At 46.5% G+C, this 69,665-nt stretch overlaps 6 protein-coding genes across 9 annotated transcripts in view; 3 read left to right on the forward strand and 3 right to left on the reverse strand.

Annotated features, from left to right (window-relative positions):
- Positions 1-371: 371 nt before the first annotated feature.
- LOC144128573 (membrane-associated progesterone receptor component 1-like) lies at positions 372-8,179 on the reverse strand. The gene is made up of 3 exons (XM_077662072.1): positions 7,815-8,179; positions 4,031-4,180; positions 372-2,093 (listed from the first exon to the last, which is right to left on the reverse strand). The coding sequence occupies exons 1-3, from the start codon at positions 8,143-8,145 to the stop codon at positions 1,936-1,938; spliced, it is 639 nt and encodes a 212-aa protein (XP_077518198.1). The 5' UTR covers positions 8,146-8,179; the 3' UTR covers positions 372-1,935.
- Positions 8,180-10,147: 1,968 nt separating this feature from the next.
- On the forward strand, positions 10,148-16,346 carry mIF3 (mitochondrial translation initiation factor 3). 2 transcript variants are annotated; one of them, XM_077662076.1, is made up of 4 exons: positions 10,155-10,527; positions 11,602-11,890; positions 13,385-13,568; positions 16,226-16,346. In XM_077662076.1, exons 1-3 carry the CDS (start codon positions 10,229-10,231, stop codon positions 13,544-13,546), a joined length of 750 nt encoding a protein of 249 aa, XP_077518202.1. In that variant the 5' UTR covers positions 10,155-10,228; the 3' UTR covers positions 13,547-13,568; positions 16,226-16,346. The 2 variants fall into 2 exon arrangements, with proteins under 2 accessions (XP_077518201.1, XP_077518202.1); XM_077662075.1 differs by lacking the exon at positions 16,226-16,346 and having other exon boundaries at positions 10,148-10,527; positions 13,385-13,667.
- On the reverse strand, positions 14,748-39,566 carry LOC144128575 (transcription factor IIIA-like). 2 transcript variants are annotated; one of them, XM_077662074.1, is made up of 9 exons: positions 39,380-39,566; positions 38,300-38,415; positions 38,142-38,232; positions 37,900-37,982; positions 29,920-29,993; positions 27,274-27,360; positions 23,438-23,661; positions 18,458-18,511; positions 14,748-15,298 (listed from the first exon to the last, which is right to left on the reverse strand). In XM_077662074.1, exons 1-9 carry the CDS (start codon positions 39,521-39,523, stop codon positions 14,771-14,773), a joined length of 1,401 nt encoding a protein of 466 aa, XP_077518200.1. In that variant the 5' UTR covers positions 39,524-39,566; the 3' UTR covers positions 14,748-14,770. The 2 variants fall into 2 exon arrangements, with proteins under 2 accessions (XP_077518200.1, XP_077518199.1); XM_077662073.1 differs by having other exon boundaries at positions 18,458-18,514; positions 39,380-39,565.
- Positions 39,567-39,600: 34 nt separating this feature from the next.
- On the forward strand, positions 39,601-40,582 carry LOC144128577 (cytochrome c oxidase assembly factor 5). The gene is made up of 3 exons (XM_077662078.1): positions 39,601-39,846; positions 39,921-40,022; positions 40,453-40,582. Exons 1-3 carry the CDS (start codon positions 39,739-39,741, stop codon positions 40,492-40,494), a joined length of 252 nt encoding a protein of 83 aa, XP_077518204.1. The 5' UTR covers positions 39,601-39,738; the 3' UTR covers positions 40,495-40,582.
- A 7,292-nt stretch (positions 40,583-47,874) lies between these two features.
- On the reverse strand, positions 47,875-58,420 carry LOC144128582 (uncharacterized). 2 transcript variants are annotated; one of them, XM_077662091.1, is made up of 5 exons: positions 58,285-58,420; positions 57,951-58,028; positions 56,205-56,309; positions 54,661-54,747; positions 47,875-51,278 (listed from the first exon to the last, which is right to left on the reverse strand). In XM_077662091.1, exons 2-5 carry the CDS (start codon positions 58,024-58,026, stop codon positions 51,136-51,138), a joined length of 411 nt encoding a protein of 136 aa, XP_077518217.1. In that variant the 5' UTR covers positions 58,027-58,028; positions 58,285-58,420; the 3' UTR covers positions 47,875-51,135. The 2 variants fall into 2 exon arrangements, with proteins under 2 accessions (XP_077518217.1, XP_077518218.1); XM_077662092.1 differs by having other exon boundaries at positions 58,305-58,336.
- A 709-nt stretch (positions 58,421-59,129) lies between these two features.
- The window catches only part of LOC144128578 (uncharacterized), a 146,547-nt gene continuing 136,011 nt past the window's right edge, over positions 59,130-69,665 (forward strand). The window contains exon 1 of the mRNA XM_077662079.1: positions 59,130-59,283. The gene's annotated coding sequence lies outside the window, so the exon portion shown is untranslated. The remainder of the gene's footprint in view (positions 59,284-69,665) is intronic.

Genomic DNA, 69,665 nt, shown 5'->3' on the forward strand with positions numbered 1-69,665 from the left:
AGAGTGATGTAGCTTTTCCTTCATTCAGTGCAACAGCTTGCAAACTGCCAAAGACTCATTTACTCCTGCCCACTACCACTGTTTTAACGAGTTTAAAAAGCGCTGAACAGAAACAGTATTCAGCTTCACCAGACCATGCAATGGCCGTTTACCAGGTGCATTCTGCATACAGTTCCATTTGGCCTCGGGGAGACATCCCACTGAAAGGCACTATATTATCAGGCACGACAACTTTGCTAACATGAACGGTTAGTTGAAATGAGCAAACATGCACAAGGTCACCAGAGAGTAAAGAAGTACAATAGGCTAGTTGGCTACACACTCGGAGCTGCTGCATACTGAAGATGAAGGATAAAAGAAAAGCACAGAACTGCATATCCCATATCTTTAATCACACCGACACCCACCATGCACACAGTAATTTCTCTATACAGACTGCACACAGTGACCACAGGTGTGCCCACTGTCATCTAAGGGGAGAGAAGATTTCAAACTGAGGACATGCACACAAGAAACAGATTTATGTACAAGTCTGTGCGTGGAAAGAGGAAGACGAGAAGACAAAACAAAGCAGTTCTCACTCTCCATATGCAAAACTTGACATTTCAGGGCACTCAAGCAAAGTTGAAGCAGGGCTACACTGGAGCAGCACAGTGCAAGGACTGAAAAACGAAGAAAGCTGCCATGCTGTGTGAACGATTGAACCAAACTTGCCATGTACAGCAGGATCCCAACATAAGTTCAGCTGGCATACAGCTTCTATACGGTCAGCTTGGAAACAAATGAGGGTATTCAAAAAAATCCTCAGTGAGGTCTGAGAATGTGCCACACCAACAAGCTAGCGAGTACTGACACAATGGATGCCCCAGGTGTCACAGCACAGAAGTAGAGGCCACAGACGACCAGCAATATGAAATGCCGCACTTTGTTCGCACCAGCCAAGCCATGTGGGTGCACTTCACGTACTGTCCAGTACAATTCAAAATGCGAATTGGTGGCAGGCTGTGGATATTTTGCAGGTTTTCCTGCTATACAAGGCAGGGATCTCCAACACCGTCACCATACACCTGCACTCCAGTCTGCATGCCACTGTGTGCCACTGTCACACACTGTCAAAGACCACACCACTGCACCAAAAAAAAAAGCCAATGAGAGCTCACAAAAACTGACACAGTTCCCTGAGGTGCAGTTAGAGGGATGCATGGCAGCTAAAAGACAGCCTCAATCTAAACACTCTCAGTGTGCTGAGATCCATCCAACAGCCCATTAAAACAGATTTTGGCCTAATGAAATACTGGTGGGTGGGGGCAGAGCACAACAGTGATGTCACAGTGCTCACATCAAGGTACACACAGGGACAGAAGTTCCTCGTGGCCTGAACGCACACACTTCAGCTATCCCACTGTAATATGCAGGTGGTGCAGCTCGATTTAAGGCCTGGGCTACGATGGAATTATTTTTGCACAATGGTCCATAAACTTCCAATTCCATCTGTAAATGGTCACCACTGGAAAAGCAACAAATTCCTCTGCAATTCAAACAGCAGAAGCAACGCAAGGCAACTGAATGAGCCTGGCTGAATTTAGGGAATGCCATCTTAAGCCAAGCATGCATCAGATTTGCATGTCTCAACACATTTTTCTTGACTTGTGCTTGACAAATGCTGAACGCTTGAGCAAACGCCCTGGCCCATGCAGTAATGCCGTAACACTGATCCCCCAATGACTGTGCGATACTAAAACAAAGCAAACACCAAGTGCATTTCCTGCCATCCCAGTACCAGGCAGCTTTTAAGCATGCCGCAAGAAACTTTGGCCACACGCACGCATGCACACACACAGACGGACGTGTCAAAGAGGCAAACAAAGAGGTGAAAAATGAAAACATGTTCCCATGGCAGTTGGGCAGCGGCAGAGGCAGCAGCACATGACCCCTTCAGTCTGCGTGTGCCTTGGCATCGCCCCCAGAGGCAGCGGCGGATGGGTCGCCATCTTTCTTGGTGGCTGGTTCTATTGCAGATGGCTCCTCTTCGTCCGAGTAGTCAGTTGGTTCCTCGCCAGGCTTCAACAGACGCCCCACGTAGTGGTACTTCTCTGCAGGGACACATGAACAGCATAATGCTCACCCACTGCACGCCTCAAACGAAGTCTCCTATCCGAACAGCTGCTTTGGCTGCACCCAAATCTACACATGTGCTCCAGGAACAGTGCAGCCCTCCTCTGGTCGTGAGAAGTCTATGCACGCAAGCACATCTCTAGCGTTTGACTCTAGGACTCCAGCTTGCAAAGAATATCCTGCAGGTGCACTTTAGCACAGTCTATGAGCATCTTTCTTTAGCCTAGCCCGAGGCACTTGCAATTTTTTCGGTCATCACATTATGCACCACTGTAACGAACACCATCAATGCTGATATGTGCCATTCGTTTGTACCCATGGGCATGGGCAACTGCAACCACTGCATAACTGCGTGACGTTGCACTTACAGTGGCTGCGCCATGGTGGAAGTGACAGGAAACCTCTCATACGTCTACCCTTTAAACAAGTTCCAGCTCTCATGCAGGCTGACTTTTCCTGCAGTTGACAGCATATCCTGGATCACTGCAAGATCTGGTGACTGTCACATGACAGAGTAATAAGCACAAATTGTGAGAGCTTATGGAAAATTCCACAGGTTGGTTTGGAGTGGGCAGATCGGCCCAATCCTGAACGACCAACAAAACAAACCTGCACAGGCATACAGCCAGATAGCCAAACGGTAGCAGTCGTGAAAAACCAATTCTACAAGTTCGGCTTGCCCTCCACATTTTTTTCAGCAGTGCTAAATGACTATACAGAGCAATCGCATCCTGCAATCAACCCATGAGACGCGCTGCATTTTTCGAAGCTTTATTATCTACACCTCGGATCTGAAACCCAGAGTTCATAAAATATCGTATTTGTATGCATACCTTTCCAGCTGAAAAGTTGTGTACCGCACCATTAATGTAGCTGGTGATTTTCAACTGCCTGTGCTTCAAGAAACGTCCTTTAATAACACTCATAGGACATGCACATTTTTCCATCATTGCTGCTACTGCTGCCTGGTCTACTACTTCAGCCACTATTCAAACTGATAAGGGCAAAAAGCACTCTTACTCAACCTGATGATGACCCCATCTACGATTAAAACACATCTAGGGTAATTTGCCAATATCTCGCATCGCACTAAAAAAAGATGGTCTTGACCAGGCCAATTAGAAAGTGACAGCATCGCATCTTTGCAGTTCCAGCGAAATTTTCCACTGCTCTGCAGATCAAGAAGGTACCCCCATCGTGGAGTGGATGACCCCAAATGAGCAGTGGAATTCAAGAACCTGATCTTGATCTGGCAGTCTTGACACACATTCCTCACTACAGAGCACAAAATGATGCTCGAGGTTCAACAGCGAAATTCGCCATTAGTGAATGCACTTGGTTCGATTAAGCAAGCCTTATATACAGACAAAGAGATGTTGCATATTCAATAACAGCTAACAGCACTCCACACAACACTACAGGACCTTTTAGCACAAAGCTTTGATGCAGAACTGGATTCTAAGGCTTGTTCAAGGTGCTACTTTAACTTCCAGTACCATATACTGGACTGCAGAGGTTACCAGGGTGTCAATTTAAAACCTTTCAAGTTTCCGTTGTGGGTCAAGTTTAGTCTTGGTTTTGCTCTAAAGAAAGCACAACCAAAGGAAAAATGTTGTTCCAGCTTCAGCCCATCCATATTTTGTATGCTAAAGACAGCAAAATCAAAGACCTTGCACAACAAGAATGGCAGGCACCTTCACCTGTGATTGTCATACTGCTCAGAAATATTTAGGTTATAAAGCACTCTCTTGCATATGGAAGCAGAACTGTAAATGCAGTTGCCCCAGGTGCACTCCCCAGCACCTGTGCTTACACTCCTCGCACACTCCAACTGGCGCACCATGCGTGGACCAAACCTGCCCCCTTGTGCTCAAGGCCCCCGAGCCACGGCACGGATATCACAACAGCTGCTTGCCTGTGAACTGCATCTCCCACTCGCGCACGCTCTCCATCTCCATTGGGTTCAGATCGGAGAGGTCGTCATAGCCCTCCTTTGGCCGCTCCACGGAGAATGTGGCCAGACCACGCGAAGCATCATGGCCCGCAAAGGCATGGTAGGGACCACCTAGAATATGACCACACACATCATCAGGCACACAAGAAGGCAGCACACAAAGTAAGTACCAGTTGAGCAGTAGGCAGTGCATATGCAAAGGTTTCACTGCGTATTTTATCTGTGCTAACTAAGTGAAGGAAGATGACTCTTTCACATTTGTGGAATACTGCATTAGGTAGCAGTGAATAATAATAATAATAATTGGTTTTTGGTGGAAAGGAAATGGCGCAGTATCTGTCTCATATATCATTGGACACCTGAACCCGCTCCGTAAGGGAAGGGATAAAGGAGGGAGTGAAAGAAGAAAGAGAGAAATAGGTGCCGTAGTGGAGGGCTCCGGAATAATTTCGACCACCTGGGGATCTTTAACGTGCACTGACATCGCACAGCACACGGGCGCCTTAGCGTTTTTCCTCCATAAAAACGCAGGCGCCGCGGTCGGGTTCGAACTCGGGAACTCCGGATCAGTAGTCGAGCGCCCTAACCACTGAGCCACCGCGGCAGATTGCATATACTTGCCTTATACTTGTAGCAAGGTGGTTGCTCAGTGGTAAAGACTATGATGCAAAAAAGGCGACAATCAGCACGAGTGGGTGGCCTTGGGGGAGAGACAATAGCTGCTGACGAAGGATTAAAGCTGCTTGCAGTTACTGGATACAGGGAATACAAAGCGTTGAAGTTCTCAAGGATAACAAAATTGCAAGAATAATGTCTGCAATCTCAAATGTTTTGAAGTGAGGAATTGGGTAGCACTCAAGAACTCAAGCTCGCCTGCACTTAGCATTAAGAGGAGCAGGAGGCTACAAGAAGAGGAAAAGCGCATGCATTCCTACAATAGTCTTGCCCAGCATTCAACAACATGATTGCAAATTTTTCACACCACAACCCACCCCTTACATTCTAAACAGGCACTTGTAAGGCAATCTTTCATTTTTAAGTTCTTAAACGGACCGAACACTGACCAAAGCGTTTCATGAGATTACGGCAGAAATGAAAAGGGAATTGAGTCTGCAATATCAAAGAAGCGAGGATTCATAATTTTAATTTGGCATCAAAAATCGCATCCAAAGCCATCTTGCAATGAAACCGGCCATTATCAGTAGCTCACCACATGACCACATCTCGGTAAACTATCGCCCATTTGTTTTTAAGTGCACAGTTTATTTTTATCTTTCAGGAATGTTCTTTATTATAGTTTACACTCTCTCCAGTGCACCCTTTGATGAAATGCAAAGCTCCTTTTGCATCATCGACCATTTAGCTTTTGTAACTAGATGGTACAATAGTGTTGAATTTCTTGGATGAAGCGGTAACCATGGTCCAGTAAAACTTTCGTCGACAAGGTGCACATCACTGAGCTGTAACAGTTTTGGGTGCAGAAACTATAATGGACCATAACTCTATACTAAAATATCTTATTACTGTCTGGCAGGTGAAATTTATTAGTTTTTGGTACAGCAGTTCTGCTGACGTGCAATCGCTCGTTGATCATGATTTCCAGCATCGGAATACTTAAAACGGGAGCATGCATCTATTCAAACATTCTTGGTAAAAATTTTCCACAGCATTTCCAGCAAAACCGTTGCAGAATCTAGCATCTTAGACAGCAAGCTTTTCGTTGTGCCGAAAAAAATTGGGTCCTTAAAATTCAGTTTTCGGTCCCTTTAAGTAATCTGAATGTTCTAAACAGACAAATTTTTGAAATGTGCAAGTTTTAACTGTAAAAAAAAGAAACATATTCAACTGTGTATTTGACACAAGGTGGATGTATCTGCTGACACATCCATAATCTTCAAATAACAAAATGACCAGTGATGACGCCTTATTACACCTGCCCTCACAGTACTGCTAGTAAGTTCTAATGTGGTAAGCAAGAGGCCTCACGCTAAAACTGCTATACAAGCCACCTTTTATCCCATTTTATCCTAGTACATGACACCTGAAACCCACCTGTTGAGCAGACAACAGAGGGGAAATGAGGGGCTTATTATGACATATATATATGCAGGAAGCCAACAGCCACCAACGAAGCCAACAACAAACGAAATAGCATGGGGAATGTTTTATCAGATTTTATAATTTGTGGACTTAATCAATGGGATAATAACAGTGTCATTATTTTATGACTAAAAGATAACCGATTAGAAAGCAGAAGGAAAAAAAACCACATGCCATCAGTGGGATCCGAACCACGACCTCCAAATTTTGCTTACGGTGCTCTACCAAGTGAGCTACGGTGGGTGTCCAATCTTCTGCTTTCGGGGTATTTGTGTTGCGTGTAACCTAACACTGAGTGTTCACCAGCACCTAGCCATTTTAACACAATCCTGCAGGGTCTCAAGCCATTAATGCCACCACCAGAAATTAAGCAAAAAAATGCATACCAGTCATGAAGTCAGAAGTACCCCTTATTCCCAACAATGAAAAACCTACAAGGAGACACAGTAAAAAGTGCTTCTGTTCCAACAAAACTGCCAGCTTAAGCAACTGCTCTTCTGGCCGCTTCACAAAAATGAAGCCAGTGCAGCTAAGCAAATGAAGATAACCGCTCAACAGGACTAACAAAAAAAATAAAGGAATGTCTTGAGCACAGGCTTACGTGCCTGCCCACTGTTCAATACTGCCAGATATAATTTCTGCTTGTAGTTGCATATGCTATGTATGCGAGGCTCTTTCAGGCTGATTGGCAGAAACTGGCACTGATATATTACAACCCTTCCACAGATTCTTGTGCTAAGTCGCTTTCGCGCGCAAATCAGTGTCAAATTGAGATAAAATGCTTAGAAAACCAAGACATCGCATAAAACGCAATATTTTCTTTCTCTGCAGATCTGTATGTATACACAACCCCAACCTGAGCTACAAAAACCGTCCATAAATGCCTTGAAGCCAGCGACCAACGTGCCTGCGCGAAGAGTACGCAAAAGGAAAAATAAAAGTCACGGCGATGTTCTGCTAAATAGCACCATGCGAATGAATCATTTGTTTTAACAAACCATTATCCCACTGGCAAACTGCCAGTAACTCAAAATGATACCACGCTGTCAATTTGGCGCACTGCAAATTCAGGAATTCCGTCAACTACGGCGCAATCGTTATTTGACAGACGTTACAAAGGCCTCCTTACGATAACGCCGCGACCGACAAGCACTGCTGCAAAAAATGATTTGCTGCTCAGCGTAGTGCCAGACGCTAAGTTCGATGGCACGCCCAACCCACTGATATCAAAGGTTAAAAACCTGGACAGTATCGGCGCGTTGCTTTTACCTCTTGACCTCCTTACCACACGCCCTTTGAGCAGTAAGGGCGATGTCACGTTACAAAAATGTGACGGAAAAGGTCCGAGAGCCAAGTTTTGCTCCTCGAGCCTATTGTCAACGTCCTGGCTCTTCACTGGCCTTCTCGTTTCCTTGAAGAGACAATGCTCATTTAAGAGCAACGAGGCTGCGCACGTAGCTCGGTCAATCAAACGAAAAAGCAACTTTATACACATGTTTCCTTCACCTAAAGTTCCTTAATCATAATCCGTAATCACATCGCACGCGCGCAGCAAAAATCTTCATCACGAAGCTCATGCGCATCAGAAAACATAGTTGAGGGCCAGCTGCCAACGTGTCTTAACCCGGGCAAAAACACCCCTTACCTGGCCCATAAAAGTTCCGTCCTCTTGTGACGTCGAAAACCTTTCCATTCACGGCCACAAGGACCCTGCCGTCTTCACCCGTGCCGTCGTATTTACGAATTTCCTCGGGAGTCATGTCCCGCCTCTTCATAGGAGGAAGCTCGGGCTCACGCTTCACATCGGTGCTTCGGCTGTGCTGTCTGCTAAAGAATATCTTGTATATGAGATAAATGCATATGGAGGCGAGAACCACGTTCAGTGGACTAAGGAACACCTCTGACAAAAGCCCGCTCCAAGATACTTCTTGCGCTGAAGCGTCGTCGGCCGCCTTTGCCGCCTTGTGTTCCGCCATGACTGTTACGGCGGGGCAGCTTGGCTGGCTTGGCCTTGGCTCCGCTCACCGCTTTTGTTGACATTTTTTCGGAAAGCTGGTGAAATGCATCATGGGCAAGCGCAAGCGCGTGCAGTTTCGATTTCGCTTCTCTACAGGCTGTTGTCGGTCGAGTGCTCTATTTAAAAGAGTATTTACGCCTAATTTTGGCGGCATGTTCTATTCTGTAAAATAATGCGGAAGACAACATGAGGCATGAATTACGATGTGGTATTCGCCTACGACCGCTAAATAATTTATAATTGAATTTCTTTCTCGCGCTATTTCGGTTCTGTTTCAAAGCCGAACGATGACTGTGACGTCAAAGTGAGACATGAAAAAACAGCGTTATAATCGCTGCTACGTCGTTTTAATTCACTACAATGCTAAATCCAGTCTGCTTGAAGAGTCGGAATGACAACGAACACAGAAGTGACCTAAAGCAGACACTGACGTCACATATATCGTTCGGCTGTACAAGCCGAAACAGCATGACAGAAAAATTTGTTTATAAATTACTTAGCGATCGTAGGCGAATACTACGTGGTGTTTCATGCATATTAGTCTTCCGCATCGTAGTAGACGAGAGAACATGACACCAAATTAAAATTAGGCGTCTATACTCCTTTCAGGCTGTTATAAATATTGGAAGGTCATCCAAATGGGAAGTCAATGTCCAATTATGTGCTCCAATGGATGAACCAAAAGAAACCAGTTAGACTACTCAATTTGATTCATGAATTTGCTGACCTATTCAGTCCATTTGATATTAATTTTATTGAACCCCCGCCCCCCCCCCCCCCCCTTTTTTTTTTTTTGCCTGGGTTGGAACGTTTTTAACTCTTATGCAACAATGATACTACTCGGCTTGAACCTAAAAAAACCAATTAGGTATCCATTTGGAACCTCAAGAACCAGTTGGAAGCATGGATGAAGGAAAGAATTGGAATTTTCCTTCCTCCACGATTGGAGGTAAGGTTCAATTCGAAGTATAAAAATCAACTGGAATGAAGTGGATTCGTGAATCCAACTTACTGTTCTATTGACTCCAGTTGGAAAGCTGTCGCCATTGGACCCAATGGTTTTTTTCGGCCGGGTTGTCAGTGTCACTAATTAAATGAATCGGAGTTTGAAGGAGTCGTAGTGCGCAGTATGGCCTAACATGACGTTTTAATTTTGGTCTGTGAATTGAGTGGGCACAGACTTGAGAATGCTTCCAGGCAGCGACCAGAGGGTGCACAGCGCGTGCTCTACCGCATACGTTTGCGGGCCTTCAATTTTTTTCACGATCTCGAAGCGTTTTGATTGTGGCACTTATATAACCTCTTGCGTAAGAGGAACGTATACATATGGCAGCGTTAAACGTATACGTGGAGGCTAACGAAAAGGGATTGCGCATATGCAGCTAGCTGGGTTTCAGAGGGTCAGATGGCCGGATGAACTAATTAAGGTGGCCGGATGCAGCTGGCATATGACAGGGTTGCCTGCAGGCAGAGGCCTTTGTCCTGCAGTGAACGTTGTGAAGCTGATGATGACCTAACTTCCTTGGGGGGTGCCTTACCATCGCAGGTCATCCCTACCGATGACGAAAACGGTAAGGTGGTCAAGGCAACAAAGACTGCACGAGGCGACAATGGGCTTCAGGCCATGGCTGCAGGCACAAGCTAGTTCACAGTCACACGACTACACCACTACAGCTATTTCACTACAACAACCACACATGCAGCACGACATGCAACATGATGTGATGGCCTGTCCCTTTGTAACGGGTGGATACCAGAGTGGTGTCCCAACCGAGAAAATGAAAAACAAGAAAAAACAAAAAAACGATGCGATTAAGCGGCGCGTCGCGGTGAAAATTTTCAAAATTGACGACTACGCTTTGAAAGCGTTTTTTTTTTAGATTTTCGCTTCTGAACACTTCATAGTAAAAAAAAAAAACGTTGCAGAAATTACGTGCAATTTAAGCGCCCTCACCGGCCAAACTGGCCAAACAGCGAGCGAAATTCGGCGCACGCGGGGTGTGCTGTTCGGATAGTGTCTGGTTTGTGATGTCAGTCTGGTAATGTCCTTGGCAAGGTGTCTAGTAGTGCGACTGCGCACATGTTTTGCTCTGCAGACTGCACATAGTACCTGTGCTGCGCAGTCAATTTTCTTATCAAAGTCTTCTGGCCAAGCCCCACACCGACACCTCGAGAAAGTTCCCGCTGGTAGCCTTGTGTTCATACGTCAATACAGCGAAGGGGCGACGAAGTCAGAAAAACAAAAAACTGAGTTTGTGTTGCTGGTAAACACGGACGGTAGAGTTCTCGGAACTAAGACAAAAGATGAAGCACTCGCATTCGCGAAGAAGCACGACTGCTAGTGAGTGTGTTATATATTGCTGGTACGAGTGGCAGTGCTCATTTCGTGTGTGTAGACCAGGCTCGGATTTAAACAGCGTATTCCTTACGTTCAGCAGTGTCTAAGCAGCAGTAGGACGTAGTACCTGCGGCTGGTTCAAGCAGAGTTTCAGGACATTGCAAAAACAGTGCTGTGCATCAACGTGATATTAGCGATCGGCTTCACAATTATTGTCGCCTTATCCCTGCCGCTAAAAATACGCCAGCCACGGCTGTGGCCCACTGCCCCACTGTGCGCCCGGACGAGGCGCGCTCCTCTTCTCAGGACCGCTTCGGCGTCAAAATTTTACGTTCCGTATTTGATGTCGGCATGGTTGTTTAACGCTGGCATGAAATTTTTTCGCAGGTAACGCAGTTTATGTAGTTCATACCATTTCGGGATTTTTGCTACTTTCGAGTGCGTCAACTGCTGAAATATTTTCAGCGTGCCCAAGTTGAAACACTATAATGAAGAATTGCTGTGCGACCTCGGTGCAGTGGCAGCAGTGAAGCACAGGAATTGATTTTATTGTAGAAACTGTGCACATGGTAGTCTTAACAGTGCAGCTGCTGCATGCTATGAGACAAAGCATTTTCACAATGTGTTCCATAATGCACCTCTTGCACCAGGCATGGTTCACCTGTTACCTCTTGCATGTATGGTTAGAAGGCAAGTATGCTTGCTAGCGCGAAATGCTTGAAGTTGCAGAATGTGCATTCAAAGAGCAACTTGAATTACTGTAGGACATGCAACCAAGTACACAGATGACACACTCCCACAGCATGTATCTTTCATGCAGCAAGTGCAACAGTTTGGGCCAGCCTTACAAAACCACAGAGCAACCAGCTTATATTGCATGTCTGGATATAATAAAGATACAGTCACTGGCAACTGTAACCACCTTCCTTGCCTCTACCGACATCCTTGAAGGAAAGCTACAACATTCCAGTGCCCAGCAGTCCCATAGAAAATTAAAAAAAAGGCCACAAATACTACATTTATTAGGTTGCTGAAGCTCCTGATGACAGCAGAATAATTTTTTTTGCCAATTTATAGCTTGGTCCAGGTAGAAGATGGCAGACATGCTGAGGCCAAAAAGAGGAAAGTATACAAGCTCGTGACCTCCCAGCAGATGCTTGAACACGAGGAAAGGATAGAAAATGATGCGGGAGCAAAAAGTGCTCCAACCGCTGGAAAACAGCACCTTGTGAAGAATGTGATCGCAAGCAGCAAGATCACCGAGAATGACCTGAACACCAAGCTCAAGAGCATCAAGAAGTGGCTTGATAAGAAGTGCGAGATTCGTGTTGGTATAACTGGCACCCCAGAATCAACAAAGCAGTTGGTGAGCCATCAACACGTTGGAATTTTTGGGCTTGTTCGATTCTTAGACGCTGAGACAATTCGAAAGGGAGCATGGTGTATGCAAATTTTGTGCAAAACTAAGAACAAATTTGGCTCTCAAATGCAAATCTTATTTCCCCTTTGATGTTGCTCACACCTGTACCCAGTGCAGGAGGACTCACTTGCTTTATAAGACATGCACAATTCAGATAGATTTGCTACAGAAACACCTTTATCATTTTTGATAACTGTTATTGAAGTAAGTCATTTTATGGTATCTAAAAAAAAACTAACCAAGGAATTTTATTTTCTTTTTAGGTGCCTCAAATTCCTTTGCTTCTTTCAATGACAATCAGCTTATTTACTCTTTAATCATAGCTTTATTGAAAGTAACATTTTTCATGACAAAAAGATTGAATAATAAAATAAGAAATTATTGGATTTATTCCTTTCTTGCTTATAATAGGAATAATTATTGAAAGATTTCTGTTATTAACACTACTTCAGGTTTTGTTAATTATTCTGGCAATAACAACTGTAATTTGAATTGCATTTTAATTTTATTAGTATATAGTAAAATTTATAAATTGAATTTTTAAACTTTAACCCAGACAGCAGGAGATAAAAATTCAACTAGAAATTTAGTGGTAGTACGTGAATAACCCGTATTGATCCATAAAGAGAAAACACCGGCAAAAAATTTGGTGTGTATGCTCCTTTAACGAGTTGTTTTTAGCAGAAAATAAAAATTATTTACAATTAGACAATTTGCTAACTAAAATTTCCTGCATCTACAAGTCTATGCATAAAGATACCCTTTTTCTCTTAATTTTATTGTGCTCTCAAGCTAATTAAAAATGAAACAGATTAACTAGTGCTTTTCAATTATCCCTGTAAACTGAAGCACCTTAACTTTTACTTTTGACATTATAATATGTATGTAAAAAAAAAAGAGGATTTATTCTCTGAATGGAGCATTTCAGTTTAATATAAAACTTTCAAAGGATCTGGTTTACTTTTTGAACAATGCTCTGAAATTTGTGTACACTGTTTCATACCAGCACATAAAAGATTTACTTTTGCAGTGTTAGTACAAAAAAAATTGCAAGAAAGCCTCCTTGTATGACACTGAATTTAAGTTGCAGAGACATGCTGTGCCATACTAGTTTCTCTGGCGATATCACCTGCTTTTCACAATGACCTGACTAATAAGGCAATTTTAGGAAAAATGTTGATCCAAAAACCTTATCGGTAAGCTTTTGCAGTGCACATTAAAGAACTCCTGATGGTAGAAATTATCCGGAGCCCTCCACTGCGGCATCTCTCAAGAGGTTACAGCAAACGATAATTGTCCAAGTTATTTCTATGTACCCACATAGAGTAGCAAAAACTTGCAATGTTTGTCAATTGTACTTGCTTCGTGCACCCATTGCCAGGCCTTTTATTTTCTTTCGTCAGTCAAGTGACTCCATTTCAATGCAGCCTTTCTTTTCAGGAAATCATCTATGGAAAATTTGAGAGTTTCTTAGCTGGTGAAGCAAGGTTTCTGCAGAAAAGAATCACACACGGAGTCCTGAAGTTTGTGATCATGCCAGTTGCAGAGAAAAACAACGCTCAGAAGTCCAATCCTTCCAAGCAGGAAGCCTCGGAAGAGTGACAGTGCCCCTGCAAGTCTTTTGGTACAGTATGCCATGTGCCACATGAGCAGTCGTGACATATGCATGGTGAAGTAAAATAGCAAAGCACAGGCGTGATGTTTGCTGCTGGCAAATTTTGAACTGTGCAAGTTAAGTATTTGCATATAACCTGCAGATTTTTCAAGTCACTGAGGCCACGTGCCAAGGCAACAGCTGGGCCACCAGCGTACGAGGCTCTAGATTCATTTCAAGCACTTGGGCCTCTCTCGTGTCACCTAATATTTCAGTATGCAAGCATTTTTACATTTCTTTTTCTCTAAAACCTAACTGCCATGGCTGGAGACCAAGCCTAAAAATGCATGATGTGCAGATTCCGGCTATGTAGCAAAGAACGAACACACATACTGCCACAGCCTGTGGGCCATCACATTACTCTCGAGACTGCTTGTCATCACCACGAGGATTTTATATTCAATGAAAGTTAAGTGGACATAATACCAAAGCCAGCAAACATTTGTGGTATCATGTACAACCACTTCAAATTTCTTTTTGAAAGGACCACACTACATTCAACTCTTTCTCACCACTCCGTGCCATGTGCTTCGCTGTGATATCAATAGTCTTCGAGAAGTTGGCTTTCCCTCTCACGAGCCTGGTGAGTGAGCTCGCAGTGGGTATCACAAAGAGAGAGAGAGAAAAAAAAAAGCGCGATATTCGTAGTTTGGCTCCATATGTTGCAAGAGGTGTTTCCTGAAGCAGACAACTTAAGGAAAAAAAAATGCATTATATTCGTGCAAATATGGTAATGCTGTTTTTGACAGGCACCAGTACCGTGACTTTTTCCATGGAAGCATGTGAGTGCGTTACTGCCAGTGCTGCAACACTTGACACGCTAGCTTCCTTGAGCTGATGGCGTAGAAAGCATGTCAAAGCATCAGCAGAACTTCATTCGTTACAAGGGTCTACCTTTCAAGAGAATTCAGCCAAATAAATTTATCAAATTTTCGTCATTCTATCAATTTTACCGATGTCTTTCCACAAAACACTTTATTGTAAAGAAAAAAGAGAATGTGACTATTAACCCACTGTTCTGCGAAAAATCCTGAAATCCTTGATTTTTTGTGGAATTGCGGAAAGCTAGGGGCCTTGTCCATGGCTGTACCTTTGTTTTGTTCCAAACCGTCGGCCACTGAAGGTATAAATAACTCACTTCCCGCTATATGAGATACAGTTTTTAATTTCCATTATGCAGTTATATGCTGTACTGCCACAGCTGACAGAACGAAACAAGTTTCGTGCACAATTTCAGACCCACTAGCAACCTCACTGCACCCATGAACAGAGTTCTCATGTGCCAAGCTCCCGTCACTTGCACCAACCACCACTAGTGGTGCTTCTGAGTGACGAGGCACTTGCAGAGTTTCTCTCATAAGACATGTATCATCTTGCATTTCGTGTGGCACTGCCATCTGAGATGAATTCTCGCACGCAACCGTAGCTGGCTTCTGTCTGGATGTGTAGATGTGTGAGGCATGTTCCTCTGGACCCTGCACACTGGAGCTGTGCTCTGTGCAGCTTCCAGGGATCAGCACAGCCTCGTGAGCCTCAGCATTGCACTGCGTTAAATCAGGCGTGGCTAGCAGCGGGCATGTGTCGCCGGACAGAAGTCTTCTCTCGCTTTCTGCTGTCGGCGTATGGCCCGACAGGACTGCTGCTGCGCTCTTGGTGGGGAAATTCTTTCTGCGGCCCTTGGTTGAGATTTTGTTTGGCCTCTGCAATGAACAAAACGCATTTAAACTTTTTATAACAAAAAGTGTTTTGACCTGTATGGCCACTGGAAGCACTGCTGTGACTATAAAACCAGGAGTACAACAAAAAAAAAGTAGTCTTGCTTGGAAGCCTGAAAGGTTTCAAGACTCCTCTATCTCTCCTTACATTCAAGGAATGTGGAGACACACTCATTGTTTTTAAAAGTTGCACACAGACGAATTCGAACCTGCACAAGAACCGCCGGGAGGAAGGCTTCACTTTTAACTCGTAACAAATGCCAGCGCTTTGTAAGTTTTCTCGCAATGAATGTGAAATAAGCCTCTGTGAACATATATTACAGATGTGCTGCTGTATTTGTGCTAACCTTAAAGCGGTGGGGCAGTAATGAAACACTTGAACTGTGCCGTCAGGCATGTGGTGACATCAGGCGTATGGTGAGTCTTATGAAAGACAGTGCCTCTCAGTCGGTAGCCTTGTACATACATTAGAACCTCATTATAACAAATGGTTTTTAACTAGATAATGGATATAACGAAGAAGTCAATTTGTAACAGTGCCCGACACTTCTGTACTGATTCGATGTGGCACTCAACTGCAGTTGCCAAGTTCTCCAACCTCCTTGCTGCACACGGCCCACAGCACACTCTACATCTCTGGCTCCTCGCATAGTTTAGCTTCTGTTTTTGCAGCATGGCTGCATGACCATTCTGCAGCGTGCCTAGTGTATGGTCAAGTGGCAGAAAACAAGAGTAAAACAATTTCCGCTGACCAGAAGACTGCCATCATCAAAGCTGTCGGCATGGCGTATTTGCCACAAGGGATTCCGTCGTGCGCAGAAGTGCTATGGCCCGTGTGCTTGAGAGCTAGGTGAGAAAGACAACCAAATCTGCTACCTTCAATGAAATCAGCGGTACGTGCCTTCTTTTCAGCTGCCCATGTCGGCTTCAGCACCAAGACGACAGAGCTAAATACTAAGAATACCTCTCTCCCTGTCCTCTATGATATTATTCCTCCAAGAAGACACAGGTGTGCACTTGCAAGGCTGGCGCATTCGGTTGGTTATGCACATCTGGCGCGTGTCTTGAAGACTCCCACAATGCGTATTGGCAGCACTCTAAATGCCGGTAAGTTGTCTTTGGTACACAGAGTGGCATGTTACAGTTGCAACCAAGGTCGTGTACTGTTATAATGAAGAAATGGCTATACCAAATAAATCATAGGGTCACTTTGACTGTGCACAAGGCCAAACAAGGTGAACACAGCTTCCCGGGAGTAGTGGGGCTGAAATGTCTTTCTTTTAACGGCTGGCTAGCACCTAACATATTTCCGTCTCATTACAGTGAGGTTCAACGGTATAAGTAAATGCATATAAAAGATGACATCACACAACTTACCTATCATGCTCTCGCTAGTGCTGCTTTCCAAAAATAATTAGAAAATAATCAATCACCCACACTGGAAAACTTTACTGCAAGTTGCCACAGGTGCTTGACATTTGCAGTATTTGTGCCCAAAACAAAGCTCTGCTCTGGTGAAATAAGCAAATTCGACATCCTTGGAAGACAATTGATGGAGACATAGCCCCACTAAGTTTAAAATAATGCAAATTCAGCTAAGTTTTAAGTCGGGCACCCGGAAGTTGGCTAAGCAAGGCGGAGGTACGTATACCACCTTTGGCACCTACCCAGCATCTTGCAAACTACCTGACACCTAAGAATGGGGGTGAGACAAGTCATTCACCTCACTGGTACGATAGAGCAAAGAGCTGCAGCAATATAAAACCAACTTCTTGCTGCCCACAATCAATGCAAGACATAAAAGGTGGGTAACGATTAGATACAGCCCGTGCAACGTGCACTCTGCTCGCCTAACCCGAGAGTGCATGGCCTTTAGTTTGAATTTGCTTGCACCCCACACGGTGCAAGGCAGTGTTGAGGACCAGGACTATACTGTGCTGGAGTATTCAAATGTTCTTTTTGAGTGCCCAGTTTCCAAACAGACTAGTGTCAGAAGGACAACCTGGTGATGCTGCCTTCTGTCACTTCTTGTGATCACACAGTACTAGCACACCACAGAAATAACCACCCTCAAGTCATGTGAAGCCAGTACTCTGGCATTGTCATGCGAGTTGCATTTGCCAGGTTTAAAAAAAATTTTGTTTTACAGCTCTTGAAGGTGGGTACGGGTTTCTTGTGTTGCAAACGAACTTCACCGTGTGCTATACAGCAGTAAATTGCATTACCTAGGTCCTTAAATTGCAATGCACATAGGATTCTTACTTCGCTTGTGTAACTCGCAGTTTTAGGCATGAAATACTAGTATTACGTGATGAAATCGAGTCATTTTCAAGTGCCCTCACAGACATGTTAAGCAGATTGTCGATAGTAGACTCTGTACAGATTTATAAAAGTAGAATTTCATTTTATTATTGTTATTAGCATTTTAACTAGTTACAGTCAACATTAAGCACAGATTTTCAACAAAGATGTTGATAGGGCAAAAGCATCGGTTTTAATAAACCTGTAAGTTTAATAAGCGAGTTAAAAATAATAACATTCCACTGTATCTTTTTCAGAAAGCTACAGAACTTGAACTTTATAAAACTTGCTCCTTCCAACTCTGCAGGTTTGTTAGAAAAACAGACACCAAAACTTTATAAGTGGCATCTGTTGCTGCATTTACCATCAGCAGTACTGCATCTTGAATTTGACTATGTTGTGCCACTATTTTTGTGCCCAAGACTTCTGTAAACACCTATGATTTCACTTACAAAGTAAGTAAGGGCATCTCTTTCATTCAGTAAGTGCTCGTACCAGTGCATTCAAATTTTCATATTGTAGCACAGAAATTTAAGGTTCTCGGGCTTTGCAGTTTTGCATGATTTTTTTTACAATTTGAGGCCTAAATAAAAATTCTGCTTCCATTAGTCCCTAGATTCTGATTATTTTCTTATGAATGCAATGAATTTGCCTAAACTAATGCAGCAGCTGCCTACTGAGAGAAATTTTGCACTTCGCATACGTATATCTTGCTAGGACGACCAGAACTGACGGCAAGCTAGGCCTACCTGTAAGCAGCAATAACACAAGCATTAACAAATCACAAGCATCTATCTACATGCACACATGGAAGACATGCACACATGGAAGACAGATACGCACCTTTTCGGGCAGCGGCTTATTTGGGTCATGGCACATTTTGTGTTTCTTCAGTGACTGCTAGAAAAAAAAAATGCACAATTACACTCTTTGGTCAGCATGATGCATGGCACCTCATATGCTATGCTCTTTAGCAGTAGCTTCTTTAGATAAGAACATGGGGGTGTGGGTCTGTGGAGGAGAGGTACTTCTGATGCCTTCAAATAACATCATAGACTAGACAGTGTATGCTTGCTGCATCTTGACAGATGAAGTACAGTAAAACCTGAACCTTTGAAATGTCCCAACCTGAATGTGTACCATACAGTGCATTATGGTTTGGAATTATACAGACTGTTGCGCAATTATATGCGCGCCAATAGTGCTCCTCACAGCTAAACCAGTGATTTATTGGAACTCAAATTTCATACAGAAATGGCATTTGGTCGGCAGATTTGTTTTATACCACATTTGTTTGGGGTGCTTGCCTGAATCAATAAGAAGTCGGATATTCACATCATCTGCGGCGACGATGAAACAAAACAGGCCGCTTTATCAGTGATTGCACCTGTGACGCAATCTCGGTCGACCATGGAGATTAGGCGAAGGATGGGGTCTTTTGCGGGAGGTTTGAAGACTCTTCAGCAACTGCTTTATCAATGATCACAAAAAGCTTAGTTCGGCCAAAACTGCACCAAGTTTGAAGGCCTTCGTGGTACAGTATCCTCAAACCTCCCACAAAACACTCCCCCACCTCCTTTGCCGAATCTCCCAGCCGACAAAGGACATGGCGCCACCGGTGCAATCGTAGAGAAAACGGCCCAACTCGTTTCGTCGTCGGCGCAGACAATGCGAATACCAGACTTTTTCTCATTGATTCAGGCAAGTACCCCAAACAAATGTGGTATAAAGCAATTCTGCCGACCAAATGCCATTTCTGTGCGAAATTTGAACTCGAACAATTCACTGGTTTAAATGTGGAACACGCTGTATGCACATTTTCTTAGACACTGGTAGGAACTGATGAGCTGCATAATAGGTGTCAGGAGAAAGCCTTGGCTGGCCACAAAAAAGTGCATGGAATCTCTTACATGCCACAGCATCCATTTCACTGGACAGCACATTACAGCAACCATTTCACACTGCCTCTCTGAACAAGTTTTCCAATGATAGAGCTTTCAAGGCATTACGATGCCTTAACCTAAGAGCAATAGCACCAACTTCATCTGCAGGTGAAGACTATCAATTATATTATCAAAGGTGTGGAACGAACTCTAGAGTGATGAATACAATAGAGGAAAAAGCGTGCATGCGTGACTGGTGCCATGAGTCCACAGTTTTACATTTTCTACAGCGAGTTGCATGAATAAATTAAAGGGGCTCTGAACCACCTTCAGAGGAGAGCACATTAACTCACTTAATCACTGCACTGTGTTGCCATGAAAACCAGAGCCAAATAATAGTCTTCTGCACGCAGCAGACGACCCACAATCACGCGTCAAAGTTGGCGAGCCCTTCCCGGCAATTTTTTCATGCTCGCGCCCTTCTCCGTCGTCCCCCGCATCTGCGTAGACAAGGTGAGAGGTGGCCATTGGTTAGATTCTTTCAGACTTTAGGCAGCTACCGTGGCCGCGGCCAATAATCTGCTTAGCTCCGGCGGGTCGGGAAGTTCCGCTCCCAGAGGGGGGTCGGCGAAGTAGCGCCTACCTTCCAGCGTGCAAAAAGTGATGAGAGGAGAGGGAAAGGCGCGAAGACGCTGAAATTCAAATTTTAACTACAGATAACTCAGCTTCTACAAAGCGCATTTAAAAAATTCTTGCTGGACACTATTAGTTAAGCGGCATGCTTCAATATCCCAGGCATGCCGCAACTTTATTAGAGCCCCCTTCACAGCCCCTTTAAGGCAAGTAAAGTCTGGGCAATCGTTGGGGACTTTAAGGGGTTAGTGGCACATTTTCCAAAACATTTCACAAGGAGTTCCATTGATCTGTTTGGTCCCTGAGAATTGACCAGAACAGTTGTGAAGTACTGCAGCAAAGAAGCTCGGTACACAAACAGAGAAACAGTTCACTGGCACATGAAGCTTAACAAACAACAGCAGAATCGCTTTTCTAAGGCTTCATGCTTCGAGATATGTCTCAGTAGTCAACTGTTCCGGAATGAATTAAAGGGCTCCCATTTTTACAAATGGGTCCCGAGACATTTGGGAGTGCAATAAACCTGCCCAATTTTGTTTGTATTACTGAAGTTTTTAGTTATTCTACTTTTTTTTGCAAAGAAAGGGCAAAATGCTAACAAGAGCAGTTAAATTTCTTTGCCGTCAGCCTGGCCGTCTGCCAGCTTGCGCTGGTCATCCAGGTCCCCGCTGGACAGCACGGCTTCCTATTGGGTGGGGATGGGTTGGGGATAGTAATTTTTCTGAATGGCTATAGAGCTATGATGACAAACTTAACAGAATTAAAGCATAGAATAGTCCTTTTGAAACATAATCACACAAAAAGTTATTACAAATTTTGCTTGATTAATCAACTGAAAATGGCATAACTGTGTGAAGGTGCTAGTTTTGTAATGGGGGAAGCTACAGTGGGAACACTCCGCAGGCAGCTAGGCTGGGCAGGCCCTCGCACTGAGTGATTCTTCCCGTTTCTACTCATCACTACACTTCTAGCAGCTTTCCTTTCTCGGCGAACAGCACCGCCTTCTTTCTACGTTCACATCCTGCTTTACTTTTTCTTTTTTAATCTGTGCACGCCATGCGCTTTGCCTCATGGCCCGGAGGCCGTCGAAAAGTTCCTCACGCTTTTGAGCTTGGTGGTGAAACCATCTCGAAAAGCACCGTTTTATCATTTTCGGTATCCATTTTCCTCCTAACGTTGGCCTCGCGATCCTCAACATTGCGTGTACAACGATGTCGTCATTCTGTGGGAAGTACGTTGCCACAGCCACACGCTCTTTACTAAGCCGTTTCTTGTAAAAAAATTTTCTTTACTTAAGCAAAAAAAAAAGTATAGTCTATGGAAGGCAAAATGAACCGTAGCTTCACTTTACTACATCAGAGTTTACTACAATGGGGTTCCATTGTGCCTGGAAGAAAAGTCGTGCGACTCTATGGAACATTTTTACTGCTCACGATTTTGAGCGTATGAATCAGAAACATATCAATGAGGTTCTACTGTACCTTAAAACTTTTATTTTATATCGGCACAATTATTTACCTATGCTCACCAAATTTCACTTAACTGCAAAAATAGCTAAATTCGTTTCATAAAGAGAAACGAGCATGAATGGATTTTCTTTAGTGTTCATGCACGATCGCTTCAGGCAACACAAATTGCAAATATGAATATTTTGCATCATCAAGAAAAATTTGTAACATTGAGTTTTCACTGCAAGCAGTACTATCTTGGCTATTCATAGGAGCGCTGTTTACACAGCATGATCGGCTTGGTAGTGAGCGCACATACATCTGCAGTATGCCAATTATCACCGTCTACGCCACCGCTGTGCAATCACGCTTTGCATGCACCAAAGACAAGGAAGTCAAACCTGCTGTGTGTGCGTGTTGGCCAAGCTTAAAAGAGACCAGCTGGCCACCGCTGCAGCAGTGCTGTGTCAACAAGCAGTCCGATTGAATACCTCTCTATGATTTGTGCATGTGCTAGCCCATCCTCAACCTGGCACCCAGTGTCCACCACGCATTACAATACGATCGCACCTAGACACGTTTCCCTCGACTCCTTGAGCCATCCTTTGTTCCAGTGGTCTATAACAGCATGACTCTTCCATCTTCAGTGTCACTGGCAACCACAATGTGGTTGCATACAACAAATGGGATACAACAAATGCATACAACAAATGCATACAACAAATGGGATGTCTCTCTCAAATTACGCAACCTTATTGTTTATTTAATGGATGTCGCGAACATCTGCTTTTTCACAGTCATGAAGCTAATACTCCCCTCCTCACTCGTTATTTAGAATGAGTTTTGTAGAAATGTTCGGCTGCCCTGCCATCTACAAGCTTCGTGCCAAACAATGCTAGCGTGATCATGTGCAGCAGGACAGTGAGGCATTCACCAGCATTTTCAAGGTAGCAAGAGCAGGAATGCATGGGAATCAGGAACACACACTACACATGTAGCTGATTGAGCCACAGCACAAACAGTGCAACCAGAAAGACGATGCCTGCCGAGAGAAGCAAGACATTCAATTATATAAAAGAACTGCACAGACAAATGTTACCAAAACCGACTTTTGATTCAAATCAGGCCTAGTGGTAGCAGTTTTCAATGCTTATCACTATGTCTGAATGAGATTTAAGGGGGGACGCGGCTTTAAAATCCCAAAAAATGGCCAAAAATAATTTTTTTTAAAATTGTACCCGTTTGTGCGCCTAGTTTTCTACGCTGTCCCGAAGTCGCATTGCTGAAATCGACTGGGAGGTACCCTAAAGGTAAATTGTTTCATGAACCGCAGCGACTCTGCATTGTGAGGAAATGCTCGAACAATGGCCGTTTTTCTCCGTGTATGTTTTCTGCCTAGATTTCTAGGTTTTCTGCAGAGAAGATTTGTTCACAACTGTTTTATCTATTTCGACCGTTTGTTTTGTTGCACTCCTAGAACCACACTGCAGGTCAAGACATACTTTTGTTTTCGAAATTTGAGAATTTAAAATTTCCTGTATGAAATGTTCTTCTTACTCTAGATACATCAATACACACTGCATTGCAAAAAAAAAAAATAATAATTCTAAGAATATCTTGACCTGCACATTGCCAATAGGAATGCAATGAATGTTGCGCGAGCCTAATGCTGCATTTTCTTAACTCTACAGCCTTTTCACAGGATTCAGAGAATAGCCTTTTCACAAGGTTTAGAGGAAAAATATAATCTGAAAATTATTTTCTGTGCAGAAAGCAATGAAATTTTGTGAGAGTAATGAAAAAATTGTTTGTAATACGGTAAAAAAAATTCTGTGGTAAGTCAAGCAAGCCTAGGTCACCTTGGAGAAAAAGGTCCTGGTGCATCCCTGGGCGTTGCAGGAGAACCGCTTATTCTCATGAGCACTAAGAATGTGCTGCCGGAGGTTCTTCTCCTGGTAGTAGAAGCGGCCACAGCCTTCGTGGGGGCAGCAGAAGCTCTCCCGGTCACTGCTGTGTGTCTCTGCGTGCGTGGTCATGTTCCACTTGGAGAAGAAGACTCGCCCGCATGTGGTGCAGGGAAACTCTGCAGGCGTCAAGTGGCAACCGTGAGCACTTCCAGCTGAAGATAACTGTCACTACACTGGCTGCAAGCTTAGTCGACCCAAATGACTGCACTCGCAGATCTTCTTGCAATGCAGCAGCAAGGAAAGCAAGCAGTGTGCTTATGAAGTGACACCTAGTACAGTAGAATCTCGATGATACGATTACGGTTGATCCGAATTTCGGGATGATGTGAATTTTGAAAGTGTCTTGGACGGTCTACATTGTACAGAATGCGTTATAATTCGGGATTATACGAACAATTTTGCAAGCCGGCGCGGATGATACGAACACGCGACCAACCACCTGCGCACGCAAGCGAGCCCCCGTAGAGGGGGAGGGGGTACCAGCTGCCGCCCCTGGCCCTCTCTATCCCCGCCTCCCTTTCGCCGGTCTCAACGGGCGCACGCTACAGTGCGTTGCATGTAGTCACTGTACCTGTAGCAACCCGACGAGTCAAGGTGAGTCACGTGCCCAACAGGGCTACGTTACCCACTTGCTGGCAGCTCAATGGCCTATCGAAAAAGTTGTCTCGCTAGCTGCTGGGAGCTGGCTGGGAGGCCGCTGCCGCTGGCTGCACCGGTACATTTCCCTCGTTCGTCACTGCCGCGTGCGTTTCGCCGAGTGCAACGTAGTCTGCCCAAACGTGACAAAGACGCAAGCTGCGCAAGCGTTCGCTGTTGACATGTCGCGGAAGCGGAAGGCTCTTTCTTTTAAGGAGAAGCTTGATATACTCAAGAAGGTCGATGAAAACCTGCTCTGCACCATTGTTGGGCAGCGAGATGTTATTTTGAAGAACGCTCAGAACTTTGGTGCCAACGTTAAGCAGGCGAAGGCGGCGATGCATGTTAAGCTGGAAGAGGTCCTGCTGACAAGGTTTCACGAAGTCACAGCGGCTGGCGTCAACGTGGACGGCAAGGTACTACGAGAAAAAGCTGACAACACTGCGTTTTCTCTTGGAATCGAAGGTTTCCAGGCTTTTGGAGGATGGCTGCACCGATTTAAAGAGAGGCACGGACTTGTGTACAGAGTCGTCTCTGGTGAAGGAAAGAAACTGGATGAGTCAGCTGTGGACGATTGGCTAAACACGCTGCCGGCTGATTTTGGAGTACGCGCCGCGCAACATATTTAATGCCGACGAGGTGGGCCTCTTCTTTAATCTGCAACCAGAGAGGACTCTGTGCGTGAAAGGCCAGACATGCCAGGGCGGCCAGAAAAGCAAGGAATTAGTGACAATGCTTTTTTGCTGCAACGCTGATGGCTCGGAGAAGCTGCAGCTTACAGTCACCGGCAAGTCCAAGCAGCCGAGGTTTTCCTGATCGGCAGGACGTTCGCCTGTTTCGTACGGAGGGAACCGAAAGATCTGGATGACTGCAGATTTATTTCTTGAGTTCCTCACAAACCTGGACCATAAATGGCACCCAAAAATCGAAGGATTTTGCTTTTTGTCGATCAGTGTTCTGCCCACCCAAAGCAAATGACTTTCAACAACATCACAGTCAGGTTCCTACCAGCGAACACTACCAGGCATCTGCAGCCACTAGACGCTGGAATCATTCGCAACGTTAAGCATCACATCAAAGTGAGGAGTCTGGCAAAAACTGCAAAGATGTGAATTTGCAGATAAGTCTGTTAGATGCAGTGCACTTCCTAGCCATGTCTTGGGACAATGTGACTGCAGACATAATCTCGAATTGTTTTCGAAAATGTGGATTTAACATGGAACCTGATGCGGCTCTGACGGGAGATACTCAAGAGCCCGGTGAGGATTTTACGATTGAAGGCTGGGACAGTCTCGCAACTCAAGCTTTTGGCTTGCGACTTCTTAGCCACGGACAACGACATTGCTACATGCGGGTTAAGAACCATGGAAGATAATCAATGAAGCAGACGGAGATGAACTCGAGGAGCCTGATAGCGATAGTGAAGATACCGATGAGTCAGACCAACCCCTATTACTGGCAGAAACCTTTCACGCTCTTGATGTCCTGCGCTGAACCATCGGTGCGGGCAACGTGAGCGACGAAACTGCTGCATGGTTTTACACGTTCCAGACTGGGCTGGTCAGCAACATCGAGGGCAGGAAAGTGCAGAAGTGCATTACAGGCTTTTTCGGCTGGAAGTAGTTAAGCATAATAAAATTTTTGCTAATTTTTGTGTTGAAGTTGGCTTGTTTTGGATCATACGAATTCGGGATGATATGAATATTTTGCAAGCTCCCGAGGAATTCGTATCATCGAGATTCTACTGTATTAAGAAATGTAAACATCTGGCTGTAATAAAGCCAAAAGTGTGCGCTGTTTTTGCCATGATTAACATTTGGGCAAGTTGGTCAGCTATGCTTTGCCAAGATTGGCATAGCAGGAAAGAACACTTGTAAGAAAAGCACACACACAAGCGTCAGTGCATGTCGTTTCTGCTGCGTGTCTTCGGAAAGAAAACCCACTTATTAGCTGCAGAAGCAGACACAGAGCTTAGGCCATGCAATGGGGTGCTAACATGCCAAGGCGCAAAAATATGCTGCTCCTAGACACAATAATTGTTGTGCACATGAGCATCTTACCTTTCACTATTATCAACAGTGAAATCTGTGAAGCAAAAGGTTCACTAAGTCACTGGCACACCACTCACTTACGATATGGGGCTGTCTGTGACTGGCAACCAGTTGCCCGCAAGCCCTTGCACAGTGCTCAAGGCAAACCAAAAGCCAAGAGGGAGTTGAAATGGGTTCATTATCTTAAGCATTATCTCCAAAGGCATAGTGGCAGGAAGTGATAAAAGCTACCTTATTCTACACCTTGTAGTGCCCATACACGATGTGCATCGCTGTCATGTCAGATGAGCGAAAGAAATGAAAACTTGGCAGTGGTTTAGCCCTGGTTAAACCTGGAGTGATGCGATAGCTACAGGTGGCTGAGTGGAACTTGGTCACGTGACCAACCATGTGATCAGCCATGGCGCAGCGCCGCCGGCAGCTGCTCCGCACCACGTGACCAACCATGCTGAAGGCTCGAAATGCTACCGTAATGTAGCTATTGCTACAAAAGTCAATATTTCACTGTTTAACACCTCTATAGAGACGTTTAAATGTTCAATTCACAACGACAGCTGAAACTAGTTTTAACATTTAAGCACCAAGTTTGGATGAGACAAGTGTATCAGTAGGGCTACGCTGCAATACATGCCCTGGAGACAGCTTCTGGCTCTTCAGAGCCTCTTAATTCACTGCTGCTTCTGCTGTCATCCCCAGGCACGGAGGAGGTACCCAGAATGGGTGAGGACGAACAAGCGGCGCACGTCATGGCTGAAGTTGCAACACATCATGTTGCAATAACGCTTTCATAGTTTGAACGATACACAAGTAAATGAGCCCACGGGTGTAAATAATGCATGCAATTAGTAAACGATTTTCCCAAGTCACTATATGGTCTAAAAATGAGCCATGAACAACAGTCCTCAAGTAAACAACACTACTACGTCATTCTCCCAGACTGACGACGAGCGTGGTTTGGTTTCGCCTCGGTGCACCAACTGCAAAGAATGGTTCCTGCAACTGTGCGCAATCGTACGCAAGGTACAAGGGAAAAGGACCTACGTTTTTGGTGCTCCACTTTTCTGTGCTTCTGCAGAAGTGTCCATTTCGTGAATACTGCTTCGCAGCCTTCTGCACCACAGGAGTAACCTGGGAAAAAAACATGCCAGAGCAAGGAGTGCAGCATCCACTCTGAACTGCCAGAACACTCACCAACATTCGTACTGTCCAAATATGCAGTCCAGCAACACCCAATATAACCATCTTGGAACAGGGGCCTAAACATCTACTTATAGTTACTTGAGGGGAGTGGGATCAGAAAATTACTTTTTGTTACAGAAGTAACAGATCGATCCCAACATGCTGACCACAGATGCGCATTGCTTTTGTGGAAATCTGTCAGCTCTGTGGCGAGCTTCAGACAAATGCTGAATCAAGCCACACCGCGTAGTTTACAATGGAGCGTTTCAGCGGTCAGCGATCTTCCTGGCACAGTATGTGCCACGTGGTCTGAAAAGGTTTGGGTCATGAGGTTTAACGTCCCAAAGCAGCTCAGGCTATGATGGACGACGTAGTGAAGGGCTCCAGATAATTTCGACCACATGGGGGCCTTGTAACGTGCACTGACATTGCACAGTGCATGGGCCTCTAGCATTTTGCCTCCATCGAAATGTGACCACCGTGGCTAGGATCGCACCCGCATGCTTTGGATCAGCAGCCAAGCACAATAACCACTCAGCCACCATGGCGGCTGGTCTAAAACGGCTGCGCCTCAACAAGTAAACAGTATAAATCTTATACGCATTATTTTGAAGCAATGAAAACAGAGGAAATGGCCTTACATATAATTTTTTCAGGCGAAATGCAGACTTTCAGTCTGAATGTATTTGTAGTTTCAAATAGACTAGCTAGCTTTGACACAGAGCCAGTACCACCTCGGGATTCTGCATTTTTTCAACCATAGTATAACTCTACATCTGCTAGGAAATGCAACTGACAGCATCCTATGCCAGTGGTAGTGCAGTGAAACTTGTAGCAAGACCGGTCCATTGTGTCAATTCTATGTGATGCCAACTCTAGAACCACCTGTACAGCTCCTGCCTTTTCAAAGCAAAAATGAGTTTGAAAAACCATTCCTTCCTGCTTGAAATATATGTCGACTGCGCCCAAATGGGAGCTGCTTGAAAAGTTAGTTGTAGCATCATTAAACCACCAAAGGTAGCTTCAGCATTATGGTGCCAAGAATGGGATCTATGACTGCGAGTGAGGACAGTAAACGTACATCGGCAGAATCACCACTGCCTTGCCCGTGCTGTGGTGCTTTCTGCCATTTAGCTGCTCCAGTGCAGGCGGGGCAGAGAATGTCACATGGCGCTATGAAGTGACACGATTTGATTATGTCACTGTGCGCTCTCGACGGGTAAGAGTTTTCTGAAGGCCGTGAGAAATAACCCAAAATTGGTGAGATACGGCGGCAAAGTTAATAGCATTTTGAAATTCTAAAAACTGATATAGTTATTACTGCGATGCTGCGGTACTTTGTGCCCTGAGCAAATTTATTACCACCAGCCAGCTACAAATCTCTAATTGCTATCAGGTGCCTATCAGTAATAGCTAAAAAATTAACTGTTCAAATTTAGTTAATTGCTTTACTAATTAACACGAATCGCCTGTTTTCTGGCGTTGCCACTATGCCGCAAAAAGCTTCTCTTCACCTCAAAAACAATTTTTCCTGGTATACAGAGCATCATTCTGTTTTGTGTAGCAGGAGGCTAGGAAATTTTTTTAGGGGTTCCTGACAAAAAACTGATTAGATGTGTCAACCAAAGAAAAAGAAAGGAGAAAAAGTAGGAACTGCAAACTCTACTACAACAAAAACAAGAACAGAACCCAGAACAAGTGTAATGTGCAGCACGTCTCAAGTCTACCTCCACTTTATGTCCTCATGCGACTGCTTTCTCTGGTGGCACAGCAGTCATATTGCATAACTTGAAAGGCAACAGAAATTGCAGTGTACTATGTATGCAGCTGAAAATTGCAAAAATGGTAGATAAGAACATGTGCAACGTTTTGTATATTTTACCTTTTCTTCGTCATCAATTTCTGGATCAGTGCAGTGGCTTATTTTTGTTTTGCTTGAAATATTTTTTTTGCTTTACCAACATTTTAACTAGTAAATTTTCTAAAAGTTTTGCACATACAACTCTGGCGTTTTTTTTTTGTTCAGAAGTATAATCAATAAGCTATACTTTGATGTATTAAAATGTGCGGTGCATTTAGGACTTGAAGAAATAATTTTTATTTTAACAGTGAAAATCGGTCATCTTTTCGAGGTAGGGAAACAGTTAAGCTTTTTGTAGGTATAGACAGCAAGCTGTAGGAGACAGTAAAATAATCCACACGTCACTGATAATAAGGAGTTCAAGCAGCACAGGTTGACGGGTTGAGCATGTGGGAGAGGCCCCGGAAGAGATACACAAGTCCAGAAAACAGTACTTAAAGCCACAAACAGTTCAAATGCGCTTCTGTCTACATCGTCCTCCTTCTACTCTGTCCGTTGTTTTTGTGTGCTGGTCGTTCGGACTTCATGGATAACCAAATAGCCCAACAGCAAGTGTTGCTAAAGTTCAGTTCAAATATGAAGCCCAAAACGATCGATGAAATCTGCACTGCTGGTCCTTTCAGCTGCACGCGGAGCACTGCTCTTACCCTTGTGTGTGTTCTGGTGGGCCCTGAGCTTGCTAGGCAGCAGGAATGCCCTGTCGCATCCCGGCTCTGGACAACTGCAAAGAAGTGCGACACATCGGGTGAGACAAAAACGCTAACATGCTCGAAGCATTCTCTCAAACGCGAACAGCAATTTAAAGAAGCTCTGCAGTAATGAAGCCGAGGACCTTAAACATCTGCCTTTAAATGCCCAAATGATGCAGTTTAGAACCTGCTTGTCTTATCGTTGATTTCAAGTAAACGCAGCCATTCTGCATGCATTTTTGGTAATTATGTCCCGCCCTCCCACTGCAGAGAAAAGAGTCAATAGAACATGAAAGCATGACATGAGCTATTCACACATCACCAAGTGCTGAGAGAGCTGCATACAAATCGGCACGAAGCAATCGTTGCATCGCACTGATGAACTGAAGCCAGCTTTGCTTGTCAGCATGTGAATTATGCAGGGGCAGTAGTCAGGACACTGACTACGAGAAACCAGATCGATCCACACTTCCACAGATGTCTGCACACACTGTAAGCTTATGTGAGGAGAAAAAAATTCAAAGTGCAAAGCTATGCTTGTGGAGAACAGGAGCTGCTTTAAGTTTCACAACCTAATGGTGGCCTTGTGTGTTGTGGTATGCTTGCAACAGTGTGAGTTCTCCAGTCACTCAATCCAATGCAGCATAACAAACAAAAAAAGTGATCAATTAAAGAGGCTCTGGAACACCTTCTGAGAGTATTGTTGCAAAAGGGTTGCAAGCCCCAAGGGTAGCGTTGGCCTGGCGGCCTGGGGCAAAGCTGGAAACATCCGAAGGTCCCGGCAAAGGATGAGTCGACTGGCAACAGAACAACTTGTTTATTCTGGCATCGCAAAAGAGCAGCCGGTCAGGGCGACCACGTTACTCGAAGGAAGAAATCGAAGTCTCTTTTGGCGTCTGGGGCAGCGACTTTTTATACCCTCGGAGTCGAGGGCAAGAAGGAACGGCTTGGGATGAGGCGCCCGATACGGCGACGCTCAGACATGTTCAGACGTGACGTGCGCGTCCGCCGGGCCGGCGCCGGTCAGACCTCCTCGCCTCCCAGTTGGGGAGCTCCTCTCCCCGGCTACCGCGCTTTGACAAGCGTGGGCACCAACATGCACACACACACACGCACACACGACGACACGTGGCATTGAAACCTGCCTGGACGCGCTTGGCGAGAGGCGTTACGGCAGCACTGAACGGGCCCAAAATGACCGCCACTTTGAACGAAGCCCCGGCATCCGTTGCATCCGCGCCGGCTATACCGCGCGTCGTAGGCGAAACGTAACAGACCGCCCTGCCGGGAGAAGGAGATCCCAATGGTCAGGGGACTGCATCCGCTGTCCGGAGGGATGTCGCTCGATGATGCTCGTAATCGAAACCGGTCGTCCCTCGACGTTGCTTGAGCGCAGCGCACAGAGAAGGCCTCGTTCTCAGGTTCAGGATCACACAGGACACTGCAAAGTCACTTCGGGAGAGTTGCCATTTTTGTGCTCGTTCCCAGCAAGCATTAGAACTACGCCGAAAGGCAACCGCTCAGTTAGCAAGTACGAGACAACCCTCACTAAGCTCTGCCAGGCTCTTTCCCCTTTTATACTACTGCCTAGTTCCTTACAGTAGTCAAGCAGCACTCAGAACGCGTCCACAAATTGGAAAATTGCACTAGAAAGCACATAATCACTTTGAAACACTAAACAAAAGCAATATGTTAAAAATCCTGCCTCAGGAAGAAAACATCAGTAACAAACAACTTTAAGGCGGATTCCTACGTTAGGGGCTTCGACTTAAGCCATCGGCGTTACCGTTGAGACTCCCCTTTTTGTAACGCACCTCAAAGGAATATTGTTGCAAAGCGAGGCTCCAGCGCAGGAGGCGGCCATTTTTGGGAGAGATGATCTGCAGCCATTGGAGAGGGCAGTGATCCGTCTCAATGATAAACCTCGAGCCGGCTAGGTAGCATGACAATTTCTGAACGGCCCACACGAGACACGCACACTCTTTTTCAGTGGCGCTGTATGCCTGCTCACGACAGGTCAGCTTACGACTAGCATACAGGACGGGGTGTTCCACTTCTCCATTGTCCCTTTGGCACAGTACAACGCCCATGCCTCGCTCACTAGCATCGCACTGAACAACGAACCCTTTTGTGTAGTCTGGTGATCGTAGCACAGGCTGGCTTGTTAGGGCGCTCTTTAGGGCGCTAAAAGCTCTTTCCTTTGTCTCGCCCCAGACGACTGTTTGGGGCTCTGTTTTTCTTAGAGCATCCGTCAGGGGAGCCGCGATATCGGAGTACCTGGGGATGTACCTCTGATAGTAGCCGGCGACACCTAAGAACGACCGAATATCGGTCTTCGTGCGCGGTTGCGGGAAGTCTCGCACAGCGGCCACCTTTATTTCAGAGGGGCGGCGACGACCCTGTCCAATCACGTGACCGAGGTAGACAACCTCGGCCTGTGCTAATTGGCACTTGGGAGCCTTGACTGTCAAGCCCGCTTCGCGCAGGCGGGTTAGCACTGCCCGCAAGTGTGCCATATGCTCGGACCAGGATGCGGAGAATATCGCTACGTCGTCTAAATACGGTAAAGCGAATTCTTTCTGTCCCCGCAACACTTTGTCCATGAGGCTCGAAAAGCAGTATGGCGCGTTCTTCAAACCAAAACTCAAAACTTTAGGACGGAATGTTCCCATTGGTGAAATGAACGCTGCATACCTACTAGCCTCTTCTGTAAGTGGAACCTGCCAATAACCCCTGACAAGATCTAGGGTGGAAATAAACTGAGCGCTACTAACTTTCTCAAGGCGCTCCTCGATGTTAGGGATCGGATAAATTTGATCCTTAGTGATGGAATTAAGCCTGCGGTAGTCGACGCAAGGACGAGGTTCCTTGCCCGGTACCTCAACTAAAATCAAAGGGGAGGTATAATCACTCTCACCCGCCTCAATAACACCGAGCTGTAGCATTTTCTTTACCTCAGCCTCCATAATATCGCGCTGGCGAGGTGACACCCGGTACGCCTTGGATCGTACTGGCTCTGGGGAGGTAAGTTCTATATCATGAGTAAGGACAGAAGTCCTACCAGGCCTCTCAGAGAACTGACCTTGAAACTCTTGTAAGAGTTGGTGTAGTTCGGTTTTCTGCTCAGGCGACAGCGGTGCTTTAATTATTAAGTCACTAATGGCCTGATCAGTGTCTTCCCTGTTCGTCACTGAGCCTAGTCCCGGAAGCTCGACCGGAAGCTCTTCTAGCTTTCCCGTGTCGGGCGTTTCCTCTCCAGTACCTGGTGCCTTCAACGCTACAGGCTCAATTTTATTCAGTTCGGACGTGCTCTGAATATCAGCTTGCTGCGCCTCCGACCCTTTCTCATTGTTCGACAACGTCGGCCCCGCAACCACCGCCTTTGCAGCGAGCTCCCGAACTCTCGATCTGGTTAAGGCCTGAACGCTAGCCTCACCAAACAAAAGCCCCTTCTCGCGCAGGAGGTGATCGGACCTGTTCGAAAATAGGTACGGGTACTGGGGGGGCAGCATAGATGACACTACGGCCTCCGTCTCAAGTGCTCCGAAAGGTCCTTCAATAAGCACTTTTGCTACGGGCAGACACACGCTACGAGCTTCCAAGGCTTGCTTGATCCATGCGCACTCGCCCGTGAACATATCGGGTTCTACGTAAGAGGGGTGAACTACATCCATTGTAGCTGCGGAATCACGAAGCACTCGGCACTCTTTCCCGTTCACGAGGAAGTCTTGCATGTAAGGCTCGAGAAGCTTCATGTTCTCGTCAGTGCTACATAATGACAAACACACGACTTCTCTTTTTGTTTCTGGACACTGCGCCAAAAAGTGACCCGGCTTCTGGCACGTATAACACACACGCGCTTGCCTCCTCTCGAACCGCTTTCTGCGTTCGGCTTCGGCTGCCGCCGTCTCCTTACGTTCGGTCGGACTGCTTTCACTCGCATCCGCACTACATGTGTCCCCCCTTGCTCTCATGGGTGTGAACTTCGGCCTCTCAGACTTGGAGCCAAATTCACCCTTTTGACCGTCCTTAGCTCCGCGAGCCCGACGCGTCACAAACTCCTCGGCTAGCTCGGCGGCTTGAGCCACTGTACTAACGTCTGGCCTATCCAAGACCCAGTACCGCACGTTCTCAGGTAACCGACTATAAAACTGTTCTAGCCCGAAACACTGCAGAATTTTCTCGTGGTCACCAAACGCTTTCTCTTCTTTGAGCCACTCCTGCATGTTTGACATAAGCCTGTAGGCAAACTCTGTATATGACTCACTTCTGCCTTTTTCATTTTCCCGAAACTTCCGACGGAACGCCTCCGCTGACAGCCTGTATTTTTTTAGCAGACTCGATTTCACTTGGTCGAAATCCTCTGCCTCCTCTCTCTTCAAGCGAGCGACTACGTCGGCCGCCTCGCCGGGTAACAAAGTGAGCAAGCGCTGTGGCCACGTTTCCCGAGAGAACCCCTGCTTCTCGCACGTTCGCTCAAAGTTAACCAGGAACAAACCAATGTCCTCTCCAAGCTTAAACGGCCGCATCAGGTCAGTCATTTTGAACGATACCCGTTCTCCTGCACCGTGTGCCTGACTTCCATTACGAGCGCGTTCCATCTCTACCTCGAGACGCTTCATTTCCAAAGCGTGTTGACGGTGGCGCTCTTCTTTCTCTTTATCTTTTTGTTCTTTACGTTCGCGCTCGTCTTTCTCTTTTTGCTCTTTACGTTCGCGCTCGTCTTTCTCTTTTTGCTCTTTCTCCTCAATGGTCTCAAGGCATTCCGACAGCTCGTCATCCTCAGCCTCCAACTCAAGAATAGCCCTTAGCAGTTCTGGTTTTCTGAGTTTGAGACATCCAGACCCAACTCTCTTGCAAGCTCCAGCAATTTCGGTTTGCGCAACGACTTCAAATCCATGGCTGCTCCGAATGCTGCTTTCTCTACTGCCTACTATTGTCTTGCCGCAAACTAACCCGGCAGCAACGACAACACAATTACCAGCTCTGTTTCTGACACTAACAAAAGCCTGGCAAAACTCAGAAGAAGAAAGTCCCGCACTCACCAAACCTCGCAGCCAAGAATTCAGCGCAGTCGTTCCGCTGCAGGCAACCAGTCATCACACAGGGCTCGTTGCACTGCTCCCGGATGGTCGTTGTGCTGCTCAGCATACAGTTGACCGCATATCTTCGCTGCTGGCCTCTGTTGTCGCGATCTCACCGCTGGCAACCAGTTGTTGCAAAAGGGTTGCAAGCCCCAAGGGTAGCGTTGGCCTGGCGGCCTGGGGCAAAGCTGGAAACATCCGAAGGTCCCGGCAAAGGATGAGTCGACTGGCAACAGAACAACTTGTTTATTCTGGCATCGCAAAAGAGCAGCCGGTCAGGGCGACCACGTTACTCGAAGGAAGAAATCGAAGTCTCTTTTGGCGTCTGGGGCAGCGGCTTTTTATACCCTCGGAGTCGAGGGCAAGAAGGAACGGCTTGGGATGAGGCGCCCGATACGGCGACGCTCAGACATGTTCAGACGTGACGTGCGCGTCCGCCGGGCCGGCGCCGGTCAGACCTCCTCGCCTCCCAGTTGGGGAGCTCCTCTCCCCGGCTGCCGCGCTTTGACAAGCGTGGGCACCAACATGCACACACACACACGCACACACGACGACACGTGGCATTGAAACCTGCCTGGACGCGCTTGGCGAGAGGCGTTACGGCAGCACTGAACGGGCCCAAAATGACCGCCACTTTGAACGAAGCCCCGGCGTCCGTTGCATCCGCGCCGGCTATACCGCGCGTCGTAGGCGAAACGTAACAGTATGTAAATTTGCTCAATCACTACATTCTCTCGTCATGAACTCAATACACTTCTACATGCAGCACAGAACCCACAATCACGCGCGAAAGTTCGCGTCTTTTTTGATGACTTTTTCATGACTCACACCCTCCTCTGTTACATATTCCTCCTCCTACATAATTCTGTTCAGAGAAAGCTATTGGTTACATTCTTTCAGGCCTCACGCAGCTACCATGGCCACGGCCAGTCAGCAGTGTCACTAAGGCGGGTCAGGAAGCTTCGCCCTCTGTGAAATTTCCACAAGCGTCAGAGGTGGGCTGGCAAAGAAGCGCTGACCTTTGAGGGTGCAAAAAATGAGGAGAGGAAATTTAAAATTTAACTACAGATAACCCAGCTTCTACAAAACACATTAAAAAAAATTCTTGCTAGAGGATATCTGTGAACTGGCGTCCTTTAACATCTCAGGAATACTGTACCTTTAATGACTGGTCTATGGGGTTTAACGTCCCAAAGCGACTCAGGCTATGAGGGACGCCATAGTGGAGGGCTCCGGAAATTTTGAACACCTGGGGTTCTTTAACATCAACTGTCACCACACAGTACACAAGCCTCTAGCATTTTGCTGCAGCCGGGACCGAACCCGTGTCCTTTGGGTTAGCAGCCGAGTACCATAACCACTAAGTCACCACAGCGGCTATACCTTTATTGAGAGCCCCTTTCAGAGCCCCTTTAGAATGAAAATCTCATTCCTCTATCCCATTTTTGCCTTGTGAATGATTCTGTTCTCGCTAGAAGAGGGCAAGCTGCAAAGCATCCATCTTCCAGGTGTAATGCAAGCTGTCCAAAACAGGCACCCTTCACTTCATAGAGACAAAAGTAGAGCAGTAGTGGTTTTCAGCAATTGAGAAAAAGAAAGATTTCCATAGCACTTCGCAAATATCACCAGCACAGCAGAGTCCCACTGATCAGAGCTGTAATTAATCTGTGGGCAACTTCCTGTGCAAAAGGCTGATTTCAACACAGGATTAAATAAATTAAAACAGCAAATTACCTTCTACATTTCATCAGCAAGAAAATATTGTCAGCCATCTAATATTTAAAATATACGTAGCAAAATTCCAAAGCCTAAGTGCGAAATCATTAGATCTATTACTTGGAGGTGCGTGAATAGTACTTTTCCTGACTGAACTGAACATGATCAGTGTACCAAATTAAAATAATTTAGGCCCACAACAAATCGAAACAAAACGAATAGTGACACAATCAAATACGAATAAAATACTTTTACACATATTTGCACTAGTATCGAATATCTACCTAATGACTAATAGCAAGAAACAGCGAAATGCTATTAGAGGTGCAGTCGTACGGCACTGTAACTTATGACGTTATAGGTATAGTAGCTGTCAAATGATGAAACACTGATCACTGTGGGCTACACAATACAACACCACTTCACCTGATGACCATCATGTCACACGCATAGAAAAATTGCCAGTTTCTACAGATGATGACAAGGAAAAACTAGTGCCACATCTCAGTCTATGAGAGGGGTGAGAGCTACGTATCAACCCTGGTGTTCGAAACCGGGCATCAAGGCACGGGGTGCTTAACATGCCAGAGCACTGCACCGTCATGCGATTTTGGAGGCCATGTATAACCATTATGAGCGTCACCACATGAAATGGACCAATTCGCAAAGCTGAACCCTCCCTTCTGCCTCGACTGATCGTAGCAGCATGCGTCTGAGTGACCATTTTGAAACTGTCATCGACGAAAACAACAGCGTGTCTAATTCGGACTTCGTGCCACTTATTCGAAATAAATTATAAACTTCACAGAATATTCAATTCATTTCACATAATTTTGTATGTGCACTATTTGATCTGTTAAGTGAATCGAATAGAAGTATAGTCAATTTGTTATTCAAGAGCTCCGAAAATTCGCACACCCCTAGCCACAACTACTACTTCCATGAGAAATATGTGGCCGGGGTAAAATGCACAAACTTGAGACGACAGCCGGGCACAACAAATACGAATATTTGAGAGAGATGATATAAGCAGCCACACATTACATAAGTAACACTGGCAGGCAACAAACAATATAGCTGGGTTTCCACACAGGCTGCATGGCCACATGCTGCAAAGGTGGAAACAAATGGTACTCACGGATAAGGCAGCACCTTGGTGTGCTCAAAACTGTGCACTTTGAGATGCTGATGCTTTGTGAATGCTTTTGGACAATGCTCACACTAAAGGAAGGAAAGAATGGCAATTAACAATGCATCCTTACAAACCCAAAGAGGCAATTTACAGGTGACAGGAAGGGTTAAAAAGACAAGGCTTCAATGCCAAGAGCCCACAGGCATCACAACAAAACAACGAGCAGTAGTTTTCATTATCGCACTTGCCTGAAATTTGCGCTTTGCGTGGGAATATTTAATGTGCTTGTAAAAGGCATTTTCCGAAGACAAAATCTTGCCACAGTTTTCTTGCGTACATCTGCACACGGAAGAGAAATTCTTACGCTGTAACACCTTGAATAGGCGGATGTGGTTTGGAAACTCACTTGAAAGTTTTGCCTTGGCCATTCTTGGCTTCGTGCGATTTTTTTACATGTCGCGTGAGGTGAAACTGTCTAGTGTACTCTTTGCTGCAGCCTGGATGTGCGCACTTGAAAGGTCGCTGAAAATAATTCAAGGAAAAGGTTGGTTAACTTTGGTTTTAGGGGGTTTAGCGTCCCAAAGCAACTCAGGCTACGAGGAAAGCCGCAGCGGAGGGCTCCGGGTAATTTTGACCAACATCGAACAGTACACGGGCTTCTAACATTTCGCCTCCCTCGAAAATGCGACCGCTGCGGCCGGGATCGAAACCACGTGTTCCCGTGTCAGCAGCCGAGCACCATACCACTGAGCCACCGCGGCGGGTTTCAAAGAAAAGGAAAGTAAAAAAGAAAAAGAAAGAAAGCTTCCTTCTATTAACCTGGCCTCAGCGACTTAAGTATCATCACCTACCAGTCGCGTCAAAGGTAAATGGTACGCAGTACGTTTCCCAGCCACATCTGACACTACCCAATTTCAAAAGGTTTTGATTCAATTCAAACTTGAGTCTGACAATCTGGCGCGAACAGTATGTCCATCTTACGCCAATTAAGAAGGAATAAAAGCATCTGAACTATGACGATATGGAAAAGAGTGACGGCGGCCGGCACAGTAGCCTTCACGAGTTTTTTTCGCACACACTGTTCACAGAAAGATCAAGTCGCAGATAGTTTTAAGCATGACATGCGGTGAGGTATATGAACAAGGATCCAGGATCATTTGACTTGGTCAAACTGCAACTCTTCGTTGTTTCCACCATAAGTGATACCTGACCGGACAAAATTTCGAACTCTTGAAGTAAACGCACACCATTCACAATGTGCCATAACATACGTGACAGGCAAAGCGTCACTCGACGAAATAAACAGGGTCAAACGTGTAACATAAGCTTCATCGCTTAGTTCACAAGCAATTTTCTTGCGGCTGGGCTAAAATCACCGCGAAAGACCGCAAATGCGAGAAGCTGCACCGACCGACTACGTTACATGCACTGTTAGAACGTGCCTCTTCGCGGTCCGTCAGGTATATCAGGTATACATAGTACTCACATCTCCGCAGTGAACTCGCATGTGCCATTTTAATTTCTTTCCATTCGGGAAACTTGCAGAACAACCATCAAAACAACAGATAAAGGTAGTTTCGTTACTGGTGCAAGCACTGTTGCCGGTCATGCCAGCAGCGAGTTCGCCCATGCATCACCCCAAAATGCAGCAGTAGTAAGGTGGTGATGATGACAAGTTCTCTCTTTTAGCGGAATAGCCAGCCGAAGTCCGATCAGAGCCAGTCAGAGCCGCTTTGGCAGTCGCAAGAAGTGGCGGTTTTGAGGTTTTGGTGGCGAAATGAGCATTTGGGGCGCCGTTTATCCCCGTGCAGTGTAGTGCGTGCTGGAGCGAACAAATTCGGAGTGATGCCGGTGTACACAGAAGAAGACAGCGCTTTAGCGCCTCACAGGGCGTGCGAAGGTGTTAAAGATGACCTGAAACGCTGTCTGTTAGCAACTGATTGTGTTAAAAAGGCAAGTTGCAATTGGGCCGTTGATTTCGTTACACTTACTGGGCTTTCCTTAATGCTCCGTTCTTTTTATTTCAGGAGAAATTAACGCCGAAAGATTGCTTGCGAGCAAATCATCCGTCCATTCCCCCCGAGTGTCACAATCTGAAAACTCTATTCTTCGAGTGCAAGCGTTCGATGGTAGGCTTTTGCTTAAATTGTGACTTTCTTTCGCCCCTTTACACAACTGTAGGCACTTTTTTTGGCTGTGCTGCTTTATTTCGGTTTTTTCTTTATCAAAACTCAAAAGGCTTCCATGTGCTATGCGATGTCAGCATACGTTAAAGAACGACGAGTGGTCTGCATTGAGAGCCCTCCACTACGGCATCCCTCATAGCCCATGTGTGACTGTGTGAAGTGGACTTTTTAAAATCATTTCATCAGCAACCTCTGAGGCTACCTCAGCGAAACGGGTCTTCATTCCTTCTTTTAACTTTCTATCTCGTGCATTCCTTCCCCCTTTCTCAACTTATGCCTCATGGCACACTCCTCGAATAAAAAAAAAAAAATGCGTCGCGTTGGGACGTTAAACCCTCATAAAGAGTTCACATCTTTTTTTTTTCTTTCCCAGTTGGACAACAGGCAGAGGTTCAGAGGAAGAAAAGGCTACTGACAGCCACGACGTATGGTAACTGAGCATCACATAATTGTGTCCCTATCAAGATTTTTGTATAAAATAATAAACTTTGTTTCTAGTTAAATTGCTTGCCATGTGCCCTTAGGGATGACTTACTGCTTTGTGATGTGCGCTTGTATGCACATAAGTACATGCCGCATTTTATTTTGGTGTGGCAAGAGTGCAGTCCAGAGGGAAACTCTAGCAGGAGATGCGTTCTTCCTTAAGATTGAATGCTAACACCTAGAAAGAAATTAATCACTCTTGGAGCTATGTTCAGATAAGACTGCAACTGCGACGGCAGTGAACCTAACCCCTGATAGCTTGTAACATAAATGCTCGAGGTGTAATAGTGAAAACACAACCGTGCAGCTTTTAATAATACAACGTCACAGTTATTGATAATCGTGCACATAACTTTATGTGCTGGTGCTGGACTGATTGAAAAACTTTAGGTTGTATTCGTAACCTCCCAAATGAATTATATCATGGCACTTTCAGCGTCTGGACAGAACTCTAGCAGTAGTTGCCATTTTGCCTGGAGGGAATACTATGCACTCCATCCGCTTTATTTTGTGTTGAAAGAGTGGAATAAGTTACTGCATAGTTTAGCTTATTTTTAATTTTTGTAAGCTTGTGGCTGTGGTTTTAGAATGCTAATGTGGTGCCTGTATGTTTGTACTTATAAATACAAATTGTTTCACAAGGTGCTGGCAGTTAGCATCTTGCTATCCAAATTTTCAGTGATGGAAGTGTGTGCCAACCGTGAAGTACTACTACAAGTAACACGAAGCAAGCATTTCTGTGAATAATTTTGCAAGACCTGTGCCAAAACAGCTTTTGGCCAAGCTAAGACCAAGTGACAAGTGTGTGGTAGCACAGGGAACCAGTGAGCCTCACAGAAACAATTATTTAACAGCCAATGTCTGCCTTAATTATTGCAAATCCAGTTGTGTAGCATTGGCCACAGTGAATGGAAGCAGCCATGGCATTGTCCAGCTGACATGCTTCTCTCCTGTCACTGTAAAATTCACATTTGGAGGAAGTGGAAGAAGCTTCAGAGTGTTGTCTTGGGAAACCAGCTTGAACGTATTGTTTACAAAAATGAATTAAAGGCTGAAAGCAAGACGTAGCCAATATGACAAGGTTCTAAGATCTGAATAGATATATGCGACTTCAATTTCGAAAACATTCTATGCCCATGTGTCAGTGCGTCAGCACATTTGTGTGCCAGCAAGTTGTGTACCCTAATAAATAAACCGCCTTTCTTGCAACTGAAATAGTGAATTAACTTAGTTATAACCACCTACCAAACTCTAGAAATTAATGGGCTCCTACCACACACTATGTTCGGTTTTCGGGCTCATCTATCATAATAATAATAATAATTGGTTTTTGGGGAAAGGAAAGGGTACAGTATCTGTCTCATATATCATTGGACACCTGAACTGCGCGGCCATAAGGGAGGGGATAAAGGATGGAGTGAAAGAAGAAAGGAAGGAAGAGGTGCTGTAGTGGAGGGGCTCTGGAATAATTTCGACCACCTGGGGATATTTAACGTGCGCGTTTTGCCTTCATAAAAACGCAGCCGCCGCGGTCGGGTTCGAACCCGGGAATTCCAGATCAGTAGCCGAGCGCCCTAACCACTGAGCCACCGCGGCGGGTCATCTATCAACTCGGGACATCCTCCTCCAACTCAAGGAAGAAGTTGTTGATCCAGCACAGAAAAATGCAACAGTGTTATTCTGGCATTAGACCTGAAAGGAGCATTTGACAACATTAAACACTCCACAATACTGGAGAATCTCCAAGCCCTGTGGGTCATGGACATATGCTTACATCCGCAGTTTCTCTCTGAACATGGAAGTGCGAGTCAATGTTGGAACACAACACATTCATCAAGTGAAGATGTAAACAAGAGGGACTCTGCAAGGAGCAGTGCTCTCTCTCCCTTCTCATCACCATAGCTATGATCAATACTAAATCAAATTCTGGGATTCAATCGCGCGTTGTACGCAGGTGACATTACAATATGGACAACAATAGGCAACATGGGTACAATGAAAGATTCCCTCCAGGAAGTGGCAATGACTGTCCAAACCTGTGCACAAGACTGCAGACTCGCATGTTTGCTAGAAAAATCAGAGCTTATCATTCGACAATGGAAGAACCAAGTCACCATAGAAATCTAGATCAAGGACACCACAGCACATGAGGTAGAAAAACTCAAAATTCTGGGGCTTCACAACAGGGGCAATAATTAATTCACACTACTAAAGCTTCGTTACGTGGGTGAACAAGTTGCTCAAATGATTGCCCGGATCACGGCTAAGAAACGCGGTATGAAGGAAAGCGACATCCTTCACCTTGTGCAGGCATTTTTCGTCAGCCATATCGGATATGTGGTAACATACCTTCGCCCCAAAAAACCTGATGTAAAGCATCTCGACACTATAAACAGAATGGCCTATAAAAGAGCTATAAGATTCCCGCTCCCATCATCAACAGTGGGACTGCTCCACTTAAGGGTCCACAACACCATTGAAGAGCTTATCGAGACACACCTCGCGGCTCAAGTGGCAACCACACAAACAGGGAGAAGGGTCCTCAATAATCTCAATATTGAGTGCCCCCTCAATCTTCTTGTTAAACAAACTATCCGAAGCGCCAAATGCTTCAAGGCTACTCTATTCCCTTTTCAAGAAGCATGCACTCGACCTACCACCAGGTAAGAAAACAAGCAAAAGCAAAGAATCCATAAAACACAACGGCATACAAGAAGGCGTTTTATACATGGCTGTGGCTAGAGTTCCGTCCAGACGGAACTCGCAATTCGCGCTAAAGTTCTGTCCAGACGAAACTCCAATTTGCGCAAGAGTTACTTTATGCTTGGCATGGTTAGCATTTTTAAAAAAAACAATAACTTTCACTAGACTTAAATGATTGAGCTATAGTTTACAATTTTATTACGTCTGACTTTGCTGATTGCTGCTTTTTTAACTTTTTTAATAGTTTCAACTACGTAACTGCACCTTAATTGTTCCTCTCAGCCGGCTTCGCTGGATTGTTTGCTGGCTTCACTGACAACGGCTTTGACATCGGGACGTCGGCTTGAACGTAACATAAAGGACACCAGCACATCGGGTCATCGACTTGAACGAAACATAAAGGAACTCTAGCTGCAGTAAATACTTCCGTCTGGACGGAACTGCAGCAGCAGCAAATGTTCCGTCTGAACGGAATGCTAGACGCTCCCTTTATACGTCCATGCCGCGGGTCCCAAAGGAGTACTAGCCACTGTCTGAGCGGTTGTTCACAAAGAGCAGATGGTCGATGGACTTGCAGCAGTCGGTGAAGACAACAGCAGAAGAGGTGGCTATGCACCATGCCTCACAATACACACTCATAGACTCAAAAGCTAGTAGTATTGCCCTGCTTGCGACCTTGACCCTCCAGACAGACAAGCCTACTCCGACATCAAACAGTTGGTGTGCATACCTGGCCACCAGCATATAGAGGGGAATGAGTTGGCACACAACTCAGCCTAAGCTTTTCTTCTCCGGGACCCCGATAGTTGTATCTCGGAATGGGACCAGTTCGATCCATTCTCAGCGTACAATGATATAATACAACACCTCAGACTAGAGTGGCAGACATGTCCACTGCCTGCCAGAAACTTTGGCAAAAACGACCATTATCTCTGCAGACAACAGATTCAGACATTCCACAGCCCTTGTATACTACACGTTATAAACCTGGATTCCATCGAATCAAAATGCAAAGTTTGTGGCGAGAAGGAAGGCTTGTGCCACTTGGTATGGGCCTGCCAAAAAAACTCAGTCGGTAACATTATAACTTGGCCAACGCAGGAAAGGCGGGAGACAGCACTGTCTAGTTTGGATGAAGGACGTCAGCTTATCAAACGTGCAAAGGCAGCAGCTTTTGCTAATAGAGTCCTGAACTAAGGACACCACCCCCTTCCTCTTTCTCACCCTCTAACTGTACTTCAATAAATATTTTTATCATCATTGGGTATAGTAGAGTTTCTCGCTTTAAAAAAAAGAGAATGTTAACATGGTATATTTTTTAAGCTTAAGCACACCGTAATGTGAACTCGCTCAGTGGTACATAAGTGTGATTTAATAGGTTCGTATACTGAGTGTTCTGGCAGGGCAAGAGTGGCAGTGTATGGTGGGTTGTTGTGCACAATGATGTAGTGCAAGTACCTGCTGCAGAGAGAGACCAAAAGCCATAATAGGCGTGTGCTGTAAGGCATTTCTGAAAATATTCAAGGCCCGCCACTTTCTGAAAAAAAAAAAAGTTTAACAGCAGATACAAACAGTAAAGTAGTAGTCCAAAAAAAAAAAACTTTTATCCTAACCAAAATGTCAAAACAGGTTGAACAAACTTAAAAAAAAATGTGCTAAATGTGCTCCTGACACAGCAGTCTTTATTTGGTATCACAAGGCAATTTTTTTTCCCAGTTTTATACATATACTTGAGCTTAGCAGTGAACCAAAATAATTGTCATTGTAAAATACTGGAAAGACCAAAAACAATGCATTTCATACAGGTATCTATTGAGCAAAATGCAGCAATAAGAAAAATTATAGCACGATTTCAGTTAACTGTGGTTCATTGCATAGCCAGGTACATAATAAACAAGTCTGTTAGGTTTCAATACAAAATCTTTTACTGGAATTAAGTTAGAGGCATGTTTGCGTAAGAAGGAGTGGCAAAAAGCAAGATGGCATACAGCAAAATGTCCACGGAGGGTGTAGCTCAGCTACCCCTTAATCTTGTTTTTACTTGGTTTTGGTCGTGTGGCAGCTCACTTTTATTTCCTCGCGACTTATCTGGCAGCAGCAGACTGGAGGATTTCAAGATACGCTGTTGGTCACCTGTCAGGCAAGCTTTCAGTGTATGCAGACCAGGCTTGATCTAAGTGTGCTTCAGGATGTCTAGCGTTCCTCTGTTGCCATTGTTGAAATGACACATGCTGTCATGCAAACAAAACTTCCGTGCTGACAGGATGACATAGCCATCTAATGTTAACATTGCGTCCCTTTCTTGCGAGAAAGTAGACAAACAAAAATAGACGGAATTAAAGAACAGTGACATAAATTGAAAAATTAACAAGAAAATAACATGCAGCAAGACTGAGGTAATTATTTTGCTGGGAACTTTCTTTGGAGAGATGCATAGGGGGTTGAACTTGAGCTGTATCTCTGGAACAGTGTTCATGAAAAACAATTTTCGCTGAAAATTTTTCAGGAATGAATCGGTATTTCGGTGAAACACAAATTAAGAATTTCGGTTCTTTTTCAAAAATATAATTTTGTAAGTGGCCTCACACCCGACATGTCTTTGCAGGGTACTCTACATTTTTAATTTTGCTTTATAGTTCATTAACTAGTACATGTATGATCTCTCATAATCCTGTCTTTCAGGAATATGTGTTAAGCTGGCCAGATATACTGATGATGGTTCAATGCGTTCAACTTTTTACAGAACGAGACGACACAACAACAACACAGACCGCGAACTTGCAGCTGGTTTTAATGGTGGAAACAAGTGGTCTTTTATACACAAGACGTGCACATCATCAATGGCAACAAAGAAACGAAAGAACATACTGGTATGAGCAATCGTAATCAGATCCACACAACACACTCGCCGTAATAGCCTAAGCAGGTCAACTTCTTTTTCAGGCAACGACAAAGATACATTGCTGATACACCTTTCGGCCTCAGAGGATTTGACTTCAAAGGCTTCTGCGATCGCTCTATTTTGTTACTGGAATGCGAAATGATCGTGGTTTTTTTCGAACAGAGGCTTGCATATTTTGCAGCAATGACAATGAAGTCGCCAGCTTTCCCGAATGCGTGATGGAGTTACAGTTGTTAGCGTGCTCGCTTAGCCTTTTGTTTATGAAACAGTCTGTTTGGCCAACATACTTCATTCCGCAGGAGAGCGGGATGACATAAACAACACCTGTGCCACATTTGACGTGTTTTTTTTCTCATGGTTGATGCTGCAACGGTTTGGGAGTCCTACCCCTGTTAATTTACTTTTGTGCATAAACCCGATAGTTTTTGGGGGGGCCTTGAAAACCACAGGGACACCGTGCGCTGCTCGAAAAGGTTGCCTTCGAAACTGAGAAACAGAAAATCCAAGTACAACTGAAGCAAGTCCAAAAAAAAAAAAAAAACGAACACTGGTACCACATTGATTCTGAAATTTTGCTGGTCCAAAGCACTCGATAGCTTCGACAGCGGCCATGGCAGCAAATTTTGGGATGTTGTAATACATATCCTGAAAGTCGATGGAGAGGCAACTCACGGTGCGGCCTTCTTTTAGGAATTCAACGACTTTTCCTGATCCCGGAACTTTGTTTGGGTCGTTTACTTCCAAAGATAAGTGCTGTTCTAGGTATCGTGCCAAGGGTCTTTGCCAGGTCTTTGTCTTCCACAATTATTCGCAAGGCGTTGCCATCTTTATGCGTCTTTACTCTGCAGAATGGTCGAAGACAAAGATTTTCTTTTGATTTCACATCCTTCGCCAGACTCTCCAGACCCGATTTTTCACAAAAACTAGTCGCCTCTTTTTTCCTGCTTTTAACCATTTTAGACCTTTTAGCAACCTAATAGGCCCAATTCTCGCCATTTTAGCAGGTATACTGGGCTACGTCAAGTTCACTGTGTGTCCACCATGAGTAAACCTATGCAGCCTTTGAATCAGGGCTGTACAGTCGTCCATACACCTGTATAGAGCGCTTGAGCAGCATGCTGTGCTGTGCACTTATGACAATCACTGCTGCTTGGCGGGACCGGTACAGTTTTTAAGGACATCATTTCAAGCCCTAAGCCATTTGTAAATGATACAAGTATAATAGTGCTCTAGAGAGGTGTGTGGACGACATAATAGAGAGTTATAGCATAGTGTATACTACCCAACTGTGGCGTTTACTGATAGCTGCCAGTGCACATATGCAGATGGTCTCTCGAGGCAGCACGAGCAGGCCTGCTGTGGGCACACCTGCCGAATTAGGACCATCTGCACATCTGCATTGATGGCTCGTGGTACACACTATGCTAAAACTTGTTAATACCAAACTACCGGTGCACGTCTTGTAACAAGCACTGCCTCTTGGCTCATTTTGGAGCGCTTTTTCTGTGCCACACTGGCGGCAACATGAATGGCTTCTGTGCACCGTGGTGCAAGCACCATTCAGGCAGTCTTCTTGCATGTGCACGATGCAGTGGCACTTTGCCCTTTCCGCAACTTTTTTTTTTTCTGGCACAAGTTTCAGTTCATTCTCTTGAATCTAGCAGCCAGGGCAAACACAGTGAATCTTCGGGGTCTCTAAAAGCAGGATTTAGTTGCTGCAGCAAACGGCGGCTTTTATTGAGATCACACAGGCAATGATACAAACACAAGAAGTTTTTAAAATGAAGCACTGCTTTTTTTGCATCTGACTAGAATGCAGTTTCACGCAGCTGCACAAAACCAGGCAAGAGTGAAAAGTGCTGCCTACAAATGTACAGGGGCTGTGCATACGCCTGCTTGTGCCCACTGAAAACGTCTTGCCAATTCTGCAACTGCATGGCAGACACCTGGTAGTGTCCCTCAAAAAACAGCAAGAGTCAGCTGTCATGTTCAGCGGCATCTTTAGACCCCGAACAGCTCACCATAGCAAAAATTTCATTATAAAAAGAAACCTTCCACCAGGGGCTAAGATTTGACGGCAGTATTCACATGTGTTACCACGCCACACTCCAGGTGGCACTTCATTGGGGCACAGGAATTACACCACACACAGTCTTGAGACTGCCCACTTACCGACAGAGCAATGTGGTTCACACGAATAAATCAGAGCAATGTGGTTCACACGAATAAATTATCAAGAGCACCCTTTTTCCAGCTCATGGAAATGGCACACTCGACATTGGAGTTAATTATCGCTCCAATACCAACAACCTTCAAGCTGGCACCACAAAGCACTTGCACTTCTGCTTTGTTTATCTTCTGAAACTCTTAAGACAAAACGGGGTCTAAAAACATTTTCATTTGGCAAAAATATGCTACAGTCACACAGAAAACAGCGAAGATGGCGTCACCAGAGAAGCACAGTGCCAATCTCATTATTTAACAAAAGAAATTATCAGCTCCACAACAGGCACGGCCACTGTGGAATACAAGCACTACTATGACAGCTCCAACAATTCCACAAACTGTTCGAGAACTCTGTTGGTTGACAATGTTTTTGTTATCAAATTCAGGCGATGCATTCCTAAAGCCAAGCAAAAAAGATTGCATAACACTGCAGTTCATGCCAAGGCAGCACCAAAAGCTTTTGAATGTGCAGAACTGTACATAATGTGGTGGCAGGCCCTTTCTATTTCCAACATCACACCGTTCCAAACACAACTGAAAGTATGCAGTGAAGTGTAGTAGGCCCATGTGCTGCTAGTGCTGGGTAGTTAGCAGCAAGATGCACTGCTCATCATCATCATCAGTCTGACTACGCCCACTACAGGTTGTAGTCTCTCCAGTTAACCCTGTCCTTTGCCAGCTGCAGCCACCGTATCCCCACGAACTGCTTAATCTATTCCACCCACCTAACCTTCTGCCGCCCCCTGCTACGAGTGCCTCCTCTTCGAATCCACTCAGTTGCCCTGAAGGACCAGCGGTACTCTTGCCTTCGCATTACATACCCTGCCCAAGTTCATTTCTTCATTTTGACTAGGAAATCAAGAGGAAGAAATGGGCTTCGGCAGGGCATGTAATGCTACTGCTGGCCAGCTGGCAAGGAATGGAACCAAAGGAAGTATGGCCAAGCAGTGAAGGAGCAGCCGGCATATTTGGCACCCCGCATGAACAGTTTCAAAGACACTAGTCTTCCTTTGTGAGGTATAGTCCTTGGATTAAGCCAGCCAATGAATCAAACAAAAAAATTGCTGGTGGTTTAGCTCTGCTTAACCCTGGTTGAAAGCGAAAAGCTGCACCTCCCTGCCTACATTTGTGGTCGAGCGACTGGCGGTCTCCACGGCAGGAGTCGCATCGAACACACCTAGCGTTAGGCTGAACACATCAAAAAGCAGCGGCGTTTTATTCAGAACCCACTCTCATGACCTGCGCATGCGATGCAGGCAGACGCCTTCCCGCTTGACTGAAGGTCAAGGTCAAAGTGGAGATGGTATAACAGCCGCTGGTGTCGCTGCTGTAGCTGACATGTGTCAAACCTCACTACCACCAGTAATGTTCATGGTTTGAGCTCTAGCTACATTCAAGGTCAAACTTGCGGCCCCACTGATGGCTTGACAACCTCGCATAGTGAAGCTTTTCGCTTCAAAATAAAAAGTTTCCGAGGCACTCCGAAACTCTGATGTGAACTATGTATTCTGTCTAGTGGCAAGAGCAAAACCCGAAATTGTGGCTCCGACTGCTGGTCTTTGCTGCATGGGTGGGTATGAACAATAAAAGCTTCAATAGATCTTTCTTTCAACCCAGGAGAAGCACTTTTGATAGGATGCTTTTTTGCACCCATGCACTGCAAGTTGTTCTAAACCAAGACTCTGAAAAAACGAATGCCTTACAGAAGTACAGCAATGCAAATAGTGCGCTGATTGTTTCTGTCCTGAAGTCTGACAACGTCCAGCATGGAATGAACTTTTGCTTGAGCGTTTACTTGACCTCAAGGCTCACGAGGTTGAACCCTGGGACAGCATGAATACTTTGTAAGATGTGAACTAGTAACCGAGCTCCTTTTCTTCCATGATATCACACTGCCCTTTACACAACAAGTGTTCTGCTGCTAAACATCAGTTTCTCCGATTTAACAAGCACTCCTCCGCCATACATCATCAATCAACATTGCAGGCAAATTTTATCCTGCCCATACGTAAAGCATAAGAAAATTTTCAGTTTTCACTCACATGTTGCATCTCTTTAAGGCTGACGTGCATGGAACGAAGGAGGAGCTTTGTGTGTTCAATGTCAGAAAACTGGCAGTTCCCACCAATACAACCTGGTGTGGCATATGTGGGGATTGCTGCTGAAACCGCACTTTACAGACCGCGCACACAACACTTTTCGGTATAGCCAGGCACAGTACAGTCTCCAATGATTCTTCTTGCCAATTGCATTGCATTGTCCCCGCCATGCAAACACTGTAACACTTCATTCCATGAAGCCCAGCTTTACTTGCACGTCTCCCTGAGTTGTCGTGTTTGTTGTTGTGCCTTTTTAAATTTCTTTGGGGTTGTTTAACTGTGCATCAGTACCAGCTTGCCCGCCCAGCCATCTTTATTTCTTCCTGAGCTCGCATCAACACTCAGTCAACAAAGGCATGCAGTGCCTACACACTTGTTTCTGCTTTGGGTTAACTTAAATGCTTTCACTCCTCCCCAAGGCACCTCTACTGTGGCACTGCCAATCTCTTGAAGAGAACAAGTGCACTCTCCACATTTGGGTGCACACAAGTGCAGCCAAGATTCCTCCCGCCCAAAGGAACACTGGAATGGACGCTATGATGCAAATGAACGGCAACGTGAAAGCTTTCTTAAAATGGCCATAATGTGTTCAGCCTCGCATGGTGGCAAGCAGCAGGAGCGCGCTGGGCTTCAGGAAGAGAGTTCACTTCTTCTTGGCCTTTGGCGACGTAGACTGGAACACACTGGAGGCTGACATGAGGTTTTCAATATACTGTCCCAAGACCTGGTTCTCAGACTTGAGCTTCAAGTTTTCTTCCTTCACACTGTCCACACGCTGGGAGAGGTCTGTGGGAGAATGCAACAGAGAGCTAAGGGAAGCTGTGGTTTATTTATTCCCTGTGGCTCAACAAGTCACAGCACCTTTGGCACCTGCTCCACTACTCTTGTCACACACAAGCAGTGCCTTCGGGAATGCAATAACTTTCTTCGTGGGTTAAGTGGTCAGCCACTCTGGAGTTAGGCAGAAAGCTTCACCAGTCATGCTTGCATCCATAATGGCGATGAGCAAGCCTCGTTTACAAAAAGGCCCAAGGCAACATGGCAGCACACAAAACAACTGATCACAGGTGGCGAAAGAGGGAATGGTAGGACATGACTAATGGCAGCATGTATCTGGAACTCGGACCTAACATTTCACTTCATGTAATGTTCTGCAGTGCTGATGTAGTGCACACTGCCACAAGGTTTTGTGGTTTATTGTTCTTTTTCATCATCACTTCTATTACAGACCTAAGTGCATAATAAGTGCACAATGCTACTTCGCACTGTGATTCACAATGCGAGTCATCTTGTCTTACGTTCTCTGGCCTGACTAGTAAAGCTACAAACGACTGCGGCTATGTAATGTGGCATGCTGCAATGCTCGACACTAAATGTATCTTTAAAACGAAACATCAGAAGCATGCCAAGAGCCATGATTACTCAAGACTCCAAATTCCAAAACTTCCAAGTGCATAAGTCCTTACCACTGCCACAAAATTGCTTTCCTTCTTTTGCGGGCATAAGTTTAATTAATGGTTTGCTTTGAAAAACCTTGGATCGTACCTTCATAAATTACAAAAGTACTAGCTTTACTGAGTGTACCACAACGCAATAACACAATGTTGTCCTTGGTAGCCATCCATCCCATTGCCACTATATCTGACGTAAACTCTTTTTCTGGATAAGTGTGTAACAACATGATGCCAAGCAACCTTATTCTCAAAAACCATTATTTTAAAGACACTTCAAATCTTGTGTTCTTCACTGCCAATTTTGGAGCCTAAAAGGTTTCTCATGCATCACTGAGACTGGTAAAAAGAAAAAAAAAAAGAATTTCAGAAATCTGTGTACCAGAACGAAGCTATTCCAATTTTAAAAGAAGAAATAAAGCACATTTCACTTGCACAGCAACAAATATAGTCAACATTAATCAGCACTGTATCAGAGGCTTGCATCTCATAGCTGCCTTGCCATGGCAGCTGCTGGACATGACGCAGCAGCATTTTTCAACAGTGTTATTGTTCCTGCCATCAGCAAGGCTGCAATCCTTTGTTTGCATTCTTTGTCATTTTGTTCCACCATTCCGTTTTAGTTTGTGTACCGAGTGAAACATCTGCAAAACTCACAGGCACTATTTTTTAGATTTATCTGCACAGCATGCAGGAACCAAGCGCGACCTTCATGCCTGTCCAACCACCAAGACCCAATTCCTTTCCCACCTTGTATCTACTGCTGAAAATCTCTGCTACATTTTGACACTACTGACCCATAATGAGCATTTCTAGAGCAGTTTAAGATAGATGTGTCATGATTCTAGTTCTCTCCCAGGGCATACAGGCATCGCCATGCAGCACACTAATGCAAACATCAAAGAACGACCACATAAAGGGGCCTAGTGAGAAAAAAATCAAGAGCTTGATTTTTATTCGTGCATTATGGGACATGGCGATGCCTCAATGCCCAGTGAGCGCAGAAATTGTATGTAATATCTCAATCTGCTCTAGAATCGCTGTCATTTAGGGTCAGTGGTTTTGAAATTCTGGGCTTTTGGCACTGGATGCAAGGTGAGAAACACCGCTGGCCACTGCCTAGACCAGGGTTGCCACGTCCTAAAGTGAAAAAGTACCTACCTACACACACACAAAAAAAAGTTGTCAACTTTCAACTAAGGTATGAAACATAGCCAGAAATATTGCCAGGGCACCAGGAGTATGCAGTTTATAATTTGTTTAGAATGAGAGTAACAGTGCCCGAGAGCAACTTGAGAGTGTGGCACTGCACGAAAGAAAAAGAATACAAGTGAATACCAGGAGACAGCACCACGAAAACTGAATGACTACAAACTAAAAAAGCTATAAGAATGACTCCCTCAGTCATGACTCCCTCAGTCATGACCCATCACTAAATTTTCATGTGAAGACCAAGGTGATGAAAGCTCATAAGCTGAAGCTAGCCTGTAGCACCCAAGGATATAAACCCATTCTATACTGTTTATTTACTCTCAGGATCAAAGTCATTACAGAGGGAAGTGGCTACAGCATAAAAAGAGAACAAAGAAAAAGTGCAGAAAGACAACATACAAACAAGTTTATGGCAAATATACTGGCTGTTCAATTTTAACTGAAGAGAATAAAATTATGGAAATTATTCTGGGCAAGTTTAAAAAAAGTGATTAGCATGATGTGACCACAGTTATAGATAAGGTCTGCTTCAATTTTAAGTGTACCAAAAGCAACAATCTCATGAAGGATGCAGTAATGGAAAAGATATAGCAGGCAACCTGAGATGCAATTAGCATTGTTAATGTGAGCCGTCCACTTTAATATAGTCGCACTACAGTCTCAACACATTTTGCACTTTTCGAAACATACTTCAAACATACTGTAATGAATAAATTAGTATGTAAAAATGTCAAGTTTAAGGTCACCTCTGGGGGGGAGCTTCCTGGCCCGCCGGAGCTACGCGACTTATTGGCCGTGGCCATGGTACCTGGCTGACGTTTGAAAGAATCTAACCAATAGCCATCTCTCAACATGTATACTTAGATGCGAGCGGCAGAGGAGGGTGCGAGCATGAAAAACTCGCCGGGAAGAGCTCGTCAACTTTTGCGCGTGATTGTGGGTCCTCTGTTGATTGTAGAAGTGTATTATTTGGCTCAGGTGTTCATGACAACACAATGCACTAATGAGCAAGTTGATGCCCTCTCCTCGGAAGGTGTTTCAAAGCCCCTTTAATAAATGAAAAACAAGTGTACCTGCTTCAATGTATTCACCTTCAACACACACGTACAGCTTTCGTCAGAAATTTAGGACCCAGAGGGGTAAGCTGCTAAGCCGTCTAGCACGGCTCTTGTATCAGCCATGGAAGTCCTAACTTTCGAAATTCCTCTCACTCTCGGGAGATCTGGAACCCCGGGGATGCACAATGACAACAAACAACTTTCAACTTCTCACAAAGGGTGTACACCTGCTAGGAAATTTTTTATGCAACTGTTGTGCGACATAACTAAATTTGTGGTCATACCACAGAACATACACTTGATGTTGCTGTGTGGGATGCTAAAGCAATGAGACTTTCCTACTGACATCACAAACAAACAAACACCTCCAATGGGATGAAAGCCCTTTGTTTGAAACTCGTGATGGCTGACACGGAGACAAGATTCTGAAATGGGGCTGTGACCCACCGTCAAGGGTGTTTTGGAGCTCCAGCACCTGTGAAATGAGCCTGGCCTTTTCTTCCGCTTCATCTGGGCTCATGTCCGGATCCAGGGCTGTCAGGGAGCACACAGTGGCTTTTAATCACCCCATGTCCAACACTGACAAAGTTGTAGCACAGTAGCAAACAATCCACAACATGACACGAGAATTTCGTCAAGTAAGCAACTACAAGTGCCAATCTTATGGTATCCGGAGTTTAATGCTCCAAAGTTACACATGGTCAATGAGAGACGTTTTAATGGAGGGCTCCAAATTAATTTAGATCCTCTGGGATTCTTTAATGTGCACAGACATCGCACAGCAGATGGATGAGTGCTTAAAGCACTCAGCCACTTCCTTTTATTGCACCGCCCACTCCCTTTTCGTGTGAGCTGGAGACTCCGCAGGGCCCTGTCATTGCATTTCCAAACGTAACAGAGCTCAAATTTGGTGCAAACTCTTCTGTGTACTGCGCTCAGGCTACTATTAAGTGGTCAGGATTTACTGCAAAAAATTACGAAAGGAAGCTTGCATGAAACCACATTGCACAACTGAGCTGAGCAGGTACCGTGCATACAGTTTCGAATACTGTCCTTCAGAGTAGTGACCGCATACCACTCGCTTTTAAAGCAGGTGTTAAGCGTGGACTGCAGTGCTGTTTCTGCTTGTGATTCGAGAACACAAAGATAGTGGTTATGTACTGAAATTTTTGCAGTCGGTGAAAACAAAGACTGTAGGAAACATGCAAACAGCCTTGCGGCTTTTTTCGTTTTCTGCTTACGATGTTTTTTCACCTCTAATGGGTGTTATGCTCGCCCTGCCACGTTAAAAATTTTCCGGATGGCAGCTTGGAGTTATTGAAATGCTGCGCATTTAGTTTTATACCAATCGCTTGCTTCAGTGAGCCACATGAGCAGAAAAGAGAAATAAACATAATATCGCCGCACCCGAAACAGAAATCACTGTTGGCGCTTTCCTGCATTGCTTTCAATCCCTCGCCACCAAAGTTCTTGGCGTTTGTAGGGTCACCGAAAAGTAAAATGTCACCACTCCCATTGTCCTTTCACAGGCAAGCCTGTTATACGTAGTGGCACAGGCAGGGGCTTAATTGTTTACATTCTTTTAGGCTGCCCCACCATACTTTTTGTCCTTTCACAGGAGGATAAATGAACACTCTGACAAGAGCATCGTTAAACACAAGCTCGGCAGACATGTTGTGTGAAGGAGGCGACGTGTAAAAGGCACCCGGAAGCGCGTCAGCCTGCACGCCAGAAATTGAGAATGTGTGCTGCTGCACAGATGTCTATACTAGTTCATCTGCATCTCATTATGACTATCCATGTGATACCTGCATCATGCTAGCTATTCATTATTTCAAGAGGGCAGCGCACAGGTTATGCTTGTTTTCTGCCCAAGAAAACCACTTGTGTACAGCACCAGAGGAGAGTTCTGCTCCTCTATCGTGAACACCACGCATTGCTTGTGAAAGACTAATGTGCAAGGGCTGGGCTGAGCTCTGGAGAACACTCACATGTAAGTGCGGGGCTACTGCTTCCGTTGGTGTACGTGGACGGGATGGACTCTATGCTCTGCGTCCCTAGTGCGCTACCGGCCGAAACTGATGTGTCACTTTCATCTGCACACCAGAGAATATGCAGCAACATGTTGAGAACAGGAAGAGGCCAAGTGCATTCGCTGAGCAAGAATAACCAAAACATGGGTGAACATCAAAACACTGAAGAAGAAATAGGCCTCCGTATTTAAAGACTGTGACAGAAATTGGGAAGAATTAAGCGAGAGAAAGAAAGCATTGTCTGGGTAATAACGAAATCATCATGATGCTCCAGAGATTATACCGGCAACTATCATTCTTTCCTTACAGCCATGTTCGTTATTTCGAGAAGGGCTAATAAAAACAAGTCATTAGGTTATGTTTTCTAGCCGAGGAACTACACCTACCTCCTATAATCCTAGAGAGAGGGTGTTAAGAGTAGGTGCCAGATCATAGTTATAAGTGCACTTATCACCACAGAGAGTAATTTCTTGAAGGCTCAAGTTCTGACATGTTTGAGCACTCTTCGCAACAATGCACATCACAGCAAAATAGAAATTTGAATCAAAATCGCCCTCAGATGCAAGAGATCATTCAAGCCAGCAAATCAATTTAATCCCCCAAAGCCAATCAGATATACAGTGTTCAAGTACCGTGCAGAACTCTGGCCTACACCAACAAAACAGTCCAACAGCATGACGAAATGCCTTGTAAATAGTGCTTCAAGTCAGGTGGTGGTCATCCCAACCTTCTGCTCAAAAACCCAAGCTGATCAAATACTTTTGAGCATATTGCCTTCATGGCTACATTAGTGAGACCTTTGTGTATTGGCAAAAAAAAAAAGCCAGCACTCACAGTGTTTGGCTGTTCTATTTTTGCACCCCTTAAAGTGTATTAAAACGAAGTGATGTTTTCTGCTGTGTTGTGGTAGTGTAGACTGTACTGCACAGTGTAGAAGCCTGCAACACTTCTAAAATGGGTTGAGGCGAACAAACTTGACATATCGTGCTGTAGCAAACTGACTGCGCTTGACAGATGGCTGTAACCTACACTATTATTTATGAATCAATAGTCAATACACATTTCGCCACATAACATATTGACTTAATTACTGCAGAAAAACTGTGCACTATTTCTTCAAGTTGCATAACAGTGGGACGATCTTTTCAAAGCCGCGTCATCTTGGCCACAGTTATTGTCCATAAAGTATTAATGGATTTATTAATAAGTTTCGTTAATTGCAACAGTCACTGGTTAAGGTCTGTTAAGGATATCTGTTTGTAGAAGCCAATCAGTAGGCTACTGCATTATTTAGGAATAGTTACCTCTTCCGCTAAGCTAGCCTGCGCGGAATCTGCTGCTTAAATACATTTTACGCCCAGGAAACGAAATAACTACTCCGCGTACTGCTCCTAGAATGTGTTGTAAATGTTTTCACACCTTCAGGCATAACTGCAGCGCAAGAACCACATTAACATTAGGAAGACAACACACACAGGGATGAGCCCGGCCGGATGACGTTTTCACGTCATTCGTAAAAGCTGTCGGCATCTGTTGTCACACTATTCGTCGTCGGTGAACGACAGCAGCTCACATACACTGTTTCGGCTGTATGCATGAATACAAATCAGAAGTTTACGTGGATTCCAAGCGATCACTTCTACACGCAAAAAACGCAGACAGCCACATAGCAAGCACGGACGTCAAGAAAGTGCTTGCCGATACCTTGGGCATCTTCATCAGCCAGCGGGATATTGTTCATCTCGTCCTCAAACCTTGCGCTGTTCGTAGAAGCGGACATCTCTGAAACGCACAAAAATGCCACAATAAGCAAAGCACCCAACTTGACAGCGACGTCGCGAAGCTCTACAGTGGGAGTGAGTTCCGGCAATGGTTTCGGTGTGGTCGCCACAGTAAGCCTAGAAACCACACACACCCGAGTAAATTCTGGGCACAAGACATAACATATGCGCGGGTACCCAGCTTAGCAAGTCAGCACAGTATGCGGAATCTGCTCCACTAAACAGGCAAGCAAAAAAAAAAAGCAAGAGGAACTCACTCCGCTTTCTTGATCTTCACCTGCGGTATCTGCGGCTACTGCGGCGCTTGCAGCTGATGAACGATCCTCCCAAAACGCGAAACAAATGCGGTAACCAGCGTATTGTGGTATTGTATTGACACCGAGAGCGCGCTTGTTAGCTGTTATATTTTCATCGAAATAAATAATGGTTATATTCAGGCATAAAAATAAATTACGGCACAAGACTCCATTGCAAAAACTAGAAGAAAGTCAGTCACTGAAGTTTGTTAATGTGGCGTAGCCGCACATGTGAAATATCTCTGTGATAAAGAAAAAAAAACGAATTAAAGTAATGGCGGAAGATTAGCACACATTCCTTTAATAGCAGCTCTATCTTTCTGTCTCATCACTTACGTTATTTGGACCGGCGGTGCTCCCACTATTATTTAGGCTGCCTTTTCTGCGTGTATTTGAGCTGTGTGTGGGCCGTCGAACAGTTTCAACATGTGCATCAGCATGAAAAGTGGCTATATTCCGAAAATAACCATGATACTTAAGAAAATAACTGATGCGATAACTTCGGTTCTACAATGCAGGCGCGCGCAGTGACACCAATGCATTTTAGTAACAGCATCTCATTTGAATGACCACAACTGCACAACTGAGTTGCGGTGAGGATGTCTTGAAGGCTTCCCACATTACTGTAAAAGATTAATTCATCCGGTGCTCAAGCCAGTGAAGTGCTCAATGCACAGCTCATGCCCTTCAGTCGATGCAAACAATGCGCGCCGCGGCACTCGCCAAAATCGAAACCACTACAGAAGTTGCGGTCGAACGGAATGGCGCGTTTCGGGTTTTCGCTGGCTACGCATCCCCAGGAAACTGTTGGTTGGCCGTGCTCACGGTTGGTTGTTCGCTAGTTCGCTGGCCATCCGTTTGTGCGTGTCCGTGTGTGTATGTGTGTGAATGTGCGTGTGACTTGTCATGTTGAGGTATCCATTTGCCACAAGGAAAAAGTTATCCCCTCGAGACACTACGGTAAGTTCCGAAGTGTCGCCTTATCTCTGTGTTCCACAAATGTTTGTGGTTGCGCGGCAAGTAGAAGCAGCAGACACTTTGCTGTCAGCAACGAGCACATATAACAGCGAACGTGCGCCACTTAAAGAAAGCAAAAAACAAAAATTAAGCCTCTCTGCGTTTAGATTCGGGGTGCCGAATGAACTTGGCAAAAACACGAGAGCTGCGTTTGCCACTAGAATGTGGGTGAAAGCAGTGTTGCGAACTGGGAATACCGATGCGTTCCATGTACGGGCCGCCAGGCACGGAAACAACCTGTCGATTTTCTGTCAGGTGTCGGGTGTGAGCTAGCGAGCGCCCCCCACTCGTTCCCCCTACTCGCTCTTAGGACGTTTAGGCCGGCTGTTTCTGTACGTGGCTCAGTTCTGCTGCTACCGTGTCGCGTTGCGTTGCTGCGCTGTGCGCGAAAGCGAAGTGCCCCGGTCGCCGAGAAGGAACGCCTTCGACGACGGACGCACGGTTGCTTCTTTTTTGCTCTCGCCTCGTACGCAGTTGCGACGTCGTCGCCTTGGCCGCTGGGCTTTTGTGGCGGCTGGACAGTCGGGCGAGTGCGGCACGAATGAAAGGAGCTTCGCACTCCGCATTCCGACGGGCGGCACGCGCGCTGCGTGCTTGGGTTTTTTCGCCGATCGGAACCCAAGTGGGAAAAACACGCTTCGGAAACTTGTCCCGTGCTTCGTGCGCAACATTTTGTTTCTCTCCCCCCTCCGCACACACGCACACTCACTGCCCATCCGTGAAAGCGTTTCTTTGGCGGAGGAAAGCTGCGAGTGTCGCCGCGTTACGTGTAGGCACGAGCCGCTTTGCACCCAGTGAGCTAGCTAGCTCACTCACCGGTCATTCTTGTGGTGGTGTGGCTGCGCGCGTTCGCCGTTCGCGGACACCGGGCTCTGGACCCGCGGCTCCTACCAGGGACGACTCGGGAGATGGCACGCGCTTGCGCAAAGTCTTGTGGTGTCAAGGCCAGTCACGCGTTCGGGGCGGGGCTCATTGCGGAGACGTGCTTTCAACCGAGAAGTGGGACCTGCGAGCCACCGCTTGCTTGGATCATTGCCGTACAGAGCTGAAGAAACTCCGCCCCTTGTTATTTTCCGCCAGCACAGGCCGGCAGAGTGCAGTTTCAGCGGTGTGTTCCCGAAATCGGCCAGTTCCTGGGCCTTGGTCCCTGGCCGACGACTACGTTTCACAAGGTGCCTCGTTTGTTACTTTCGCACTGAGATGCCTCGGGGCAAGCCACATAGGTAGCTGTCCAGCAGGGGGCACTAGAACCCGAGCCTCGTGACCAGTGGCACCGTGGCTTGCCATTCGGATTTCGGATGCCTCTGCGCACAGGTTTCCTCGGCGGTGATGAAAACAAACAAGCGATTGCGAGGATTCGTACTGAAACCACAGCGGCCGTCTTGTTTACGAGCCCTTGCCCTCACCGTCATGTGGACGAGCGGCTGTGCCTTCGTCGCCTGCCCTGTGGGTCCATTCTGTGCAAAAAGTTCCGAAACAGTTTCCAAAACTGTGGGTGTACGAACGTTTCTCTTGCGGAAGCGCTGTATTGTACGTACTATGACTGCTTTACACAATCGAGTGAATAGGCTTTATTTCAGGCAGCAAATTAGGCGCCCATAAGGACCCGCTAGCCCGTGGTGTGACCCGAGCCAAATTGGCGGTGTAGGGTGGGGGCTGAGTGGCCACCGCACACTGGAAAAGGCAGTGCCCCAGGTCAGCGTACGCACAGGGGCAGGAGGGATCGGCGCTCAGACTGTAAAGAGACGGAGTAAGAGGGGTTTAGACTAAGCCAGATACTCCTCGGGAGATGGGCCCTCGAGCTCAGGGTGTAAGGAGGAAGGGTGCGCAGGGAGTTTCGGACGTCCCGCCGGCAACCAAGGGAGTCCTCCTTGATAGTCCCAATTCGGAAGTGGACCGAAAAAGTGTTGTAATTAAGGGGAACGTTTTTCACACTGTCAGCGTTGACGTCCTCAGAGTCTCGATTCGAATTGGACGAGTTGCAGTTATTGAAGGTTCGCAGCATAGGCAACCTGTATTTGTGTTCTGTTGTGCACTATCACCTCTATTTTGCTCTTTCTTGATGGAGGGGGGGGGGGGGGGGGGGGGCTGCCTTCATTGGAGAAAACTAGCGCCACGGCCACATCGCAGGCAGCCAGTCTTTCACCGCGCAGATACGGCGCTTGGGAAGGACAGATTATCCCCCCCCCCCCCCCGCCCCTCGATTGGCGACTGCAAAATACTTAAGGGAAGCAGTCCCCAGAGTCCGTACCCTGTTCGTGCGACATGATCCCTGCTGTCAACATCTCCGGTCTGTCAGTAATGTCTGGACCACTGACGACATCGGCGGCGACTGTTCCGAGTCTCATATTCATCACGCAGGTGGCATCGGGCTCGAAGGGCAAGTCGATCGCCGAGAATTTTAACAGCGAAAGCTGAATGCATGTTGCTCGTTCGGCGATGTCACGATGATGTTCGCGCGCACACCATGACTGCACACTGCGCACGTCTACTGCAACACTTCCAGCAAAAGGGTTCCTCGACAGACATCCCGCACCATGTGGGATACAAAGGGGTGTCAGGTGCGCTTCACCCACATCAGGCGGGTTCGGACAACGCAAGCGGGAGGGCAAGCTGAAATGAAAGCACAGCCAACGTTCACCGCGCCGCTCTCGCTCCGGAGGCAGGCAGGCGCGGTTATTTGCGAGCGCATGGGTTTATTACAAAGTAAGCTGTATTTCAAAGCAGTGCACTAATTCCCCGGACTTCAGTACAACCCATAGCCCTGCAGCCACAGCAGCCGAAAGCGGGCGCGTGCAAAGCAAGAGCTGTACACGCGTCCGCGGCGGAGCAAAGGGCGCTCGCGGGCTGCTCGGCCAACTAAAGGGTTACATCGCGCGACACAACACGGAGGAGGAATGCGATGAGCACGTTTTGACGACACAGGTCGCACGTCGATGACTCAACGCGCGTCGCCACCGGCCATGGCCGGCGAGGGCAGGACCCAGCCAACTCAGGCCTTGCCTATTGTAAAGAGTCAGCGCCGCGCAGGCGGACAGCAGACCGCCGTTGGCGCCGGGAGTCGAGCAAACGCGCTATCACCACCCGCGCTCATGGGCCCCTGGCAGAGGCCAGAGAACCGGGAGGAAAACATTGAGCGCATTGCTGCAGCCCGCGGGTCGGTGGCTGTCTCCCCGTTCATTTCCTGCTCGTGACCTCCTGCCGATACACGTGACTCTTGAGTGGCTGAACGGGGACGCGAGGCCGAGGCGGGGCGAGCGGGTGGGAAGGTGACTGACAGCGGTTCTCGAAAGGCTCGCAGAGATCCCGCGAGGGGAGGGGAGGGGGTGGAGGGGAGATCCCTAATTGGCAAAGCGGTAGCAGCGGCCGCGCGCTGGGGTCGTTGTAAAAGTGCAATCCCCAAAACCTCTACCCACAGTTCATCATCATCATTTATTTACCCTTAAGGGCCCCAGGGGGCATTACATAAGGGGGGGGGGGGCGAACAGTAATCATGTCACAAAGAACAAAATTGGAACATAAACTTAACACATGTAGATACAACTGTGAACACTTCAAAAGAAAAACAAGCAAGTAAGTGAGTAAACAAAAGAAAAAGGGCCTTCAGAGGAATTATTTGGGGAATAAATCAATTAACATCTGTTTAAATTTTAGGGAATTAACTTCATTCACAACACTGTCTGGAAGGACATTCCACTCGGCTATGGCAGCTGGCAAGCATAGAAGCCCCATCGGAGCAAAAAGCGACCGTCCGGTATCGTTCAGAGAAATTCTGATTGGCTGGCTGGCAGCGACGTCACCAGAGCGGAGAAATCCCATTGGCTAGAGGGACGTGACGTCACCAGACCGGGGAATGCCCATTGGCAAGAGGGAATCGACGTCACCAGACCTGGTTCGTCCGCATGAAGCCCCCGCCTGCCAGGTGGTGCACGGGAACTGCAAGCTGGGTCTCGCAGGCCCGCCATTCACTTCCGGCAAAGGTATCAACAGCGTCAAATGCTATCGAATGGAATTTTTAACGAGATAGCGTTAAGGCTGCCGTTCTGCAGAAAATCCGGCGTCGGCGTTGCGAGCGCACCTGCCACCTAGGTCGCGTGACCTTGTGACGTCATCACGGCCTGCTTACCGTTGCAGGTGGGAACCTGCCCATCGGATTGTCAACAAACTGCCCACCGCGCCTATTCAAATCGTTCAGTTTGAACGATGGCGCAAATTGGCCCATTTGATCCAAGCCGCTTCTGGACGAGTAACTCTTCCAATATGTTGCAAAAGAACTGTACTTCGGTTTCGGATGCGGTTTTCGTCAGCTGTATGAGGAAGCAATTTAAACTTACAACAACGAAACCTGTAAACGCGCAGCGACAATGCCGTCCCCGTCTCGCGCCGACGCTGCTCAGCGATGGCGGTGTTTTTGCAATTCCGCAGCATCGAACACTTCACGTAGGTGCAAGCTACGTATATATAGCTGCAGCATTGTGTGATAAGGTGACGTCCATTCGTCTGGTTTTAGTTCGCAAAGAGATACTGCTGCCCCACAGGCCGGACTATCGACAGGTGCCCGTCTCTTAAGTTTCATTTTCGCTGTTGCCGAGGGTTTTTTTCTTTTTTTTTGCTGCTTTGTGAGCCTCTTTGGAGTTGCCGGCTATTTTCTGAACGTTCGATCCCGTGCCAACAGTAGTGTGCAAGACGGTCCGAGATCGACCTTGGCACTGTACTGTGGAGTGGCCCAAAGCGCTTCCCGCGAGCAATTGATTTTTTTTTTCTTTTTGATGCGTAAGCACTACTTCACTAGCAAAGCTGAAAAACCCGAGGTATGTGTGAAGCCCCAGCCTTCGACGGAGCGCTGGCGGCGGAGGCCTTGCGCAGCTGCTCCGTCAACGCCCGAAACCGGCACCCCCCCTTCCCTGCGTGGCAGCAGTCTTAGAAGTGTGTGCTGAACTGGACAGTACCATAAGGAAGGGATTAAGGAAGAGGTGAAAGGGACAACTGTTTAAAGAAATATTTTTCGCTTGCTCTCACCCACTTTAACTGCTTACGCAGCATAGCTTTTTTTATGTATACTTTGGTCGGATGTGGCGCTTTGTCTTCAGCCGGGAGTCCTAACGCGAGGGACGGTGTCGCTTCTACCTGCGAGGCCTCGTTTTAGGAGGAACGAACGGTGTTCGCCCAGCGGAACCGGCCGAAGGCCCATTTAGTTCTGGTCAGAATGTATGTGCGCGGGTTTGTGCAGCGTGCCTGACAGTTTCCTGTCCATAGGTGGAGGCTGCCGCCAGCTGTCCAGGAGGTCGTCGGGCTCGAAAGCTTCGTTTCGTACGAGTGGACGAACGAGCCTGCGACGCATGCGCATCAGACGATGCGACATCGCGAATGAGCGCGTGGTGCCGAGCGTGCGTTTGTTCCAACTCGGCGTCAGAGTTTTGTGCTCAGTCCGCACCAGGCAGATCTGGGTCGCTGTTCTTTCTTGGCCCGGTCAGTGGGAGTGAGGGCGGTGCCAGGAACTAGAGCTGTCGTCGGGAACGAGGCGGCCCAATCAACCCGGCAGAACTCCCCTCGTCCAAAGAAGGGTCCGAAATGCGCTGCGCAGCCCAAAGTCGGCGCTGCTCGCCCCGTCAGTGTGGTACACGCGGTAGGCTTAGCTGAGCAAGAAAGGAAGGCCTGCGTCGCCGAAGCTTTGGGTGTAGCGGCCGGGTTTTTTTCGACCAGGTGGTGAGACAAAAGTGGGGCAGTTTTCGATCTCCGCACTGTGATCACGGACAAGGCAGACTATGGGTAGCCGCGGGCATCGATGCAAGCCAAACGAGGATGGATGTTAGGGCGTTTCCTTTGAAACTGGGCTGTGGCGGTTGCCATCATGCTCGATATTTTAATGCGAGAGCATTAAAGACCCCGTTACCAAGAAAATCCGGCGTCGGCGTAGTGAGCGAAAACTCACGGGCATGGCTCTGACAGGTCGTGCACAGAAGCAACCTAGGAGGCGGGTGGGCCACGTAGGTCACGTGACCTTGCGGCGTCGTCGCAACCTGCCAACCGGCTAGTGAACAAACTGTTCACCGGAGCAGGTGGCAGTTAAATTAGTCGCTGGGGAAGAGCCACCTGGGTCGCACAAGGCCCAACGCCGGGAGCACCTGCCATCGCGGGGCGATGGCAGACCGCTTAACCGTTGCACCACTGCGCCAGGAGGTGTATGAGGGCTCCCAGGGATCTATGAGTGTAAAGTAGATAATGACCGTCTGCATATACGGGAATTAACACGTTACTCTGCTGCGCCATGCCCTTAAGGCGCAGCTTAAGTGTCCCCTCCAATTTTTTAACACTGAACGTGTATCTTTAGGTCAGTGCCCTGCGTTTTTGCCACCAGTCCTCCAACTGTTTAGCACTAATGTCTACAGCAGATACATCCACGTTACCTTCGTTATTTCCAAACCTATAGTGCCCCGGTGATAGCTCGGGGAACAGTTGAGTTTACGGCACACCCTCTAAAGAGTGCGCGAAAATTTTCTGCACACTAGACTGGTTGAAAACAAACACGGGTGGGCGAAGCAGGCGCGATCCGCTTCCATGAGGCGCCAGGTGCGCATGCGCAGTGGCTGGTATGTGCTTGACGACTGCCGCCATCACTGACCTGATTGCGCATTCTTGCTTTCCGAGGCGAGCGCCTCGTGGAGTCACCGGAAGTCGGACGGCTTGTCCCGGAAGTCGGGCGTCTGATGTGCCTTTCAGTGCAAAAAGGCACGTCTTTCATCCTTTCGTCCGTAGTTCTTTTTTTGCGTTGTTGTCGTGTAATGTCTGCTGGTATATGAAAGGAATAAGATGTCTGAACGCGAGAAATGTCAGCATGGTTTGGAGAATCCTCTATCTTCAGTCCGTCGCGGTATAGGGGTGCGGTCATAGTACGCCACCTTTTTCGCTTTCTAGTGCAAAGGGGCACTGACGGAATACTGATGAGGCTGAGAGCATTTTAAAACCGAACAAAAAGACGGCGGAAATCCGGACACTGGTCCCTCGAATGGCCTTAGTTTCGAGTTTCAGGCAGCCGATGCCTTGCGTTAGTGGCGCCATTTAAAATTACGCAGAATTTCAAATACTTTTAAGAAATCCGTGCTCGGCCTGCTGGTTCATATTCTTAGAAGGGCTTTCGCAGCGCTACGGAGAACACAGAGCAGAGCAGACCAGGCTCCGTACGTATGTGCTGCGGCGTTCGGTAGTGCGCTAGCGTCGTCCCATGGCACCCATGGCGTTGCTAAGGGCCCTTCTTCCTGAAACGTCTTTCCAGAAAAAAATTGTGATATTGTATAGCTGACGGCGCGACAGATGGGTATTTTCGTAGACGAAGACGACGAAAATTAAGACGAAGTGTAAAAGTAAATGAACCGAAACTAAAAACCGCGTCGATGTCCCGTTTAGTTCACTGCCAAAGGCTGACTTCCGGTACTAGGCCGCTTACTTCCGGTGGCTTCACGCTCGGGTGCCCGATGCGCCGTCCAGCCCGCTATAGTGGAGATCGGTGGTCGTCATCTGTCGTAGACACCTTATCTGTCGCTTCCCCGCCGCGGTGGCTCAGTGGTCAGGGCGTTCGGCTACCGATCCGGAGTTCCTGGGTTCGAACCCGACCGCGGCGGCTGCGTTTTTATGGAGGAAAAAAAGCTAAAGCGCCCGTGTGCTGTGCGATGTCAGTGCACGTTAAAGATCCCCAGGTGGTCGAAATTATTCCGGAGCCCTCCACTACGGCACCTCTCTCTTCCTTTCTTCTTTCACTCCCTCCTTTATCCCTTCCCTTACGGCGCGGTTCAGGTGTCCAAAGATATATGAGACAGATACTGCGCCATTTCCTTTCCACAAAAATCAATTATTATTATTATTATTATTATTATTATTATTATTATTATTATTATTATTATTATTATTATTGCGCATTTCATCAACCTGAACTCCGCAATCGCCCGAGAACCAGGCGGTTTGTTTTCAGCCAGTGGAGCTCGGGAGAGGGCAGAGCAAGCGAGGGGGTGTGAAAAAGGCTCATTACCTGTGCCTCCCTGTCTGCGCTCACCTCTAAGCAGCGCAACAACAAAATACATTGATACGTTGCAACTAGCGCAATTGGAAGCACTTGTCACCTCTCCGGTATTTTCCTTGTGCGCAATCCGCCACTCCTCGTGGCGTCTACTGACAACAGGCGGTGCCTTGATCTGCTTGTTTCTGCGAAAGTAGCGAAGTGTTGCTTCGTGCTGGCGGCTGACAGTAGTGGAGCGGGCTCTCACGTGACCATGTCTCTTCGCAATGGTTCGGGTCGTCTTGCGTCATCTGCTTTCGTCATGTGTAGTCGGTGTCCGTGTATGCATGTGCGCTTAATTATTTTCGCAACTTTTTAACATCAACAGGTGCAAGTTGCCCAGTTGTCTGTCTTGTTCGCTTGATTGCCCGTTAAAAATATGCCGGTTCTGTGTGCTGGTCGAGGGGGGTGATTCAAGAGTTCGACAGGAGATTTCGTTCAGCGGTAGCAGCTCAGATATGCGTATTATGAGTGAAAGGCATGGAGGGAGGGAAACTTCGCGAGGTGGCGTTCGCATGGAGGAGGATTGCTTTATGGGGGGTTTAACGTCCCAAAGCGACTCAGGCTATGAGGGACGCCGTAGTGAAGGGCTCCGGAAATTTCGACCACCAGGGGTTCTTTAACGTGCACTGACATCGCACAGTACGCGAGCCTCTAGAATTTCGCCTCCATCTAAACTCGACCGCCGCAACCGGGGCATGGAGGAAGAGAAACGCGGAAGGGAGCGTCACGTGACAGGTTTGAAGCCTGGTAATAAAAAGTGAAACGGAGAGATGAGAGCTTGCTTAGGACGAACTGGTGGGCTATAGTTGGTTACACGTACCGAGTGAACTGCGGCGCTTTGTGGTGTGCTTTCTGTCAGTCTTTGTCTCTTTCTTGTGCGCCGGGAATCATTTGGAGAGAGTTTGCCCGACGGGACAGCCCACGTCGTGTTTATTTTGCCAGGGCCGTGCATCGGCCCCGGCGTGGGGCCGACTTTGGCGTACCCTGAGTTCCCTCCCCATGGAAAGAGGACGGCTTCGAGAGAGCTTGGCTTGCGAACGCCGGCTGCATGACGTAACGCCCTTTCCTGATTTTTTTTTTTTTACACGCACCTGGAGCACTGTTTCGCTTAAATTCTGACTAATGTGCTGAACCGCGTACCGCGTATGCTGCTCGGACGGAAACCTAACCTAAGGTTTCCCTGTCTTGCGCTGCTGCTCTGCGGGCGCGCCCAACCAACCTTGTGGTTTAGCGTTCTCTCATCGCGTGTTTTTGCGAATTTGTGCACGCTGATGTTTCGGCGTTTTTGGGCAAGTCTAAACTTTGTTTCAAGAATAACCCTCTGCATGAAGCGCCACTTTGTCCTGGGTGGTAATTCGTCGGCCGAAACACTCTTGGCAAACCTCCTTGTCTTCAGGTACAACGGGCTTCCGGGCTATTGGCGTCCATGTAGTAAACTGCCCGAGAGACAGGGTTAAAGGGAAGAGACGTAGACACGTTGCTTACGAAGTGAAGGCGCGGTGGAGCTATCTTCGAACCTCATCGGTGCGGCCACCTGTCAGTCTCGCATAGAGGCGCACGGGTTCAGGCCCTTGTCGAGGCCGGCGCTGAGGCCAGCGCCCTTGCAGGCATCGCCAGTGGCACGTATACAAAGCAGCACTGAACCTGATACTGTCGGACTTGTTCATCTTGCTTTAGCTCCTGTAGAATTTTGGTGACCCGGACGTGATTCGAACACGCGACCTTCCGATGCCATCTGTCACCATCTCAAGGCCACGTGAGAACCTGCGAGGCCTCGAAATACGAGCGTTGGAGACACGTGAGGCTCAACGCCGACTGGCAACAGACTTTTCTTCAAACTGATCGTGATGTGCCTTCGCCGCTTCCGCCCAACACGACTCGCTGAGAGTATGATGTAGTTCTTGTGTGGGGGCGTGCGGGATTGACTTTTCCCCTAAGTTCACGTGATGTCCCGTCTATTGGCACGGCCACTGTCCTTGAGAGCGCTACACTCTCTGGAGACAGTCACCATTGTCACCATGGTGCGACGATCGTGTACCGTCCGTCTAGGTGGCCGGGTACCAGAACAAGAGCGGGAGTGCGCCGTCTGGGACGGAGTAAATTCCCTACGACTGCCCGTAAGTCGTCAGCCTACAACGAAAAAAAAGAAGCCTTCGAGTGGTAAGTTACTCGAAGGACAAGCACGCAGTGGGGTAAAGAAGGCGGTTTCGTCGTCTTTTCTTTCGGTACGTTAGAAGAAGGGGCTGCAGCTTCTGCGCTTCCCTATCCTTGG

This window comes from Amblyomma americanum, chromosome 4 (assembly GCF_052857255.1).
Source record: "Amblyomma americanum isolate KBUSLIRL-KWMA chromosome 4, ASM5285725v1, whole genome shotgun sequence".
NCBI lineage: Eukaryota > Metazoa > Arthropoda > Arachnida > Ixodida > Ixodidae > Amblyomma > Amblyomma americanum.

Coding starts and splice junctions, on each gene's coding strand:
- mIF3 (XM_077662075.1), top strand. CDS start 10,229: ATGTCCTTGGCAAGGTGTCTAGTAGTGCGACTGCGCACATGTTTTGCT. Junction 10,528..11,601: donor GCGAAGAAGCACGACTGCTA/GTGAGTGTGTTA, acceptor GCCAATTTATAG/CTTGGTCCAGGTAGAAGATG. Junction 11,891..13,384: donor CAGAATCAACAAAGCAGTTG/GTGAGCCATCAA, acceptor CTTTCTTTTCAG/GAAATCATCTATGGAAAATT.
- LOC144128573 (XM_077662072.1), bottom strand. CDS start 8,145: ATGGCGGAACACAAGGCGGCAAAGGCGGCCGACGACGCTTCAGCGCAA. Junction 4,181..7,814: donor ACGGAACTTTTATGGGCCAG/GTAAGGGGTGTT, acceptor GTCATATTCTAG/GTGGTCCCTACCATGCCTTT. Junction 2,094..4,030: donor GTGGGAGATGCAGTTCACAG/GCAAGCAGCTGT, acceptor GTGTCCCTGCAG/AGAAGTACCACTACGTGGGG.
- LOC144128577 (XM_077662078.1), top strand. CDS start 39,739: ATGCCGGTGTACACAGAAGAAGACAGCGCTTTAGCGCCTCACAGGGCG. Junction 39,847..39,920: donor CAACTGATTGTGTTAAAAAG/GCAAGTTGCAAT, acceptor TTTTTATTTCAG/GAGAAATTAACGCCGAAAGA. Junction 40,023..40,452: donor TCGAGTGCAAGCGTTCGATG/GTAGGCTTTTGC, acceptor TTTCTTTCCCAG/TTGGACAACAGGCAGAGGTT.
- LOC144128575 (XM_077662073.1), bottom strand. CDS start 39,523: ATGGGCGAACTCGCTGCTGGCATGACCGGCAACAGTGCTTGCACCAGT. Junction 38,233..38,299: donor GGCCAAGGCAAAACTTTCAA/GTGAGTTTCCAA, acceptor TTCCGTGTGCAG/ATGTACGCAAGAAAACTGTG. Junction 15,299..18,457: donor ATAAGCCGCTGCCCGAAAAG/GTGCGTATCTGT, acceptor TGTTCATTGCAG/AGGCCAAACAAAATCTCAAC.
- LOC144128582 (XM_077662091.1), bottom strand. CDS start 58,026: ATGTCCGCTTCTACGAACAGCGCAAGGTTTGAGGACGAGATGAACAAT. Junction 54,748..56,204: donor CAGTAGCCCCGCACTTACAT/GTGAGTGTTCTC, acceptor GCTCCCTGACAG/CCCTGGATCCGGACATGAGC. Junction 51,279..54,660: donor GCTCCAAAACACCCTTGACG/GTGGGTCACAGC, acceptor ATTCTCCCACAG/ACCTCTCCCAGCGTGTGGAC.